The following is a 72089-nucleotide window of genomic DNA, read 5'->3' on the forward strand; positions in this document are numbered from 1 at the left end:
AGATTGGAATATGCAAATACAAGAGAATAGATTGCAGACATATTCACCAAGCCATTACCTAAGGATGCATTTCTGTATCTAAGATGTAAGCTAGGGGTCATTGCCCTATCTAAAGCTCACTAAATGAAGTTTAGTGATGCACCAACAATAGCCAAATTGAAGATCAATCAGTTGGTACAAAATTCATATAGGCATAGTGCAAATGAATTAGTACTTAAGGTACAATGATATTAACAAAGTTGTTGTCTTTGGCATGTGTTGTCAAGGAGGGAGAAGTTTAGTGTCATATCTTATAGAAATTTGTGTCATTCCAAAGAAGGAGAAGTTTGTTGTAAGAGGGAGAAAGTTCTGTGAATAAACTTGGCAAAAGTTGTTGCAGAAAGAGGAAGAATCTAGTGAAAGGAACATCTCACACTAACAGAGGGAGTTCTCAAGAATAAATTCAAAATTTTATTATGTTATAGCATGTTGTGTTGCCATCAATGCCCTAGAGGGAGATTTTTGGATACAATTGATTAATCACATATTATTTTTGATGTTACAAAAATGTCATATCATTATTAGTCAGTATATGTCAAGCTCACTTGGGAAACAAAGATAGTTTTATGTATCTACTAAGCATTCATGTGGTTGCTTAGTTTAGAGGGTAGTGTCTATCAAGTTTACTTAGGTGTCAAAGGAAAATCTACAGAAGACGAGTGTTAACTGAGTTCACTCGATTAATGAAGAAAAGTTGGATGGAACCATTGTTAACCAAGCTCGCTCGGTTGTCAAAGGATCATTGCAAGTTTGTAGTGTTAACCGAGCTTCTGTTGGTTAACATAGGAAATCATTTCTGAGTTAGTGTCTACCAAGCTGAGTTAGCTAATGAAGGAATTTCTTGTTTTGGGCATATTAAGCTTAATTGATTTATCTATTGGTTCTAGTTGACTTTGGTGATGAATATTAATTATTATAGAAGTTGTATATGAGTCAAATTGACAATATGAATGATATAAATATAAGGTCAAGTTGTGGATTCAAAGTGTTCAAAAGTGAAGATGCGATGAATGTATTGAATATTTATTAATGAAGAGAGGAAGCAAATTTGAAGGATAAGCAGAATATACTTGTGGGGTAGAAAAGCTATATTCGATCAAGAAGGATCAAGTACAAGGCAAAGCAAAGATATGTAATCAAAAATTTAGTTTCATTCAAAATAGGTCATCTCATTGTTAGTCTCTAAACATTGTAGTAGTGATCTAAATCTCATAACAAAGCTGGCTTAGTAGCTATTTGTAAATTCTTTAACAAGGTGGCAGTTCTATTGAATTGTCTCAAGACCTCTAACAAGACCACTCCTAATAGGGTAAGAAAATTCTTTAACAGGGTTACGCCTGACAATGTGTTTTATAAGATTTAACAAGTTTGTCTCCTAATAGGGCTCACTTCAAAAGAGTGAAAATAGTAACTAGTTGCAATTGGTGGTTTTTCACAAATTGGGTTTCCATGTTAAATCTTGGTGTTAAATGTGTTCATGCTATTTTCTTTATGTGTTTGCAACTAAGTTAAAGTAATGGTAATCACAGATAACATCTAAATTTTTAATGTTAAGCACATATCGAGATACAACATTTATGTGTGTTTACCAAGCATCAACAATAATCAATTTTCAGATTATAATTTTATACTTACATCTAAGGGATCTACGATTTATTTTCATAGTAATTGATTCACCCCTCCCCTCTTAGTTACTCCACTTATATTTCTAATACTCCCTTACCATTATAAGTCTCAAGGTGAGGTACCTCAACATGTTGTAGAATAACAACACAAAGGATATCTAAGGAAAGGGGATTCATCACATCACATGTAGGAATATTGTACTTAGATTGGATTAAATGAGAAAGTTTTTGATGAAGGGTGCTCCCCTTAATACCATTAACACATAATAGAAATAAAGACACAACATCAAATGTGAGAACAAAATATGGACTTCTTATTTGTGTCGTAAATGCGGAATTATAGAATTCATAAGTACAATATGCTAACCCATATGGGTGCCTTCATTATAGTAATCTGCAAAACTAAGCTATGAACTACCACCTAGAGATGTTCTAGATAATTTTTGGGTCTTTCTTAAATAGGCAATTTTATGTCACCCAGGAAGCTTCTAGACATTGAAACTTAATACCTAGGGCTGATAGCCACCTAGAGATGTTCTAGATAATTTTTGGGTCTTTCTTAAATAGGCAATTTTATGTCACCCAGGAAGCTTCTAGACATTGAAACTTAATACCTAGGGCCGACAAACCCTAACAATACATATAGAGTTGGCTAAATACATCTTTGACAAATTATTTTAGAAATTTTAGTAGCCCAACTTTTGAAGGCCATAACTCATGAACCATTGCTCCAATTGGCTATTATAACCACTTTGCGAAAATGTCAACTCTTGATCTACATAATTAGAATGGTGCAAGTGCCCTTCCATTGAGTTTTCAAACCTCATCTAGGCACTCTAAGGCCTCCAATGGTGAGCATGAAGATTTTTCTACAAATTTTTCCACCAAAAATCTGTAATAACTTCTCTAATATTTATGCTTGAGCAATAAGATTTTTATGGTAGGCTTACAACTCTAAAATAAACCTTCCTGTAGAAGATAAGAACATTTTGAGATCATATCAAAAACTTACTAAAAATAGAAAGTTCTCATAAATAATAACCACCCTATCTACTAGTCTTTATTAAAATAGAAAAGACTAAAAATAAAATATTTTTTTGGTGATGCAAGATTGTTCTTACACCCAAGATGCTCCTGCATTAGTTGTCATTCTAAAAAAGAGATAGGTTTGAACCAAGGTACTAATAGTAGGATAAGAAAAAGTGTTAATAGTCATAGGTATACTAGATGGATTAGGAAAGGTATTAGAAGTGGAAGTAATATGTAAGGATGTCTATGGATAATTAGAAGGAATGGGTAAAGGGTCCAAATAAGTAAAAGGAACCAAATTATACAAAGGCAATGAAGAATGAATAGAAGTAGGAGGAACACTCATAGGAAGTGAAAGACCAGGAAGACTAGGACTTAAAGGAGTGGAAACTTGTGTAGAAGTAGTCATAAGAGGCAAAGCATATGTAGGCATACTAGAAAGAGTGTTAGAAATCAAGATAGAAGGTTCAAGGATGGAAGAAGAGGGAGGTGGGTATCCTAAGTCTTGAGAACATTCTATCAAAGAATTATCATGAGTATTAATAAGGTGAGATATACCACACAAGATATAAATTTTATTATCATCATTATTAAAAATATTTTTAAGAGCTTCAGTAGAAACTCAACACTATCGAGATTCTAATTTTATTGAGCAAGCCAAGTTTCCATTTTATCAGATTCATTAGAAATTTTATCAACTTGCAAAGGGGGGACACTTAAAGAAACATCCTCTTCATGAGATGAGTGAAAAGAGTTATGCTCAATGATAGGATTAAGATCATGAGGAAAACATGTGAGTATCATCAAAAGAACCCACGAGTCTACAACTTTGCCTAATGGGAATGCTATAGGTAGGGCTTTGTGTAATTAAGCTCATGAAAAGAGGAGATTAGAAAAGTAAAACATATTGAGACCTTACCAAAGTAAAAAACATCCAATATAAGGGGGGGAAATATTCAAAATAATCCAACACCAAAAAGATAGGGGGTTCACATTGGGCTCATGAAAAAGTTAAGTGGTAAAATAGAAGTACTCTAATAGGATGTGGACTTCCAATTTATGGGGCACAAAGCCATTCAATTTTGTATTTTTGAGGGAAAGAGGGGGATTTCCAAGTATAATTACACTTATGATCCAAATTAGATTAGCTAGGACCCAAAGGGAGAAGTGTGCTAATACTAAATTCAGTTTGTAAAGAGGAATACAATATAAAGAAATACTCTCTCATAGGCCCTTTGATATGATAATGCGAATGTAAAATTGAACTAATTACATTAGAAATATAAATATAGATGCTATGTGAATACAATTAGCCCAATTAAGATACAAATATAGGGAAAAGATATGAAATAAAATGAAATGTAAAAGACTCGGCTTGAAATGCAGAGAGGAAGATTTATTTATGCTCAAAAGCTTTCAGATGTGAAGCTTTTTTCAATTCTCAATGGCAGATGGTGGAATAAAATGATGAAAGGAACAAAACCTAGAAATATTTCAAGAATCTAAGACTAAAGGACTAAGTCAACTTGGAAGGACATCCTACAACTAGGTTGACATAGTCCTCAACTTTGAAACTGACAACTCCAAAAAGCTTGAAAACTATAGGTTCTAGATCTTCAATTCTTTTCTCTTCCAACCTACAATTCAACATAGAAAAGAAAGGTTTATGGGTTGTGGTTTGATCAAGGCTTTCCTTGGTCAAGCCCTAGGCTAAGAAATTAACTGTAAATGAGAAATTTAGATGTAAATGATTTTATAATATACAATAAATATTAGACATTTCCCATGTGTATCTAATGTATATGTAATGCAGATCTTGAATTAGGAATGTAGGATATCTCCACACTTTGTAATGGATCTACCTTAACTCCATCATGGTGCCATGAGTATGGATATACATCACTAAAGAAGATGAATACTTCAATGTGGATCTCCTCCCTTGATGGCCAACAATATGCTAGATTTTGAAGAGGAAATTATCACAAAGGATTCTCTAATGCTAGATAGAATTCTCCTTTCTTGAATGTTTGAAAATGGCTTGAATGCTTGGACTCCTTCAATATAAAAGGTTGAAATCTTTACTAGAGAGAAAAAGTGTGAGTGCATGAATGAATTTCTTGATGAGATATGAAAATGAAGCATCCAAGTCTCCTTATGTATCATTTTTTGAGTGGGAAAAAAATTACAAGCTAACAAGGTAATGGTAAAAAATAAATTAAATCCCCAGGGAATTTTAGGCCCTTTGATTCAGAATTGTCAAGGACTAGGTCAACCTAGTCTAGGACTATGTCAACCTAGGAGGACTAGGTCAACCTAGTGTTGGGTGCCAAAAAAAGCTAAGGCAGATACCGAAGAGATAAGGTGGAAAGATGGAAGTGAGAAGAGGAAAAGAGAGTGGGCACAAGAATATCCATGGTCTAAAAAGGGAATTATGAAGAGCACAAAGATCAATGGTCTTAAAAGGAAAGTGCATCAATTTTAAGTTAGTATAGGTACCATCCCTATTGGGGTTTTCCATTGGCCAAGGTTTCCCTAGTTAACAAATAATGGTGTTACAAGTTGCATTGTGTTGCTGTTATGTTTACTTTTTAGTTTGATCATTTATGCAAGTTCAAATATTGTTAAAAATATCCATATTTGGGAAAAGGTTTCTAGAACACTGATTCACCCCCACCCACTCTCCCCCCTACTTAGTATTCCCTATTTGTAATAGGCTCTTTTTGTTTAGTTTCTAGGACAACACTAGCCTAGTTGAACATATATGATTTAGTTTTAGGTACATCAACCACCACATCATTGATGACATATTTGTTCTTGTTTGAAGGTTTATTTTTGTCTTTTCCATTTACATTTCCTTTATTAGACTTGTCTTTGTTCAAATTTATCTCTCCCTTCTTAACTACAACATCTTCTATGTGAAAGACACTCTCAATCATGTCATTAAAGGTGAGGAATAGTTTCTTCCTAAGATCATAGTGTAATTATGGTATAATATTATTGAAAAAAATGTCAATTTTCTCATTCTTAGGAATTTGTCGAGGATATCTCGAGTATAACTTCCTCCACCTTTGCAAGAAGGTAAAAAAAGTTCACCTAATTTTTTTAAAAAGTTGTACAGGTCAAGAATCACGACATGATGTTAATGTTAGATAATTGATAACTAAGAGGGTGGGGGGATTTTTTATATCTAGTTATCCTTTAGGAATTTAAAAAAATTGGCACCAATAGACTTCAAAAACTTTCATATCAATAACATGGTAACCACATTCAACTTCTCAAATAAACCTTATAACAACTTCACTTCAAATTTTTATCTTACTATTCTTACTTATACAAAGTATTATATTAATTTCTTTCTTATACTGAGTTTCATGATCAAACAAATAACATGAAAATGAACTTTGCAAGATATAAGAATTCTTTTGACACAATTATTTAACATGGAAGCCTTGTAAAGAGAAAAACCACCTAGGAACCACCAAACCAACAATTTCACTCTTTTGAATTGAGCTCATTTAGGATCCAACCTTTTAAAAGGTTACATGAAAATTTTTAGTGTGACCTAGTTAGAGGATTTTAACCAAAGATCATCTAGACCTTATCACTCCTTTTCATTACTAAAAAGTGTCCCTCTTTAAAGGACACACACACATTACTAATCAATGCTACCATATAAGATTTCAAAGACTTGTTAGGTCCACTTGTTTAAGAGATTTAATTTATTAAAATGACAAGAAAGTAATAGTCAAATGATCTACTAGGTTTAGCACTACCTTGATTGTCCAAATATATTATACGCTCGGTTTGTTCCTTCTGATCTCTATCTTTCTATTCCACACACTTTCACTATCACTTTTCACTTCCTCTACTTGATCTTTTCACTTATGTTCTTCTTAGTTCACCTTGTTCTTAAACTTCATCAACTACAACTGTATCAATGAACTATCAACACCATCAACAACATAAAATAGTCTCTATCATCTTGTTAAATAGGCAACTTCTACCTTGCACACTCTTCTAGATTTTGTCACTTAATCATGATCGTAGTTCTCAAATTTAATTAATTTAGTCACTCAAAAAATATAACTTCCTTGAACCTTTTTCTCATCTCCATTTTGTTAAATCTCCTTTATCAGATCTTGTAACTAACTTTGACTTTATCCTTTGAGCTTCTAAAACATTCTTAATTTTATTGAAAAAGAAGCCTTAGATTAATCTTTTCTTTTTTTCTTCACTCAATGATCATTAAAACTTTACTCAGGAAATACATCACTCTTAATGCTGAAATTACTCAATTAACATTGTGCATAAATTCTATACTTAGAGCATAAAATTGCCTTATTTGATCATGTGGATCCCTATTTCCATCGTATATGTCATACTTAGGGATCTCAATGTCCCAAGGAAAAGCCATCATGTAGAGAATTCTATCAAAAGATAATGCACATATATATTCCATAGCCAAGGAAGATTTAGGTTTTTCCTTCTCTTTCTTCAAGTTTGACATCTAAAGTTTCAAGTCTTGTACCTCTTCCATAGCAATCTCAATAGGAGTTGGTTATTTCTTCTAGATCAATCTTTGAATGCCAAATTTGTGTGGCAGTTAAATCTACCCTAATCCAAGTGCATTAAGTATTGATCTCCATTTTGTTCCATAGATTTGATCATAATTTTTAGAAAATAATCATCTTTCTCAAATTTCCAGTGTTCTTCTCTAGTGACTTCAATATCCACATCACTTCCATGTTGAGACCTATGTGAAGCATGTCCATGATTGGAGGATCTAGGTGAAGGCTCAAAATCATTGAGATGAGACCTTTGGGGTTCTAGGAGGGGTGTTTTTCCATTATTTCCAAAGGGGTTGACATTAGCATTGTCCCTAAAGACATTAGCATTGTTTTTCCCAAAATTATTAGAATTGGTCCTAGCCTCCATGAGACTTACTTGTTCATCTAGGTAAGCCTTTTTCTCTCTTTCCATTTGTCACAATATGTCATTAAAGAGGTTGTCTAAGAATCTAGGAGTTGTAAGTAAGGTGCCAAAAGTAATACTAAAGTGGCTAAGTGGATCAAACAAAGGGACGGAATTATCTCCTTCTACTTCATCAAAGATAGGTTCAGTTTCATAGTGTTGTTTACACAAATGTCTAGTAGGGGAAGGTAGATCTTCAAAGCTAATAGGATGATGATATCCTTGAAAAACTTGATACCTAATTGTAACTAGCATGAAAGAGACAATATTCAACTAATGAGATAACATAAGATGACTTGATGTCCAAACTTAGAAAAGTAAAGTGTTCTCTTGTTAAAGATAAAGAGTGATGGAGCATCAAAGTTACTTGTCAAGAAAAGTCTCCAAGTAATTTATGGCATGTCGAGTTAAGAGATAAGTGAGTAGCTAAATACCTAAGTAGATAGATAAGTAAAACATGTGAATGACTCTTCAAATATTAGGATGTAACCAATAAGCCAAAGTGATTTTTCTTAGCCTAAATGGTCCCTAACACATATATTTCAACAAGTGTAGACACCTTAGATCCACTAAGAGAAAGTTTGATGCAAGGCCAACTAAGTTCAACAACTTGGAAAATTAGTTCTATATTCCAAATGTAGTAGGAAAACATACAATTCTATATGATACTTCACAAGAAGAAAGATGCTAATTTAGTTCAATAAACTAGACTAGAAGAAGGTGCTACAATAGACAAAAAATGAGCAATATGATAGACTCTGTGAAGCAGTATGATACTTGCTAGACACCAGAAATATCATACAATACTTATCACTAGTACAGTATGACTGTTTGACAACACAAAAAGTTGGTGACTTATTTCTCTCAAAAGACCAAGTTTGGCTGATTTTTCTGACCAAGTGATTCAAAGTGATTATTGTGACAATGTTTAATTCTAGTTTTGATGATAAAAACAAAATTTAAAGAATTAGTGGACAAACACTTTCTTCAAAAAATTGAAAAAGGGACAAAGTTGTTGGAAATCTAATTGAAAAGATCATTGAAGAAGATTGATTGCAAAGAGGGATATTATTATTAAAGAATATTTTCAATCATTGTTTTGTCATTGATGTCAAACTTGCTAACTACTAAAATGAAAATTGTTTATAAGATCCAAGTACTATCACTTAGTTGATTGATGAAGAGGATTTAATCAACAAGATGTAACAAGAGCACCTAAGAGAAAGGTTGAGTTATGGTGTTGTAATGAAGTGCAAGGATCAGTTAAGACAATGGTCAAATGATGTACTGAAAATATACTTGAAGATACAAAGGTTGGCCACACTTAGAAACTTTAGAAATTTAAATTGTAACAAGGTTGACTGCAAAGCTTAACTAAGTTCATTAGTGAGTGCCAAGCAAGCTAGTTTAAGCCAAAAAAAATTTTAGTTAGTGTCGAGCAAATAAAAAATCTAGTGTCTACCAAGTAATATAGAAGGAGCTGAGTCTATTCAGGTGCCAAGCAAAGTAATAGGTGTCAAGCATCAGAAAAACTTAGTGGATACCAAGTGAATCCATAGTAGGTGATGAGCATTAGTAAAATGTAGTTGATGTCGAGTAACATAGTATGTGTCGAGCACCATAATTTCAATAGTGTCGAGTTGCTACATTATTGAAAATGTCAAAGATTTGCCAAATCTAAGCCAATAAATTTGTTACCTTGAATTTTTTGAACCAAATGGAGGATAAGAATGATGAGCTGGTGGCATAGAAATTTAGATAAACCATTTTTGTGTGAATTCAAGAGGACTCTTCAAGATGTTTCTAGAAGAAACAAGATGTGGGTTAGATTCAATGAACCCTACCTAATCCATTCAAAATAAAATTAAAGGAGGAAAGAATCAAGTGAGAAAGAAAGTTCTAGACTTCTACTTAAGGACTCACAGACCAAGAAGTAAGAGTTGCTGGTGTGCCAAGTTGCGAAGTGGTTGAAGGGTGTCAAGGAGAAGACATCAAAAGGAGAAGGAAGAAGATAGAACAAAGACTCTACTTTGATAAGTGGTCAGAAAGAGAGGATTACACTAGCATATTGAGCATGAAGACTCAAGGCAACAAAACTTGAAAGGAGGTCAAGCTATCAGAGCTGTAGAGACTGAAAGCTAGGAAAATTGTGAAGAGTTGAACAGTGATCTAAAATCTACAAGATAAATTGTGAATTGTAATTAGGTCAAAACCCCTTTTTGTTACTCTCTAGAAATTGTATTAGTTATGGTAAAATCCTATGGACTTAGGTTGGTTTAACAACCATTTGTAAATCCTTTAACAGAGTAACATTCCAAGTGAATGTTCTAAAGTCCTCTAACCAGGCCCACTTCTAACAGGGTGGTTAAATCCTTCAACTAGGTCACATTTAACAGTGTGTTGTATCCTTTAATAGGGTAGGCCTTTCATAGGGCATCACTTCAGAAGAGTAAGAATTGAGTAGCATGTTATTGGTAGTTTTTCCCAAATTGGGTTTCCACGTAAACCATTGTGTTATGTGTTGATTCTTCATATGTTGTGATTGCATGTTGATTTATAGTAACCTGGTACGTAAGAAAGTTTAAGCCTAGATAAAATGAATAATTTGATGGGCATACTTTGCTTGATGAAAAAGTTTTAATTGGACATTTGGACCTTGAATAACTAATTCAACCCACCCACACCCCCCCCCCCCCCTTCTTAGTTATTCTAAAGCATTTCTAACAATTGGTAGCAGAGCCATCTACTGATTTAGTTTCAAGGTACTAGAAGTAGGAAGATCAAGATATTCAAGAGAGAAGTTCCCAAGCTCAACAAAGAAAACTTCATTGCATGGTAAAGTCTAATGAAACTGCACCTTTGATCTATAGGTGATTATGCAAAAACCTCAATTCAGAGTAAAACATGTAGATCCAACTAGACCCCTCTCTCTAGATGATTCGAACAAAAGGAAGGAGCACAATCAAACAATGTTGGAGTTGCCTCTGCACTTAGTTATGTTAAATTTGATGACATCAAAGGTTGTGATACCGCATTTAAGATGTGGTAAGCCCTATTAGATATATATGGAGGATATCAAAATTTTCAAAGAGCAAAGAGAGAAAGCCTTAGAGGAAAGTTTGATGACATAAAAAATGGAGGAAGGCAAGAATGCTACTCAATATGCCTCTAGAATGAAAGAAGTGGTAAGTTCAATAAGAAGTTTAGGTGGTCATTTGGATGATGATACTATTAATAGAAAATATTAAAGTACTTTGATCCCCATTTATGCTATTAGAGTTTCAGCCATCCAAGAGCTAAGATGTGTACCAAGAAAGACACTAACCTTTGAAGGAATAGTGGGAAGATTTACTGCATTTGAGTTGTCCAACTTTGACAACTACAGACCTAAGAATCTTGAATGTTCTTTCAAGGCCAAGCTAACATTGAAAGATACTAATGAGGTGAAATCAAAGAAGAAAAGTAGAAAAGGAAAACATGCACCCAGTGACAGTAGCACAGATGATGAAGATGTGGAAAAATTAGAAGCACTAACGGAAAAAAGATTCTATAGAGGCAAAGCTAAATTCAAAGGTAACCTTCCTATCATTTTTTTCAATTGCAATGAAGTAGGACATATAGCTGCAAGGTGTACACAAAAGAACTAAAAAGAAGGAAACAAGTATAAGAGCAAAAGAGAAGATAATAGCAGAGATTACAAGGACAAAGGCAAAAGATGCTACATTGTTGAAGAAGATTTTGATGAGAATGATGATGAAGTAATATATGTATCCATGAAGGAAGAATTAGATGAAGATGAGACAGTAACATTGGTAACTTGTGTGAACAAGAATGACAAGTGGATCATAGATAGTGGTTTCTCACATCACATGATAGGAGACAAAAGTAAGTTTATTACCTTTACCCAGTATAATGGAAATAGTGTTAGATTTGGTAATGATGCTCCATTTCATATCTAAGGAAAAGGTTCTATTAAACTTACAGAGAAAATTTCATGTGATAATGCATACTATGTTGAATGATTGAATTACAATTTGTTGAGTGTATCATTGTTAGGCAATGTAAGTTGTAAGGTTGAATTTTGGTGCAAGAGCACGTTAAATTTCAAGAAGACAAAGATATAAAAGCTAGAGAAGCCATTTGAAATAAGTTGTCAAAGGAGGTCTTAATATGATAAATAATGTAAAAATGTTTATTTAATTGGTGAATGGATCTATTGACATCCATCTAAAGTCATTTGAGTCATAATGTTGGTCTAGGTTGGGTTTGTATGAAAGTTGTAATGTAAAAATGCATAAAGTGCATAAAATATTGTCAAAAATGCAAAAGGGTTAAAGGAATGTAATGGGTTGGTTTAAAGGGTGGTTTGGAAGTTATAACCAACCAAAAAATCTATAAAACTGTATGTAAGGTCGAACCAAAGCATTAAGTAAAGGAAGAGATACATTTTGAAAAAAAATTGGTAATATCCTAAGTTGTTATTTTGATTGGTTTTCTGTTTTAGTGTTGGTTCCAGGTCTTGTACGACCATGTACAGCTTGGAAACCATGTAAACTTTGTATATTTGGATATATAAGTGAATAAACTTTCTTTTTTCTTTGTTTTGAATTTATTTTATGAAGAAATGAATAAGTTATGGGCATTTTGGTGATAATGGGTATTTGCAGATTTAAGATTTCTTGAATACAGTCACGTTCCAACATGTGTTACAGAAAATTTTTGGAGACTCAGGACCTCTAATAATATTCATTGGAAATATATGTGAACTAAATTTAATTTCCAACTGGTTTGGATCATTTTAATTTAAATTTGTGAAAGTTATGAGCATTTTAGTGGAAACTGATTTTTAAAGATATCCATTCAAGATGAAGGCAGGGATTTGTGCTTGAAAAATTATATATGAATGGGAACAATAAATGGCTTACATATTTGGAAACTAGAATCATAGATGGATAATGTTGAATTGGTTTGAGATTATTTAAATTTTTTTTTTTAAAAGATATTTGATGCCCTAGGCAGGGTTACCAGTTTTGGTTCTGGTTTATGACAGAGAAAATGGGTCTTGGTTCAGAGTATGTAATTTATAATCTACTAATTGGATTGATCTCAGATTTGGATATGTGTTAGAATTAATAATTTTAAACAATTATTCCAAAGGGTTTTTCAAGAATATATTTAGAATTGAAGTTATGAACAATGCAATCAGACATAGCAATCTGATTGTGTGAGTCAAGATGTTGTCTTTATTGGTGTATAATGTCAGGGTTCTTTGTTGTAATCTTTGAGATGTTCTTGGTTCCTTGAAGGTGTACCAGCCTATTGTGAATCCCTTGAGTTGAACTAAGATTCCTTGAAGATAAATATAGAGGGCTCTGCATCAAATTTGGAAACAAAACTACCAAAATCTATGATACTAATGGAAATCTGATAGGAAAAGGTGAACAAACTAGAAGTAACTTGTTTTACCTAGATATGGAAGATGCAACCTATCTTCTTGTTAGAATTGATGATGTTTGGTTATGACACAAAAGGCTGTGTCATGTTAACTTTGATAATCTGATTAGCATTAGCAAAAAGAAGAAAGTGAGAGGTTTGCCTAAGTTGAAGAAACCTGAAAAACACAATGTACAAACAATGTCAACTAGGAAAGATGACTACGTCTAGTTTCAAGAGCAAAACCTACACTTCTAAAGAAGTACTAGAGTTAGTGCATACTGACTTATGTGGTCCAATAGAAGTACAAAGCTACCAAGGAGATAGATATATAATGTTATTTGTGGATGACTACTCTAGGATAATGACTTCCATGTTTTTAAAGAAAAAATCTAATGCATTTCAAATGTTTAAGTGGTATTTGGCCAGAGTAGAGAAGGAAACATGAAAGAGTTTGAAGTGCCTAAGCTTAGATAGAGGAGGAGAGTTTACATCAAAAGAATTTGAGATATTTTTCAATGACAAAGGAATCAAAAGGAAAGTTTGATGCAAAGAGTGATGAAGGCATATTCCTTGGATACTCCACTAGAAGCAAATCATATAAGTGTTTGAACACTAAAACTAACAAGATTGTGGAAAGTGAACATGTAATTTTTGATGAGCATGCAGAAGTCCAAGTTGATGAATCCAAGAAATTAGAAGATTATAGATCTTTTGTATACTTCTATGAAGGAATGCCTATTGAAGATGAAGTTGTCAATCAAGTTGGGAATCAACAACAAATTTCAGTATCAGCTGAGTCACAGCTAGTGGATGTCGAGCTACATTCAAAGGTCGAGTTGCAGAATGAAGAAAATACACATTTTGACTATGAAATTAGTACACATGAAAGAGATAATGAAATACCAAACAGTGACATGAAAAGTGACTCTGAAGCTAAAGGATTAAACATAGAAAGAAGAATAGAACCAAGACTAACCAAGTATGTAAGAAGACATCACCCTACTAAACAAATCATTGGTGAAAAGGATGTAAGACCAATGACAAGAAATAGACTCAGGAATGAATCATGTCTATTGAGCAAGGTTGAACCCAAAATAGTGAAATATGCACTATAAGATGATAATTGGCATAAAGCTATGGAGGAGGAGATAGATCAAATTGAAAAGAAAAAAACCTCGACCCTAGTTCCTAGACCAGTTGATAAGAATGTAATTGGTACCAAATGGGTGTTTAGGAAAAAACTTGATGAGAATGGTGAGATAACTAGAAACAAAGCAAGACTAGTTTACAAAGGGTATGAACAAGAAGAAGGACTAGACTATGGGGAAACATTTGCCTCTGTTGCAAGAATGGAAGGAGTAAGAATACTACTTGCATATGCTACCTATAAAGGTTTCAAAGTTTATTAGATGGATGTGGAGTTTTCTTTTTTGAATGGTATAATAGAAGAGGAAGTCTACATAGAACAACCAGAGGGATTTTTTGATGACAAAAACAAGGATATGGTTTGCAAATTGCATAAAACACTCTATAGTTTGAAGCAAGCACCTACAGCATGGTATCAAAGACTGCACAAATATCTTGTGAAGATAGGATTTGATAGAATAGATGATAATAGAAACCTATATATCAAAGTTGAAAGAGGCAAAGATATTTTGATATCTAAAATCTTTGTTGATGATATAATATTTGGAGGAAAAGATGCTCTATGCAAATATTTTTCTGATCAAATGAAACATGAGTTTGAGATGTCAATGTTTGGAGAAATCAAATTCTTTGTTGGATTGCAAGTACATCAACTAAAACATGGTATATTTGTGACCCAATCAAAATACATCAAGGAGACACTGAAGACATTTGGATTGGAAGACTCAAAAATAGTCAGTACACCAATGGTAATAGGACATAAGTTATTCAAAAATGATGAATCAGCTAAAATGAATAAGACATTGTATAGATCAATAATTGGAAAGTTGCAGTATGTTGTGCATAGTAGACCAGACATTGCATTAGTAGTTGGAATAGTGGCAAGATTTTCTACTAACCCAAGAGAAAATCATCTGATGGTAGTGAAAAGAATACTGAGTTACTTAAAAGGAACATATGATTTTGGTTTGTATTACAAGAGGAATGAAAAGTTTGAGTTGAGAGCCTACACTGATGCAGACTGGGGAGGTAATATTCATGACAAAAAAATCACTAGTGAAGGAGCACTTTTCTTAGGGAAAATATTGGTTACTTGGACCAGCAAAAAGAAAAGTTGTACCTCATAGTCCATAGAAGAAGCTAAATATGTTGCAACTGCTATCAACTTCACTAATATTGTATGGATTGAACATCTGTTGCAAGGAATGAAAGAAGAGATAACTAAACCTGTGATACTTTATTGTGATAATACACATGCCATCAACATATCAAAGAATCCTATGATGCATGTCAAAACAAAGCATATTGCAATTAAGTATCACTATGTAAGAGAACTGGTGGAAGACAAGCAAGGATGGAATATGTTAGCTCAAAGGAACATATTGCTAACATCTTTACAAAGGCTCTACCTAAAGATGCTTTTGAGTATCTTAGAGGAAAGTTAGGGATGATACCCCTAGCCAAGGCTACTTGAGAAAAATCAAGGCTATCCTGCATCAAATGAGTTGATTGTAAACATTATATTGATGAAGATGATACTTACTTTAGGACTTTTTCGAAGTAATTAAAATGTTGAAGTTCCAAATCAGTCACAAGCAAGGTGATAGAGGGAGAAATTTGAAGTACCTACAAATGCCACACTTGCATGATAATATGTTGAGATAATATGCCTTTGGCATTGTTGTCAATGAGGGAGAAGAATGAAGAAACTGATCAACAGTTGAGGGAGGAGTAACAAGAAACTGATCAAATTTATGGATAGAGAAAGAAGTAGTTGATACCAAAATGATAGAACATGATCAATGCATACAGAGGGAGAAACAATGTAAGAAGGAGTCAAGAGTAGTACAAGATCAAAGAGAACAATGGTAAGCCATACAAAAGAGGGAGAAAAAGGATGTTCAAGAAGATATAACTCAGAGGGAACTACAACTAAGAGGGAGAAGCAAAATTAAAGTAATCAGAAGTAGAATCAAAGAGGAAGATGTGAAAACTGATGGTAACATAATTTCTTTTTGGCATTTGACTTACTATTCTAACCTAGTTAGCATTTTGATAACTTGGTCAAATAGTTTAGACTGATGGTTGATCAGTTTGGTTTTCCATCAATGCCAAAGAGGGAGATTGTTGGAAATCTGATTGAAAAGATCATTGAAGAATATTTATTGCAAAGAGGGAGATTGCTATTAAAGAATGTTATCAATCATTATTTTGTCATTGATGTCAAACCTACTAACTGTTAGAATGAAAATTTCTTATAAGATCCAAGTACTATCACTTAGTTGATTGATGAAGAGGATTCAATCAACAAGATTTAACAAGAGCACCTAAGGGAAAGGTTGAGTTATGGTGTTGTAATGAAGTGCAAGGATTGGTTAAGACAATGGTCAAATGATGTATTGAAAATATACTTGAAGATATAGAAGTTGGCCACGCTTAGAAAATTTAGAAGTTTAAGTTGTAATAAGGTTGACTGCAAAGCTTAACTAAGTGCATTAGTGAGTACCGAGCAAGCTAGTTCAAGCCGACCAAAAGAAAAATCTAGTGTGTGCTGAGTAATATATGAGTTGAGCATTTTCAGGTGCCGAGCAAAGTAAAAGGGGTCGAGTGTCAAAAAAACTTAGTGGATGTTGAGTGAATCCATAGTAGGTGCCGAGCATCAGCAAAACATAGTTGATGCTGAGTAACACAATATGTGCCAAGCACCAAAATTTCAATAGTGTTGAGCTGCTACATTATTGGAAATATCAAAGATTTGCCAAATTTGACCTGACAAATTTGTTACCTTCAATTTTGTGAACCAAGTGGAGGATAAAGAGGATGAGCTGGTGGAACAAAAATTTAGATAAATCATTTTTGAGTGAATTCAAGAGGATTCTTCAAGATGTTTCTAGAAGAAACAAGATGTGGGTTAGATTCAATGAATCTTACCTAATCCATTTGAACTAACATTAAAGGAGGAAAGAATTGAGGGAGAAAGAAAATTCTAGACTTCTACTTAAGGAGTCACAAACCAAGAAGTAACAGTTGCTGGTGTGCCAAATTGTGAAGTGGTTGAAGGGTGTTAAGGAGAAGACATCAAAAGGAGAAGGAAGAGTAGAGCACAGAGACTCTACTTTGATAAGTTGTCAAAAAGAGAGGATTGCACTGGCATATCAAGCATGAAGACTCAAGGAGACAAAGCCTAAAAGGAGGTCAAGTTGTTAGAGCTATAGAGAATAAAAGCTAGGAAAATTGTAAAGAGCTAAATAGTGATCTAAAATCTGCAAGATAAGTTGTGAATTGTAATTAGGTCCAAATTCCTTTTTGTTACTCTCTAGTAATTGTATTAGTTAGGGTAAAATCCTATGGACTTAGGTTGGTTTAAAAACCATTTGTAAATCTTTTAATAGGCTGGCATTCCAAGTGAATGTTCTAAAGTCCTCTAACCAGGTCCACTTCTAATAGGGTGGTTAAATCTTTTAACTAGGTTACATTTAATAGTGCGTTGTAGCCTTTAATAGGGAAAGCCTTTCACAGGGCATCATTTTAGAACAGTGAGAATTGAGTAGCATGTTACTAGTGGTTTTTCTTAAATTGGGTTTCCCCATAAACCACTATGTTATGTGTTGATTCTTGATGTGTTGTGATTGCATGTTGATTTACATAACTTGGTAAGTAAGAAAGTTTAAGCCTAGATGAATGAATAGTTTGATAGGCACACTTTGCTTGATGAAAAAATTTTAATTGGAAATTTGGATCTTGAATAACTGATTCACCCCTCGCCCCCCTTTAGTTATTCTAAAACATTTCTAACAAAAGTAACCTTTCCAATACAAGCACTTGTAAGGTCTTGAAAATAAAACCTTATGAAATTATCATTTATGTATGTTCAATAAGATTTCCATAGGTCTCACACATTTGAAACCAAATGTAACAAGATCTACCTAAGGTCATGAGTCAATAGTCAAAAGCTTGGCCAACAACTTGATGCTCCACTACCACACACAAAGTGGTTTCCCACAATATATATTGGCTTTGTCATAGATGGGCTACCCACATATAAAGGAACACATATGGTGAGTGTAAATCTTGGGGTGATCCAAGAAGTACACTAGGATTGATCTATGCACCAAGATATTGAGTGGTAAACACGAGTAGCTTCTAACACATGGTTCTTAGTAAGGGTTTTGTTCGTAACACTCCTCTTGCACCTAATATGGGATGAAGACCTTGTAGCCACAAGAGTACCTTAAGCATATCCTATTAGGATTAAGGTGTCTCAACCTTGGATAATTCCTATTCCTATTATTTGTTTTGTAAATGTAGTTTTTGAAAATAATGTGATTAAGTGTGAGTGTACATGTCTAGTTGGCATGTTGATGTGTCACTCCACATGTATGTGTTGGCATCTTGATTTGTGTGTAAGGAGATCATAGTTGAAAGGGTTATGAAAAATTCCTATGATGCGTAAGAGCTATCTTTGGAAGATTCAATGGTGGGTGAAGATGTGAAGACATGTGACAATTGATCATTGAGTACTGTACACTCGAGTCACATGATATAATAATTTTTAGGGTTACAAATTGGAGAGTGAGTAAGTATATTGTTGCTATGGTATATTGCTACTAGATTGGTCTTCTGTGTCATTTTTCTCTTGAAAGAACTTGCATTACAAGTGTGTTGTAACCTTCTATGTTGAAGATGATACATTGTGCAAGTTTTGGAGGGATGGGGTTGTTTTAACAAACAATTTTTCCCCACTGGCATATCTTTGTGTTTATGTGTTTTCTTTCTCTATCTATTTTCTATATCCATGGTTGACTGCAATATTATTATTTACATAATATCAAATGTGAAATTGTAAGGATTTAATAAGAATTTGAACAATACTTTCCTTACATATTTACCTAGTGATTTCCTCATGGTCACAATCCCATAAGTACTCTCATCAAATGAAGTATGTCACCCAAGGATTTTTCCTTCATTAAGGGCCTTGTGATTATAGTCATGGGTCAGATAGCTTGTTTTTTTCTTTTTCACATCTTTGTTGTTCATATTGGTATCTTTCCACCAAATAATAGGAAGGAGGTCAATATTTCTTATTTATCACAAGGGAAAAAAAATACTCTTCTACTCTCCAATGCTTATCCCAAACACACAAAGTGTAATGCCCCACCAAGGGATCCAAAATACCGAGAGCTCCCAATGTAGAAACTCGGGCTCTGATACCAAATGTAATGCCCCGCCAAGGGATCCAAAGAATTAACCTAGAATTTCACTAAGTTTGGTAGTATTTTTTTATTTTAAAAAAAAATATGAAAGTAAATACCATATATAACTTATACACAATAACGGAAGCAATAGCAATGTCCATCTAAAAGTAAACATAACATACACAACTGGTTACATTCTCTAAGGATCCCTTAACATTGAATTACATCTAAATCAACTAACATTATTGAATCCATCTAATATAACAATCACATGAAATAATAATGATAAGTCTAATATTTATACATTACATTTCAAATGCTCAATCATCCACTGTACATGTCTTAGGGTATGAAAAGCTTAAAAGAATATACATATGTGAAATATGGTACATCATCCTATTCTAATCCAGATACATCAAAGTAAATATAATCACAAGATACACATGATACATCATCATAGAAGATATATACATCCATCATAAAGATCAAACATAATAAACTAAGTGCATGGTTCCTCCCAACTGTAAATAGCATCATTAGACCATTGTGGGCCCTAGCCATCCCTCAGTGCGTAACATTCCAAATCATCAAAGAGATCATCGATATTAACATAGTAGGAATGTCACTCCTAACATATAATATATCATATGCAGAAAGTAATATAACATGCAAATGTAAGCATAAGATAACATCATCTAACGTATGCTAATCATCAATGAAAGGATACATATCCATCATCATGAAGGATGCATCAGCCATGATGTCTCAATGAATCTCAAATAATAAGAGTGGAAAAAAACTACCACTCGACTGCATGGTACCTAAGTGGTCCACTCCCACCATGCTGAGGAGATAATCTCAAGTCACAAATAGGCTATCCAAAACACATAGCATAAAAATACTCTCTAAGTCCAAGAATCCTAAAAGTATAATAACTTAAAGGTTCCAATCACAAAACCGACATCTAAATCCCAGAGGCACACAAAGACATGTAGGAACCTACTACGCAAGCGGGAAATTTTCATCGCATATATCATGTACAAGTTACCCTGGCAGTTAGCTAAACTCCATGAGTCCATATTGATTCTCATGCAGACACTAGTATCCTCTCATACTAACGAGGCATACTATGGAATGCAAGGTCACAACCATGTGTTCTCTCTACTCCCATCCTAGTCTATACAAGCACTCGAGGAATGGGCGAGAACAAAGCAATTATATTTTTAGATTCATTTAGTTAGTATTAGGTGTGAATGTTTTCACTTTTTAACCAACTTACAATGAGTTACCCTGGCAGCCTCTTAGGGCCCCGGCCCCCATTGCAAGCCACTTCCTGGCACTACATGCAAATAACCTACCCTAAGCTCATGGAATCATAAATCTCAAAATCACAAAAGATAATCCATAATAAAATTATCAAATATATGCATAAAAGCATCAAATCTCCATGAGCAAGCATCCATAGAAAATCATGACCACAACAGCTCTCTATTGGCAACTGAAGCGTCATTGATAATCAAAAGTATCCATTGGTTCTCAATAACCAAAATATATCTCAATCATACCGATTGAAGACTCCAAAATGGTTGAGTCAAAACATGTCACAACATGACATCATAAAATAACATTTCAGCCCCATCATGGTGATTGGAAAAATAACCAAGGATAACTGATCGATGAACCAAAAATGATTGGGTCAAGTATCTCATACATAAGAAACTCAACTATAACAATCAATAAATACAAACATTACATAGAGCATTCCATCACATAACCATGATTGGGTTTATAAAGATCGAGATTAAAACATCATCATGACATCACAATCACATAACCCCCAAGCCTCTGGTAGACGCCCTATAACTGGTCAACACTAGTCAACCCAAAACCAAAAATAATAGCATAAAGAATACACAATGTAAACACATGTTTTGGTTTTGCTAAATTTACATACTTGAATTTAAATGTGGAGGTTTCAGTTTACGTTTTTCAATTTAGATATCAAGTGGAGAAATTTCACGTTTTACCTAACCCACGTATTTGTTTGATGGATAAAAGTTTCTCCCCAAAACCATTAGACTCAATTTTCTAATTGATCTGATAATAGTTTTGAATTATGCAAATTTTGTTGATAATATTGGTTCATTGAAAACGTCATTTTTCAACAAAGTTTTTATAAACCAAATAATATTAGACCAATTAGAAAATTGAGTCTAATGGTTTTGGGGAGAAACTTTTATCCATCAAACAAATACGTGGGTTAGGTAAAACGTGAAATTTCTCCACTTGATATCTAAATTGGAAAACATAAACTGAAACCTCCACATTTAAATTCAAGTACGTAAATTTAGCAAAACCAAAACATGTGTTTAGATTGTGTATTCTTTATGCTATTGTTTTGAGTTTTGGGTCGACTAGTGTTGACCAGTTATAGGACGTCTACCAGAGGCTTGGAGGTTATGTGATTATGATGTCATGATGATGTTTTAATCTCGATCTTTATAAACCCAATCATGTTTATGTGATGGAATGCTCTATGTAATGTTTGTAATTATTGATTGTTATAGTTGAGTTTCTTATGTATGAGACACTTGACCCAATCATTTTTGGTTCATCGATCAGTTATCCTTGGCTATTTTTCCAGTCACCATGATGGGGCTAAAATTTTATTTTATGATGTCATGTTGTGACATGTTTTGACTCAACCATTTTGGAGTCTTTGATCGGTATGATTGAGATATATTTTGGTTATTGAGAACTAATGGATACTTTTGATTATCAGTGACACTTCAGTTACCAATAGAGAGCTATTGTGGTCATGATTTTCTATGGATGCTTGCTCATGGAGATTTGATGCTTTTATGCATATTTGATAATTTTATTATGAATTATCTTTTGTGATTTTGAGATTTATGATTCCATGAGCTTAGGGTAGGTTATCTGCATGTAGTGTTGGGAAGTGGCTTGCAATGGGGGCCGAGGCCCTAAGAGGCTACCAGGGTAACTCATTGTAAGTTGGTTAAAAAGTGAAAACATTCACACCTAATACTAACTAAATGAACCTAAAAAGATAATTGCTTTGTTCTCGCCCATGCCTCGAGTGCTTGTATAGACTAGGATGGGAGTAGAGAGAATGCATGGTTGTGACCTTGCATTCCATAGTATGCCTTGTCAGTATGAGAGGATACTAGTGGCCGCATGAGGATCAGTATGGACCCGTGGAGTTTAGCTAACTGCTAGGGTAACTTGTACATGATATATGTGATGACACTTTCTCGCTTGCATAGTAGGTTCCTACATGTCTTTGTGTGCCTCTAGGATTTAGATGTTGGTTTTGTGATTGGAACCTTTAAGTTAGTATACTTTTAGGATTCTTGGACTTAGAGAGTATTTTTATGTTATGTGTTTTGGATAGTCTATTTGGGACTTGAGATTATCTCCTCAGCACAGTGGGAGTGGACCACTTAGGTACCACGCGGTTGGGTAGTAGTGTTTTTCCACTCTTATCATTTGAGATTCATTAAGACATCGTGGTTGATGCATCCTTCATGATGGTGGATATGTATCCTTTCATTGATGATTATCATATGTTAGATGATGTTATCTTATGCTTACATTTGCATGTTAGATTAATTTCTACATATGATATAGTATATGTTAGGAGTGACATTCCTACTATGTTAATATCGATGATCTCTTCGGTGATTTGGAATGTTACACATAGAGGGATGGCTAGGGCCCACGATGGTCTAATGATGCTATTTATGGTTGGGAGGAACCATACACTTAGTTTATTATGTTTGATCTTTATGATGGATGTATATATCTTCTATGATGATGTATCATGTGTATCTTGTGATTATCTTTACTTTGATGTATCATGGATTAGAATAGGATGATGTACCATATTTCACATATGTATATTCTTTTAAGCTTTTCATACCCTGAGACATGTACAGTGGATGATTGAGCATTTGAAATGTAATGTATAAACATTGGACTTATCATTATTATTTCATGTGATTGTTATATTAGATGGATTCAATAATTTTTGTTGATTTAGATGTAATTCAATGTTAAGGGATCCTTAAAGAATGTAATTAGTTGTGTATGTTATGTTTACTTTTAGATGGACATTGCTATTGCTTCCGTTATTGTGTATAAGTTATATGTGGTATTTACTTTCATGTTTTTTTATTTTTTTTTAAAATGCTATCAAACTTAGTGAAATTCTAGGTTAATTATTTGGATCCCTTGGCGGGGCATTACACAAAGAAGATTTATTAAAACCACTAAAGAGTGGAATATATCACCCACTTTCTTGATCTAATAAAGAGTCAAGATTTCTAATTTTTCTCAAGGAAAAAGAGCATACTCTCCTACCAACAAAGGACCCTTACTTGTGAGTTTTATGTACCTAATAAATGAAATATCAAATAGTATATACAAGCACAAGATTGAAAAATGAAGATACAATGAAAACATTTTTTGTTTTTGTGCATGAGCAACCCTGCAAACAAGCATTAGTAGCCATTTTATGCAATTTTCTCCTATAGAAAAGCGAGCAAGAAAGACCCCTACAAAACAACAAGGTTAGGGCATCAAATAGATAATTAAAACTGAAAGTATACTTTGCAAAACCAATGTTAGAGGTTTTTAGAACACCAACAAATCCAAAAATAAAATCTTGAAATGAAAATTGAAACCATAGACTCAAACTATGAAAGAAGGTTAGATTGGGCTATACTTCACCAATTGATAGAGAGTTGTATGATATTCTCTAATGAAATGGTATGATAGATTACCTTAGTACAATAGAGCACGTCAAACAAGTATGATACCTTATAGGAGGAAAATACTATATAGAACAAAGGAGTACAATAGTAAGAATTAGTAAAGTGTTGTACTACAATAGAATGAAGTGTTATACTTTAGTACATTCAGTTTTGCACAATATCTCTAGCTCCAAAAAAAAATTAAAACATACAAGTACAAAATGTAACAAAAACAAAAAACATAGAGCTAAACTACAAGTTTCAACCCCATAGTGAGTGCCAATAAATGTATGCTCAAAAGGTGAACACAGCTCTATAGACCATTCTTCTTAAGAATACCATGATGAAGATCATCCCAAGAGGCGGCCTATAAATTCCTATCTATGATGTGCAAGGTTAAAATAGAGTATTATGGTTCTCAAATGAACCTAGTTATGTAACCCTTGTAACGTGCACCATAAAACAAAAGATTCAAAGGAGTTGAGGAAAGAGTGCCAATATCTAAAAATCAAATATGCAATGCAAGATGCAAGCTAATCTAAATGTGATGCAATAACTAAGCTAACAAAGAGTTACAAAATCCCTAATTAGACTAGGTGAGATAAGCTAGTACATAAAGGAAATCTAAACTAAGAATGCAAGTAAAAAAGTGAGTGGAAATGTGCTCAAGAGTGCAAGAAAACAAAATGAAAGCATAACAATAGAGTGCAAGCATAACGTATGACAGAGTGTTAGTTTGTGGTGACTAATCAGGGAAGTGTTGGACATACTTCATAATTCCTCGACAATAATACTTGTATAAAATGGCTTAGGGTTAGGGATTATATAAGGAGTGATGAAATAATTTCTTCTTGCAGCAGTATTGAGTTATAAGGGATTACAGATTGTAATCAAGTTGTAATCAATGGATAATAATAATAATGGACTTGTTGTTTGGTGGACATAGCCCAGGGATTGGGTGAACTGAGTTAAATCTTTGTGTCTTGTATTCTCTTCTATGTGATTTATTATTTTATGACATTGGTAATATTTGCATGTAATTGTTATTTCTTGTCTATAGTTAATCCTAATAGAGAGTAAGGAGAGATCCACTTTTTAAAAAGAAATGGAGGGTGGGGAATAAGAGGCAATATCTATGGTGGAGAATCAACCTCAAATTAACTTTGTGCACAAGATTCTCCAAGAGGAAAATCAGAAATAGTGTTTAAGAGGGAAAATATGTGTGAAGGAGAAAGGAGATCCCACCCACCTTGAAAAGTGTGTCCTCTCATGTGTAAACAATTTAATGCTTTTCTTTTAATTTTTAAAATAGGAAATTCATTTTCAAGTGCACACATAGGATAAGAGAGGCTTTGATAATTTTATTTAATTAAAAGGGGACATGATTTATTTAATTAAATAGGAACTTAGGATAAGATGGTCAAATATAAAAAAGATGATAGATAAAAGAGATTTAGTCTAGCATTTAGGAATTAACAAATGCAGAAAGGAGCTTCATACTTTACTAGATCATCTTTGGGTGATTAAAAATTTCTTATGTTCTTTAAATTGAACCCTAAAGAGTTGATGTAGCAACATGATACAATAAAATAAGATAAATAATGGAAATCCTTTGCATAAAGATTGTTGTAGCTTGCAACAAGTATTGCTCATAGCAAGCTTTCTCTAGGAAGTGATTAGTAAAAAATATGGGGTGAAATAAATTAGAAATATTATCTTATAAAGGGTTCCTAAGGTATTTCACATATTAGGCTACCCTCTAATGATCATGTTCAAATTAGAAATAAAAAATAACTTGTGATGTAATTGACATGGTAACATATTGAATTTTGGGCCTAAGTTTTAGGGACTATGGTACCTACCATCATAGTCCACTAGGACTATGGAACCTAGCATAATAGTCCACCCAAAATGGAGATGAATAGTGGAAAATGAAGCATGCATTTCTCATAGCACAAGATTTGATCATCATATTAGCATATGGAAATAGTTTGATAGTGAATAGATTATAAATTGACCTCAAAATATTGATGAAGAGACATTAGGAAATGGAAAAAAAAAAAGAAGAGTGTGAAATTAAAGTAGGTTAAAATTTACAACACTAAATGGGTATAGCTTGATCCCTACTTTTTCACTCTAAATTTTGCATGAGCTTATAGGATTTTCCTTCACTTCCTTCTTGTGGTACTAGATATATTCTTTTTCTTGATTTTTCTCCTTCATAATGCATTCTACCTCAAGAAAATTGGGTTCTTCTTGTACCATCATATTTCTTTACAAAAGCATTGTCATGGATTGTGATTTTTATTTCCCTACAAAATTTAATCACCTTCTTGACCCTTTCCTTTAGATAGGTCCAAAGATCTTCAAGTTATTATATTTTTTGAAAATAATTTGAACACCTTAATTCAGAATTTCTCATCTCTTTTTCATCTTAAATACCCTTTGGTATGACATAATTCCTTATATGTTATACCTTTTAGTTTTATCTTACTTATACATATCATATGGTCATTGAGAAACTTACAATCATAACATTCAAACTACTAATTTTTTTTACTCCCTTACATGACCTAAGATTCTACCAAAATGTCTAGATTTGAATGCAATAGTGCTATATTAGCATATAGCAATAGTTTGATAGTGAATTGATTATAAATTGGCCTAGAAATATTGATGAAGAGACATTAGGAAATGGAAAAAAAAGAGGAGTGAAATTAAAGTAGGTTAGAATTTACAACACTACATAGGTATAGCTTGATCCCTACTTTTTCACTCTAAATTTTGCATGAGCTTCTAGGATTTTCCTTCACTTCCTTCTTGTGCTACTAGACATATTCTTTTCTTGATTTTCCTCCTTCATAATGCATTCTCCCTCAAGAAAATTGGGTTCTTCTTGTACCATCATATTTCTTACAAAAGCATTCTCACAGAGTGTGATTTTTGTTTCCCTACAAAATTTAATCACCTCCTTGATCCTTGCCTTTAGATAGGTCCAAAAATCTTCATGATATTATATTGAAAATAATTTGAACACCTTAATTCACAATTTCCCATCTCTCTATCATCTTGAGTACCCTTCGGTATGATATAATTCATTATATGTTATACATTTTGGTTTTATCTTATACATATCATATGGTCATTGAGAAACTTAGAATCATAACATTCAAACTACCGATTTTTGTTAACTCCCCTACATGACCTAAGATTATGCCAAAATGTCTAGATTTGAATGCAATAGTGCTATACAACAACCCAAAGCTTGTCAAAATGTCATTGGAATCCTCAAGGAGAAAATTTAAAGCTATAGTCATGCAAATACTATTTAAATTGTATGAAAAAATTGAATTCATTTAATATAAAATTTAGTAGCTATAATTTTGCAAATGTGTACAGGGATTCTTTTTTGAAAGTAGAAAGAATGTTTTGTTTCAAGCTTTCTAGCAGCATTTCTAAACATTTTTTTGACATAGGTTGATTGGTTATTGAACTCATAATTTTATATAAAATGGGAATCCTATAACCTCTAGAGAAAAAATAAGCTATATTTTGACAACGATTGTATAATTTAAGAATGAAAGATGTTACATATTGTAAGGATTAGTTTTTAATTCAATTTCCTTCCCTTATTGATAAAAATGTATTCTAAAGGATTAATCAATATATGCACAATAAGGTAAAGGGAATATCTTACATACATGTGGTCTATAGGAAAATTTAGTCAAGATGAGTTTTTGAATACATCTCTCCAATTATAGGTTGCAATATCTCAAGGGAATATTTAAACTTAGATGCTTCTTCTCTATTACCAAATATTCTAGCTTGATGCAATAAGTATATTAATATCAAAATAATATATAAGGCATGTTAAAAACTCTTCTATAATTATCTCTCTTTATTTCATGTGAGGTATTTTTGATTTGGGGGGAATAATAAAGTAGATATTACTTGCATTACTTCATTTCTTTTATGATTTGTTGCATCCTAATTTTTTTATTATTTTATTTATTTCTTTCCATCTTGTTGTGGGTTTAGTTCTTAATGGATTTGGCACTTATGAGATCAATATTGCACTAATGTTTTATTTTCTCTTATTTTCTTTCATGTTCTAATTTAGCTCCCCATCTTGCCTAGATGTACACATAGGCTTTATAACTTTGGCCATACCTTAAGATAGTTACACTAAAATTACATTTGAGAAGTCTATGCATGATGAATCTTTTTCCACCTTGCACATATCTTTAGTGAACCTTTCTTTGCTAAATATCTAGAGTTCCATAAGAGTAAGTTGCAAAGATCTAATTGTGCATGAGACTAAATAATTTTTTTCACCTATGAAGAGAACTTGTCACATGTTTGAGTGCAATTGTAAGCTTCCAATATCATCTATTAATAGACCAATTCCTAATTTTAATGAATACATGATAATCAAATTCTTATAATAACTTCTACCACAATTGTAAGCCCTAGAAAGAAAAATAAGCTACATTTTAATGGAGTGTGCCATCTAGTCAAAAGGGATATGACCATATGTATTATTGAAACAAGATTATGAAAACCCTTAAGAGTTGGATCAACACAAAAGTAAGGAATCAACAATTAACATCAATTCGTACACCGAAAAATGGCTAGAATGAAATAAAATTGAAGTAATATTGGTACAGAAATAAATAGGGCTTGTCAACGAGTTAATAGATAGCTAGGAAGAAATAGAATTAAATCTATTGTTTCACTTGTGTTATGGAGACTTGCTTGCTCTATTGTAGACTTTGGCATTTGAAAAACGACTTGGTCATTTGCACATAATGCCAAGTTAGTATCATATTCAATTTGTCACCATTTTTCGAGTTTCTTTTGTAGATATTTAGAGGAGTAACAATAGATAGATAACAACACATGAGTGAATTGTCCCAAAACTTTGAGAGGTTTACAATGTAGACTGATAACATTTATCATAACCTATAATTTGAACATTTGCATTTAAAGTTAACACATTTATATTGACTGTGTAACTATCCTTTGCATTATATATTTGTCCTATTTCGTGCAGACTACATTTCGTGCACTTTATTATTTGTATTAAACATTATTATAGATAGGTACGAGTCATTTGTTCTCTCTAAGATTGATAATAGTGCTTTTTTTGTACACACGACTATGGTTATAGGGATACACCTATTAGCATAAAAGTGAGGAAAACCTTAAAAATTGTATCAATATAAAAATGAGAAATTCAAAATTGATAAGTATGAGATATTATGCATAGCAAGTCAAATTGTGATATCGATATTTTAAGAAATAGATTCATGTGAACCATTACTCCAAAAACATAAGTCAATGAATGATAGATATTATCTTTCTATAGTTCATAGTAATTTTGTTGTGTATTTTTAGATTTACCTATATCAATTTTATTTGCATCAACATTTTGAATCATATCAAACTACACTGTTAAATCGTAACATCAAATTAACACCAATATAAAATTAAAATTAAAATTAAAATATCCTTAAAAAAATCCACACAATATATAGATACATAATTTTCGCTTGAAATTTACATAGGACTAGCTTATTTCAATGCACATGTGACTAATGAAATTAAATAAGTAAAACTTTCCGTAACTTTACAATCACATGTATAAGAATGAAACTGGGGTCGTCTAGTCCAGAAACGGAAGAAAGAAGAGGACCTGGTCATGAGTACGAGAGGCCATCGTGCTTAATGAGATTCGATCTCGGGACCTGTAAATACATAAACAACTCCATTAAAGCACGCACTTTTGCCCTCTGGTTATGAACCCAATACAACTTTCCCTGTAGAAACGTGTTTATTACACAGAATTGTATGTATGATCCCATGTGAGGACGCGAAGATCCATAATTAAAAATCTCTCATTTCCTACCGTGAAGAAAAGCACATGGATTTAAATGCTTAGCGAACCATATGTTTATACTGGGTGCCAAAATGATGCCAGGAACTAAAGTTTTAGTTCTTTTTGACACTCAATTCAATAAATTTGGTCAATGGGCCCGATTGTTTTATTGCAGAATTTGATCTGATATACTGTTTTTTAATGAGCCTCATACGAAAACAGAGCATTTCTGAAACGAAATCATTGGGAATTCTGGTACCAAACTGTAGTACATCATGAATGAATGCACGCTGTTCATGTTCTCACTATAAATCAATTCATTCTGCACCACTTGTTTATGAAAAATGACGTTTTCTCTTGTCTTGTAGGAAGATCTTTAAAACAATATGAGTTTGCCGATACCTCTGCTTAATTTTCGAAGATCTTTAAAGAAGAATACAATTTGGTACAACTTCTTTCAGAATTGTCAAGGTCATACCGTGAATGTGAATGATGAAAACTATCCAAAAAAAGTTGGTCGAGATATATATAGAAGCACTGTTCTTGTGTGAAGAATAACCATCCCTTTGTTGATCATACAAATTGAACGGAAAACTTTGACATCTTTCTTTTTCGTACCACAATTTCCTAGAATGATGCTGAGGCAAGGCTTTTATAATGTGAGATGTAATTGTAGAGTGTGGCAGAAGGCATGTAGAATGGACAACACAATTTAAAAAAACCTTGTACTGAGGTCTATGGTCCTTGCAGGCAAGAGAATGAATATTAATTGCTCGCAAGTCAAAAGAATTAAGACATAGAATACACGCACGTACTCCAACTTGTGAGTGAAATATTGTCTTTTAGCTTGTCTAGGTTTCTACATGGGTGCATTGGGATTTTACTATTTTGTTAATGGTCTTGTAATTTATCTAGATTTTCATATGGTGTAGTTAGTGGGTTTGGTTTTAGGATTTTTTAATTATACGTTTGATTTTATTTTTAATTAGATTGTGAAAGTATTTTTATGTTTTAAATGATTATGTGATTTACTATTATTAAGATGAAAGAGAGTTAAGAGATATAAAAGATCATTTATCATGACTTATTATTTTGTTTTGTTTAGATTTTTACATGGACTAGTAATTTAAGTATGTTCGAGTTAAAATACACATGTATATATGTATGCATGGATGTATTTATACACACACACACAAACAAATATATTTATATATGACTCATGCTCATGAAAGACATGTTCAACCCCCTTGATATATATATATATATATATATATATATATATATATATATATATATATATATATATATATATATATATATATATATATATATATATATATATATATATATATATATATATATATATATATATATATATATACACACACATACATACATACATATATATATATATATGTATATATATACATATATATATACATATATATATGTATGTATGTATGTATATATATATATATATATCTTATTTATTAATTGAGGAAATCAAGTATTAATATAGTTATGAGTTGGGATTGGAAACAAGTATTTGATTATATTTTAGAATAGAATGAAATAATAATAATTGTTAGAAAAAGGGTGTAATACCCCACTTGTCTTCACATACATACATACATACATATTGATGTAGGAGCATCTTGCATCATGAAATAAAAAGGGTGTGGAAAAAAAATATTATTAAAAAAATGTAGAGGAGAGAGAAAGTGATGAAACTTAGAAGAAAAATAAATAAATAAATAAAAATGGAGAAAAATGGTAAAAAGACATTTAATAGGTAGCATTATTAAATGTAACTTGTGGCTTAAGGGTTTATTTAATGCAACTTGTTAGGTCGACTTCTGGCTTATATGTATATTTAATGTAAGTGTTTATTTTAATTTGTAATGGGCTAGGTCGACTTGTGGATTAGTTGGGTATAAGTAGGGGGTCTTGTGGAGTGTTTGAGGCTTGATTCAGTGGAGCGAGTCATAGAGAGTGTGCAATCTGGCTTGGAGAAGAGCATGGAGAAGATGGAGTAGTTGAGCTAACGAAGTTTGCCTAAGTGTGTGCATAAAGCACCTAATGTGAGGCAATTTACATGTGGATCTTAGGTAAAGTTTGAGAACGAGTAGTAGCTGAGGCTTGGGAAAAAAGGAGATTGTTTGATGGGCTTGCAAGCATAAGTTTAGATATTCCTTGGAGGTTCCTACCAGAGTGTGCATCTGAACTAGCTAGAGTTGGGATTGGAGCATGAGGGATCTTGCAAAATGACTATTGTAATTGCTTATGTATTTGGCTATAACCTAAAAGGCCTTACAACTAGGCATGTTGGATGTAAATCTTATGATTATATTATGAGAATTGACATTATTTTGGCTTTAAATATCTATGTTATTTTTATTCTTCCATTGTGTGGTTTTTTTTCGGGGGATAGGACATCTTCGTTAGGGATTATTCTGCCTTGTAATGCATCACATACATACATACATACATACATACATATATAATTTGTCTAATTGAGGAAATCAAGTATTAATAAAGTTATGAGTTGGGATTGGAAACAAGTATTTGATTATATTTTAGAATAGAACAAAATAGTAATAAATGTTAGAAAAAGTGTGTAATACCCCACTTGTCTTCTACTATTTCTGCTGAGGCTTATGGTTACTTTATATTGGTTATTTTGTATGATGATGCCATTGACGTTGTAAAGTTTTAAGGAATTTCCTTTTCAATAAACATAGTGACATGTTTGGGTTAATTTCTCTTGGTTTCTTTAGTAGAGTGCTACAATTGACATAAGAGCCTAAGTTTCTGCCATGAGAACTTTGGGAATCTTATATGTCCATTATTTGACTTGCAGATAAAACATGAAAATAATATCTTTTAAATAAACTTAAATAGCACCAAACCATAGATAAAAAAAACTCTCTTGTATTCTAGACTATTTTTTATGGCCCTAGTGGTATGATATTAAAATTGTATGTTTGAGCCTAGTTCTGTTTGAACATTGCATATTGTATTATGTGAGTGTTGTAATAAAATATAAAATGATCAGATTAATTTTGAGATTAGAAAGATAGCTCATACTATTCATATTTTAATGTATTGTGTAACATATAATTTTGATTTTAAAGATTTTTTTTTCAATAAACATAGTGACATATTTGGGTTAATTTCTCTTGGTTTCTCTAGTAGAGTGTTACAATTAATATAAGAGCTTGAGTTTCTGCATTAAGAACTCTAGGAATCTTATACATCCATTATTTGACTTGTAGATATAACATGAAAATAATATTTTTAAATAAACTTAAATAACAACAAAACATAGACAAAAAAACTCCCGTGTATTCTAGACTATTGTTTATGGCCCTAGTGGTATGATGTTAAAATTTTATGTTTGAGCTCAATTTTATTTGAATGTTGCATATTGTATTATGTGAGTGTTGTAATTAAATATAAAATGATCTAAGATTAATTTTGAGATAAGAAAGATAGCTCATATTATTCATATTTTAATGTATTGTGTAACATATAATTTTGCACGAGTATTGGATTAACTAAACTTGCATGAACTTTTCAGTTTACTACTTGATGTAGATCTACATGTGTAAATCTAATAATTAATTTATAAATATCTTACATAATGATTGAATGCATGAGATATCTAGATCTATATAAGAAATTCTCAAAGGATGGATGTTTGATCAATGTTATTTTTTGTTTAAATTTAAACTTGAATTTTATATTGCTCTTATTGGCGAGCTATGCATGTCATTGTGAGCATGGATAAATAGAGTGTGTTGTATTAGATATTGTGTAAAATAGGATTATGTAATTTGTATGCTTCCTTGTTGAACATTTGCAGATAGTAGATCATGATTTGCACTTTATCATACTTGTGATTGTTGGCTTCCAAGAGTTGATTATTGCATATAATGATGTCATTTAATTTTTATAAAATTTTATGAACAAAATGTTCAATAAATTTATTAACGTGTTTAGGTTAACTTCTCTTGGGTTCCCCAGTGGGATGTTTAAGGTGCATCTCATTCTTGAATTTGCATTAGGTTTTTATTTTTTGTAAGTTCGTATTTGAGCTTAGATTGGCCGAAATGTTTCTCCATAACTACAAACTTGCTAGATAAGCATGATAATAATCATTTGTTGTAAGATCATGTCTAAGATTGAAGATATTAAAGTTTGTGATTTTAAAAAGTTGTAAACAAAAGTTTGAAGTCAAATTTTAAGGTTGTATATGCTTCAAAATTGTCCAAACATGTCCATAATTTGCATGGTGGGTTATAACTTGATATAGCATTTTGTGAGCTTTCTATTGCATAAGTGAATCTTACCAATTATAGCTGGTGTTTTTGTGTTCTTGGCTAACATGTCAAGAAAAGTTTGATAAAATAGTTTTTTGGAGATTGGTAAAACACTTTATGGTTATTGTTTTGATCTCAAGGTATTTTTGATGGATCTAAAAAGTGTTTGGCAAGTGTGTAGTGACTCTATTGGTTTATTTTGGTGTAAAGAGTTGGTTGTTTCAATATTAGGTTTCTATCAACTACTTCTATTATATAGTTCATGAATTATCAAATTATTATCTCAGTTATTTTTTTAAGACAATGAATCTTCCTTAGGTTTAATGGACAAGGCTTATTAAGAAGTAAACTCTAGGTGGTATTCCTTTATAATCACGGTATTCCCATATTTAATAACCTTATACTTCTAGTAAGCTATTAGTCTTATTGTAGGTTTCATCCCTACAATGGTTTTCATCCTTGTTTGGGTTTCCATGATAAAAATATTTATATTATTTGGTGCTGATGTTTTCCATTTATTGTTTGTCATGTTTTACATATTGGACATTAGTAATAATGACTTATTTGGTGAAGTGCTTAAATTTTTAAGGCTTTAAGGGTTCAAAGCTTAAAGTGTTTTAGGAGTAAGTGATTCACCCCCTCCCCTTTCTCACTTTCTTGTTTCCTATTTCATACAAAATATAGTAACATAATATAAAATATGTATTTAGTACTATAAAAATAGATGAACTATACACTTTGCATTATAATTCCTTGTAAGTTTGATATTTTATTATAATGTATATTTCACCTAGGAGCACCTAGATGAATGTGCAACAGGTAGAGATTCCTTTGGAATATTATTAGGGCCACTTGATGTTGTATGCAATATAATATTTTTGCAATATTTAATATTTGTGAAACTAAGTTAATAAAGTACCCAACATTAAAATAAAAAGTCAATTCATTAGGCAATGCATGATTTTAGCATTTGGATAATGTGATATGACTTGGTGGTTTTGTGGGAGATTCTTTCTATAAAAGTTCAACCATAAGGGTATTTGTTCAGGTTAACTTAGTTAACATTTGTGAAGGTCAAAATCATGGCATGTGATTTGTGTAATTAGATACTTGTTCACATGGAGTGCTTGTTGATGGTTAGGGGTGTTAAAGGCTTTCATGGATGTATTGTACTATTGCATTGATGAATAGTACATGGATAATAGATTTTTTTGGAGGATAGAAATCTTTCCCTATAAGGGTTTTCCCAAGTTATATCTTGTGTCATTTTTTTTTGATACATTATTTACTCTATCAAATGTAGACTTTGAGCATTTGTTTGATTTATTCTTCATGCAAGTTATGTGAAAATTATCATTTTATGGTTGCAAGTTACTTTACATTAGTACACATAAACTTTAAAAGGATGAAAAGAATGATGGATGATTATAGTGGTTTGAATTATAAATAACAATAAAGAGATCAAACCTTCATTGACATTATACTAATCACCTATATGTTAACTTTAAACTTACTAATGGAGTTTACCTATAGAATATGATTTCATTTTGAGTAGGAAACCTTTTAGACAATATTTCCTTTTATTTAAACATTAAGAATGCAAAGGGAGACAACTTTTTAAGTACATAATTAATTGTGCTTGTGTTTTACATATCATATTTTTGGTTGATAGATCTTGCTCATGATAATGAAGATTCAACCTATAGAACTATATATTGATACAAGTTTTGTTTATTTATTTAAAATAATAATTATTAATGAGAAGCATGAAAGCATTAAAAAAATAATTTAAAATATTATCAACATCATTCTTGCAATATTGATTTTAGTATTGTATACCAATAATTACTCACATTATTATATTCATTTAATTAAAATAAATAATTCAAATAAAGAATTTGTTCTCCTCACATCTAGTAGAGACACAATATCTTTCTTAGTCAAATTGTGACCATGACGTGTATTATGTGAACAAAAAATGTTAACAATGTAATCAAAAAATTACTTATGACAATAGGGCCCAACAATTGAGTAGTTGAATTGTTGTGATAACATTTTGTGATTTAATCCTTAATATATTTATTAGTATAGTGCCAGTAGTTGTCTTTCAAGTTTCTACTGTTAGTGTAAAGTACTTATATCTCAATAAATTGCATTCATTAATTTTATTAAGTAAAATTATGTGTTGTCATACTAATACATAGTGCACAATTGTTGACTTTTACCCATTTTTATCATCTTCTTGGAAACCTAAACAAAACTCATGTTGTTGTTGTGTCATATTCAATTATGAAAAAATAATAAAATGTGACTTGATGCACAAATGTTGGCCTACCCATTTTTCAAGATAACTTTGGACACCTCAGCAAAATGTATATTGATGGGATGTGCATTTGATGATGTGGACGAACCATTTTATAGAGATATTTTAAAGATATATATGCTAGGCACGTATAAAAAATTAGTTGTCGCTTTAAATTTTTTAAATGGAGATCATAAGTACACATAATTGAGTAAATAATTTGAATTTCAAATTGTTAGTGTTAGTCTAAGTACTTATAATTGAATAAATTGCATTCACAAGATTTTTTTTTAAAAAAATCATGTGTATCACATAAGCACATATCTTAATGCATGATTATTGACTTCTATCAATTTTTAGCATATTTTGGGACAACTAAACAAAAAGACATATTGTTATGGTGTCCTATTCAATGATGACACAACAATGAGACATGATGTAATGCATCAGAATCAACCTACCCACTTTTAGGATCTTTTTTAACACCTCAAAAAAAAAGTATGTTGATGGGGTCACATGTTTGATGATGTTGGCTTAAAACCCTTTTATATAGATGTTTTAACTTAGATATATATGGTAGCTATATAACATATTAGTTGTCACCCTAAAGGTGTTAGTGTTGATCATGTAAGTACTCTTAATTGAATTAATGATATATCTTAGATTAAAAAAGAAACAAATAGTAACATTGTCACACCAATAAAACATAATGTATGACACAATTATTGGCCTACTCATATATAATTAGGTCTTTTTGGACACCACAAGATACTATTATGTTTTCATATTCAATGATGTGGACTTCAAAACTTCATTATAGCTAGAGGTTGTGCTAAATCAGCCATTGAAAACAATACAAAGTGATATGAAATCATCATATAAGATTTTTGAGGGACCCAAATTTAGAATATCCAACTATTTAAACCTCTTCCTCCACTTTATTATTTTAGAAGTTAGCAAAGTACTTTTACACCACTTTATTTGCCAAAGTGTCATTCTTGTTAGGGACTCACAAACTATAGTTTTTTAGTTGGAAAGCTTAAGTGTTCATTATAAAGCATACTTGAATCTAAGATTGGATCACATGCATGAGTAATATAAATCTATAAACTATGACTTTAAGAACATCAACACTCATACTTGAATAAATTGTATTTCTTAAATTTACAAAGCGATAAGTCACACAATATCACATTGATGTGCTAATAAAATATAATGCACAATTATTGTGCTACCTATTTCTAAAGTGTTTTTGGACATGTCATATTCAATGATGTGGACTTCAAAACTTGTCAATAACTAGAGACCTTGCTAAATAAATATTAATAGAAGAGTGATTTGAAATAGTCATATAAGACTTTGAAAGACCTAAAATAAAATACTCAAGGACATTTTTCCCCCTACTTTATTATGTAATACAAATTAACATTGTGTTTTTCCACTATTCTATTTACCATACTTCTATTAATACAAGTGACTCACAAACTGTAAAATTTAATAACAAAGTTTAACTTCTATAATAACTTTTTAAAAAAAAAATTATATTGCCATATTTGATAATATAGACTTGAAACCTTGTTTATAAATAAGGTTATGTACCTTATTAAAAAAATTATTTGAGAGATGTAAACTTTGAATACCCAGCTACTTAAACATCTCCCCCAGCTTTACGGCAGTACAAATAGGCACCATGCTCAACACCATAAAACTCAATAAAAGCTTAAAATGTTCATGATAACTCTTTCCTTTAAAGCTTTCCGTCTTGAGTACAAGCGAGGAACCCATTGTTAGAGCAGCCATTCCTTGCAAATGTCAGCATGGAAGAGTAGGAAAGAAAATAGGAAGAAGAGACAAACCCTAACTTGTCAATACACTGTAAACTCCTTTGCTTTCCATGCGTATGCCGAACAGTCGAGTACATGGAAGTGACTAGGATATCAAAACACATGTAATCCTGAAACATATTCGACAACTTTGAAAGTACTCATAATTCCTCTTTGGAATCTGTACCAACATAATACAATATCACTGCAACCATGTATACCTAACACAATAAAAACAAATGGGTCCACTGAAACAGTGGGATTGGCATTCATATTTCTCTGCTTACACATGAAAGAGATAAAGGTTCCGGCTTGTACACAAGGAAAGCACCGATTCCAGTGATGTCACATGGGGTGGTGAGGCTTTGAAAGTTGAAGTGTGGACAAAGCTCTGACAACTATCTCATATTGCATCCAGTTACTCAAAAAGCCAAAGCCACAAGCCACAAATGAAAACCCTCATATGCACGTAATGTGGGTGCTATATATTTGGTATTTCACTTCTCTGCTTTTAAGGAGGAGTTGTTAATGCCATGGAGTACACCGTGCTGTTACTGCAACTGGACCATCATGAGCAAGAGTGCAACGGGATGATGATGAGAATTGACATGGCTGTAATAGATATTGTTAAGATACTGGATTGAGGTACTAAAATATGAGACATTTCAATTTTGTAAAGTTCATTTGTATCAACTTTTAAGATTACATTTTATGATTTATTATTATGACGAGAGAGCTGAAGAAATTTTTATTGCAGACTATATTTGGCTTTATCATTCTTTATTTTGATTATATAAACATGAAAAAGAGTATGAATTCAGATTACATTAAAGTAGTTAAGATAGAGAGGAGTGGAGCATTACAATAAGAAATAGAAGGTTTTTCAGATTGTTATGGATTAAATTAAATTTTGGTGACATGTAGAATTACAACCTAGAAAATTTTAGGTGTAGATTCTATTATGGAATCACCATGAAAAGTTCTAGTTCCTTCAACTTTTCTTTCATGAAATTTAAATATTAAGGTCAAGTTATAGGTAATAATGAAATGTAAATAATTGTTCAAGTTAGTTATTTGGTTACATTGATTGTTGTCTATTAAAGACATTAAGTTTCCACAATTTATGTTAGTGACCATTGAAAACTTTAAACTCAATTGAATTAAGCTTTGTGTATTAATGTTTCAAATCATACTCCATGATTTATTATTAGAATAATGAGCTAGAGAGCATAATAAGTGAATATTAGACCAAGACCTACTAAATAGTGAAGGGTTGGTGTAAGGTTGGGAGAGTAATACATGAACCAAAAGACAAGCAACTTGGGAGAAAATGAGAGGGAAGGATAATGAAACAAGTTTCTAAACACATAATATAGTTCTATAATTTAACAAGTCATTAATATACTACTAAAAAATAAAGTTAAAGTTCTAGCACTTCTCTAACATTCTAGAGTTGTGTAAACAAGTCATTAACACAAATTGCTCTTATCTTACTTTCAAGAATAAGAATTTCATACATATTAAAAACCAATAGATTGTAAATGTAAGAAAGTGTTTTTCTTTTCTTTTATTCCTCTTCCTTTTTAAAAGCACTTTCCCCTATAGCTAGGAATGTCTGTAATTTTTTAAAATTAATTATATACAACTTAATTCCCCTATATTTTCTTCACTATTCTTACTCCATCACTCATTTACATTTCACATTCTTCTTCATGACATACTATATTGGGCCACCACCTTTGTTTTGTGCTTGATTGTAACACACAGTCATACAACCTATTTTAGTGTCTAAAAACATGGGTAAGTGGTATAGCTACACATAAATAGTGATATAGAGATAATCATGACCAACTCATATTAATGAATACAATAACTTTTGTAAGAATTCATTTTGTAATTATAATAATGCATGATAGTATTAATGATGTATGTGGTAATAGGGGATATGCATTTACATATACCTCTAACACTAGACACATTAGTATGCATTATGAGATATTATGCAACATATTGTGAATTATGTTTTATGTCAATACTCTTGCAAGTCATCACATGTTCTTTTCATATTAATTGTGTGTATGCACACAAGTAGTTAGGTTTTTTCATAGCCTTTAGTATGTTGAGAAATATACAGGGTTAATTAAGAAAATGAGACATTAAAATATGTGTGATCTTGTAAGAGTTTATTGTTTTATAATTTTATGAAGACAAAGATTGAACAATATTTTTTGGTTCTGTTGCAAATAGTCTCTCAAAATGTATGCGCTACTTCGTAAGAATGATTCAATGGCGTGATGAAATAAAATAAGAAGATCTCACACCTATTTTCAAACTCACATTGGGAGGAATGTGATTCCCTAGGCTCAAGGAGGCTCAAGCCTCAAGGGGATGCAAGGGGATCTTCTTTGCTATGAATTGTTTAAAGAAATTTCTATGTAAGCTAAGAATGGGAAACAAAAGTATAGAGAAGAAACTAGGTAATCAATTATGTTGGTAAATCTAAACAACTTTGAAAACTAGTACTACAATTGATCTATGATTAGGACTATAGTCCAAAATGGCTAGCACGTGGAACCTCTAAGGGTCTACCCAATGAGTTGAGGTTTTTAGAATGTCTAAATTTCATTATACTAATCAACGTCAAATGCAACTTATGTTGACTAAAAATATTTGTCCAACAATTTTACCACTACCCTCACTTTGTTACCTATCACCTACACTTGTACATATAAAATGGGGGAAATGGTTGTGGAAAGGGGTTTTCCATGGTTAAAACACAATGTAAGAATCAACCTTGAAATTGAATTGAAATGGTTAAAATGGAAAAAAAGATTGATCTCAATAGTACATACTTGATAAAATGCAATACCTTTACAAACCTTCATTTTGTTGAATTGGTTATAAACATGATCTTTGGTGTACTTATGACTTGGATCTAGGATAGGAAGGACATGAATGTCCTCACTAATGATAAGATCTATATTTCACTTTTTTTTTCCATGATTGATGTTTAAATGAATGAATATTAATGTGAATTAACTCCTTAAGTTGAATGATCTTTAATGCTTTCTTGAAGCCTTTAATTTATAGATTGATTGTGTATTTCTTTCTTATAGACATGCTTTCAAAATGAGGGGCTAACTTTGTATTTGTACCCCACCTAGCTAATTTAAATCCCAAAACCCAAAGAAAGCCAATGAGGATAGAAACCTTATTAAAAACCTAGATGGAAGAAATAATTCAATTTTTTTTGAAAGATAAAAAGTACGAGGTTTATTTCTAGGCATAGGATGAGTTACGCACACCATATACTCACCATATACTCAAAAAATCACCTTACACTGATAAATTTGGGCTTAAATATACATAAAGATCTGATGTGGATATGAGGAAAAAAGTCAAATTTAAGATAATTAAATCAAACCTCTTCATGTTTTCAATTCTACAAAAAATCTTCTTCACAAAAAAAAAATTCTTCAAAAGAAAATAAATGTAATTTATGAATTAAAATCCCCTACATTATTTTGGAGGGGAATGAAATTTTAGGTAATTACACTCTTGTGAGTTAGTTTTGTCCAATATTCTTATTCTATAAAACTCAAACTTGATGGTAAAACATATCTAACTTTTTAGCAAACCCTCCAATTAAAAAATATTACATAAGAATTTAATATTTAAAAGCTACAAAGTTTGCCAAATTGTATGGTTGTTGCCTTCTTTTTGACAAATTAAATGGATTTCCCCAAACGATATCAAATTTTAATCATCATAATATTATGTCTTACAAATTGCATCACAATAGAAATATTTAGATCATCGCATACTCTTCTAACAAGGGTTGCATAGTCTTTTGCTTCCCAAATCCTGTTAATGTCCAATAAATTCTAAAAATTAGTCTAACACTTAGGGGAAAGATACCAATATTGTTTATAGATAGAAAAATTGGTTAAATTCCTTCTAGATCCTTTAAAATTCACACACATTTATTTGCAAACAAAAGAAAAATCCTTTATTTCCAAAAACATTAGTGAGGAAAATGAATACTAACTCTAATTAAAAAGTCAAAATTAAACAATCAAATCCTTTAATTATGAAATTATTGATGATGAGCCATTAAAATAAATTGTTTATTAAGCTCTATTTTTGTATGAAAGAGTTGATATTTTTATCAATTGCAGTTTGAATTCTTATTGCAATATTATAAAAGAAATGTAAAAGTTCATCTTTTATATAAAGTCTACAAGATACTACAGACTTTCTTATGCATTGAGATGGGATGAGTGCATTCAAAAGATGTATGTAAATATAACAATCATGTATGCCTTTAAAAAAATACAAAAATCATGATAGCATGCCATTGAAAGAATAGTTATAGAAATGTAAGTAATGTCCAGCATTGGGGAACAATGTAGTTTTGAAGCACAACATAGCAGTTGATTCATGCACTAGATATCCATGTAATAGAAAAATAAAATAGTGATGTTCATTGTCTTCAAAAGAGTGGAAAATAATGAAAATGATAATAAGAAACATATTTTTAGCTTCATGAACATCTAGTTGGAAATAATATAACACTAAATGAAACATTCATCAACGGGTATAACAATAGTACTATCTAGTGTAACTTAAGATGAATTGGTCAGAAATATTACAAAGAATAATATAAATGCCATACTAAATAGAGAAATAAAACACAACATAATTTTTTTTTAAAGATATTGTTTTTGAAGTATTAGATAGCAGCTGAAAAGATGGGTGGACCTTGGAGTACAAAAAGGCTGAAGGATCAGCTAGAGGTTACCTCCTAATTATCTAATCGATACCAATTTTATACTTCAAAAAACATATAAGTTCTAGAACAAAACAATCATTTCCAGCATTCTGGTTACTAATCAACAAAAAAACAAAAAAGCATTCTAGCAGCTAGGTAACATATTCCTGCTATTAGTCCAACACTTAATGATATACATATATACTAAAACCCCATAGGGCACAAAGATCAAAGTGAAAACATAAAAAAAAAAAGGAAAAGCATAAATAGGGCTAGCTTCCCTTATTCATTTATGGTTACTCATTCTTCTTCTCCTTGGGTTCTTCCCTATTCATGTCCACCCCCTCCTCTTTAACAAGTTTATCTAGGAGCATCTTCAGCTAATCCTCCACTAGGAAGCCATACATGGAGTGGGTAGTTTCACCCTCCTTACCTAGATCCTTCACATCCTTATTCACCTATAGGATATAAAGAGTAGTGGTAGCTGAATGCATAACTCTCATGGAGAAATCAGCCAAGGTATCAAAATTTGGTAAATGCCAATGTGATTGTCTGCCATCTCCTTCATCAAATTCTCCAGCCTATCTAGCCAAGCCTTACTTTGGATCTAGTGTGGCTATGCTTCCCTTTCTTCCCCCCACCTTTGGGAGTGCTTTTCATGTGGGAGGTGATGTCCTCCCCCCCAATTCTAGTCAGGGACAAGACAACTTCAAGGATATCCAAGATATGCGAGGGACTGGGAGGGCTGGATATAGGCTTCTTTCCAATCTCCTAGTGTGGCCTCTTCCTCTTGGTGGGTTTTTTCTAACTCTCAGTAGGCTCAGAGCTAAAGTCATGTTTTTTTTTTGGGGGGGGGGGTGGGGGGGAACTTAAGTTTCTCCAATTTGATTCATTTACTAGTTCACTGAGCATTTTTCTTGCTCCTCCTCATGTCCATATCTGAATTAATGAGGCTTATTTTTACCTTAGAGGTAGGGGTTTTCTTGATTTTTTTGTGGCTTGAGCTAGGGCTAGGGTCCATGGATATTTGGTGGGTGACAGTAGCTAGTGGGTTGATTAGCAGTGATGGGCTTAAGGCAAGGTGGTAGTTATAATGTTTATTCATGAAATCCTAGTCTATGAGATAAAAGGGTTTACCCTCCTCTTTCTTTTTCCTAGCCTTATAAACACTGTTTCCATGGAATTCAAAATAAGATACAAAAAAGAAATCCGATCTAGGTTCTTGAAATGGTTGAGAATGGGGAGATGGTAGTAATATAGTACCTGGAACTAGTCTTCAAGGGTAATATACCTCATTATGACATAGAAAATTATATCCAAGGGCTTTGGGAGATCCTCTCTGGAAAACCCACCACGCATTCAAACCGACTTCTCATTAAATTTGAAGAACTTCCTTAGATTGGTTTCATCATTTTCTCTAGCCTTCTTGTGCCAGTTCTTGCCCCAAGGGAAAACCCTCCAACCTTAGCAATAATTCCATTCAATAATTTTGAATGCCATCCTAATGATGTTCACTTTCCTATCATTCCATGAGTTGAAGAATTTCATCGAGATGTGCTTGTCATGTTTTTCCATTCCTTACATAAATGATAGTAAACCACCTTCCTGAAGATAAACCATCACAAATTCACTCTTACAGATGCAAGCCTCAACCCCCACTGGTTCATTGCATTCATTGGCACCCATTTCTCCACCCAACTCAACCACCAACTCATATTTTTTTGACATCTCCTTGTTGCAAGTTTGGTAGTCACAGTAGGTTAAATAAATTGCACTTAGGACGAAAATGTTAAGGCAGTAAAAACCCATCATAAGACCACAATATTTCCCCAAAAATTGAAAAGCCTCCCTCAACGACATGTGTGATCAGTGCCTTTCCTTCCATAATCACCCTTCACTAGCTATAGTTGGAGTGGGTTTTGATTAAAGTGTCTCTATCATCTTTCTTTGTCGGTTTTTTATATCTTGAAAAATCTACTTCATTAGTCCTTTTTTGGAAATAATTAAGGCTCGTGGTAAGAGGATCATAAAAGTGAATCCTACGCAATCTTCCCAAAATATAACTTTATGATAGGAAATCCACTAGCCTTCCCACCCATACAGATTCTTAGGGGTGCACCACCTGTTCTGATAATTCATGCGATGTTATGAGAAGTACAATCATGTTCTGTCATCACTTGAGTTGATGATGGAATTTGGTTGACATCCTCCCATTCAATTAGCCACATGACATTATGGCCAAATTTTTCCATCTCGCCTACCATGCCATTGCCTTAGTATTAAATATGGTCCACATGGATCTCTTGACACCCTCCATCAAATTATAAATTTCATCTATTGTCGCTTTGATCTTCAAACTACTATGGCCCTCTCCTTTAACAACTTTAATAATTAACCATGATTCCCCCTCAATTGCTAACCTATTAATTCCTCTTGCTCTCACAATCCTCATTCCCCATAAAAGAGCCAAGACTTCTGCTTCATTGTTTGAGCCCTCTCTGCAATTCCCAGTATAGGCAACCACTGGTTCCCCATACAATTGTGGAAGACACCCCAGCAGCAGTGTTTCCCACCATGGTCGATCCATCAAAATTAAGTTTTATCCATGTCTTTGGAGGGTGGGGGAGGGATGCCACACTATTCTCCACCTGGCCATAGCTTTGGAGTTGTCAAACTATGCCACCATTTGGCCTAAGTCCCAAGCGGGCACCCATTTCATGTCAAGTCTTCCTAGGGGATTAAATCACCACATCCCACTACATTCTTTTAGGAGTTTGATAACCTGCTAGACCACCACCAAATTGGTAGTGGATTTGTCCCTAAAGATTCTATTTTTTTCTCCTTCCAAATTTTCCATGATACATATGGTGGGATTATTGGTCATATATTTTTAAAATATGGGTGATACAATGGTCCATCCCAGAGAAAAAATTGCTACAAGCTTTCATTAGCACACCACTAGACCTCCCACAACACAAGGACCCACCTCCACACATCCAAAGAAAAAAGACAGTGGATGAGAAGGTGTGGGATAGATTCTGCATCTTAGTAACATAAGACACAAAAGTTAGCTAGCTAACACCCTCTCCTTTTAAGACTATCAATTGTGAGGATAGTCCCATGCAAGGTCATCCACCAAAAGAAATTTATCTTTGGCAGGATCCATGGGTGTCAGGCCTTTCCCCAATCTCTCTGGGCCACCACCCCTCCTTGACAACAAAGATAAGCTGACTTCATCGTAAAGTCATTCAGAGGGCTAAGTCTCCAAACTAAGGAGTCACCCACCGGGTTGAAGGGGATCCAAAAACACTAAAGGAGATTTTTCAATTCTAGGGAAAGGCCAATCCTAGTAATGTTTTGATTCTGAATTTCAATCCATTGATGATCTCAAGTGATATAGCTTCAAGTCAAAGTACCAAAATGTCTAGTACAAGTCTCAAAAAAGGGTAGGAACCTAGTGTGCATGAGGGGGTCATCTTGAAGCCATTGGTCTTCTCAGAAATCAATGATGTTTCCATTCCCCCACAATCCAATGACAAGTCATCTTCAGGATTTTCTGGGTGTGCATCACATTGGTCCATATTTTAGAACTCTAGGGGAGAGCATGGGTCCCTAGGAAGTGATGCAATGGTTCCCTTCAAGGGTACTTGGCCATGTCACAATGTTGCACCACCTATCTAGAGTGTTCATCAATCTCCAACCAACCTTGGTTAGGAGGGCCTTATTCTTATGTCCTATCCAAGTGCCTTAGGTCAGGAGATTATTTCCCAGCTCACCAAGCTCATCCTAGTCTTCTCTTTGAAACCTGACCAAAATAAATTTTGTTGAATTTTTTCAAGAATGTCTCTGAATCTTCCAAAAATTTTAAAGATAGAGAGAAAATATATTGGAATGCCCTATAAAGATGCTAAGAGAAGCTGGAGTTTCCCTGTACTGCTCAATATCTTTCCTTTTCAACTTGACAACTTTCTCTAAAAGGATTCAACTAGGCTATTCTAGTTGTGATTGGAGACTTCTTTAATTTTGAGTAGGAGAGCAAGATAGGTATCCAAGAGAAATGCCTCCTAGAATTCCAATATTATAGTCACCTTTTCTCTCAATCTAGCATCAGTGTTGAATAAATACACTTTTCTTTTTTGATAGTTTATGCATCGTCTCGAAACCATCACATATTGATTTAGAATAGCTTTCCACTCCCTAGTTTCATGGACTGAAGAGATTCCAAATAAGAAGGTGTCAACAACAAATTGCTAGATAATTTGTGGTGGGAAAAGGGATGTAGGTTTTACACTTTTTATTCTGCTAGAGATAGCCATGGTCACCAAATTTATGCTTAATACCTCTGCAAAAATGATGAATAGTTAAGTTGATAGTGGGTCACCTTGTCATAGACCTTGGGAGAAAGAAAAGAATTTGCCAGGAGCCCCATTATCAAGCATTGGAAACATGACAATGTTCACCACATTCCTGATAATTCTAATAATATTCTAATTGAAGTCTAAATTAATAATGATAACAAAAAGAAATTCCTTCTCAACCTTATCATAAGCCTTGGAAATATCAAGTTTAAGGGCCATACTTGAGTTCTTGCTCCTTTCCATAGAGTGAATTACCTCATGTGTGGTTATGATCATACATGTTGATGATTATGAGGTTTCATTCACTATAGACTTGGTTTAATTTTCTATTGTAGAAGTTAGTGTTGTCCCTATGTCCACATATTTTGATGCGGCTACACCTATTGTTGATATAGTTAGCATGAGTGCATATGGTTTTCTTTTCGTTACATCTTCGTCAATGCATGTTGGTGATGATGGCAATTCTAGTCCAATATATATTATGTGGGTGGATACAAAGAAGAAAAGGTTACAAAGATCTTCTACGGAGTTACCTTCTGGTGACATTTTGACTTCTACATCATCAACACAAGTTTTGGGTGTTAAGCTACAAGACATATGGTTGGTCTTGATGATGTTGGTTTGCAGTTGGTTTAATGTCCACAGGGATGTCACATACTACTTCAAGATTGGTCCCAAGAACCCTAGGGACTTATTATAATCATTTATATGGGTTAAAAGGTGTTATAGAATAACCTTATGATCCATTTCGACATGTTTCATGACAACATATCTCCCTAGGACTCCAAGGAACATATTATAATCATTTATATGGGTCAAAAGGGGACATGAGATAACCTATTACCCCTTTTGACATCTTTCATTATATCATATGTTTTTAGGGGTCCCAGGACCCCTAGGGACATATTATAATCATTTATTTGGGTCAAAAGGGGTTTACCTATGACCCATTTTGACACATTTCATTAAAACATATGTCACTAGGGGTCCTAGGACCCCTAGGGACATATTATACTCATTTATATGTGCCAAAAGGTGTCATAGGATAATCTATGACCCCTTTCGACACATCTTATGACAAAATATGTCTAGGGGTCCCAGGACCCTAGGGAGATATTATAATCATTTATATGGGTTGAAAGGTGTCATAGGATAACCTATGACCCCTTTCAACACATCTCATGACAACATATGTCTCTAGGGGTCCTAGGACCCCTAGGGACATATTATAATCATTTATATGGGTCGAAAGTATTCATAAGATAACCTATGACCCCTTTCAACCCGTTTCATTATAACATGTCTCTAGGGGTCCAAGGACCCCTAGGAACGTATTAAAATAATTTACATGGAATGAAAGGTGTCATAGGATAACCTATGAACCCTTTCGACACATTTCTAAGGGTCCCAAGACCCCTATAGACATATTATAATCGTTTATATTGGTCGAAAGGGTTCATAGGATAACCTATGAGCCTTTTCATAAAATTTCTTTACAACATATGTCTCTTGGGGTCCTAGGACCCCTAGGGACATATTCTAATCATTTATATGGGTCAAACGGGGTCATAGGATAACTTATGACCCCTTTCGACATATTTCATTATAACATATGTCACCAGGGGTCCTAGGACCGCTAGAGATATATTATAATCATTTATATGGGTTGAAAGGGGTGATAGGATAACCTATGGCCCCTTTCAACACATTTGATGACAACATATGTCACTTGCTATTTTATGACTCCTAGGGACATATTACAATCATTTATATGGGTCCAAAGGGGTCCTAGGACCACATCTGTTCCTATGGATCCTACGACCCCTAGGGACATACATTATATGTTTGAATGGGTCAAATGGGATTATAAAGTTCCTTATGACCCCTTCTGACTCATTAAATGATAAAATACATTCCTAGGGGACCTAGGAATATATCATGTGTATGAATGAGTTGAAAGGGGTAATAGAATATCTTATGAATCCTAAGCACTTAATGTCATTGAATGGGTAAAAGAGGGTCATAGGATATTCTAAGGCCATTTTGAGTCATTAGATTACATCATTTATGCGGTTAGGGGTTCTAGGAACCATAAGCACACATATTGTGATTGAATGGGTTAAAGAGTGTCAAAAAGTACCCTATGATCCCTTTTGATCCTTTGGAACCATTATATGTATGGTTAAGGGTTGTAAAGCCTTTAAAAAACATATTAAGTATCTTAAAAAGGGGCCATACTATTATGAAAGAATTTGAAAAAAAAATAAAAATTTAAAAAATAAAATAAATTAAAAACAAAAAAAAACAAAAAGAAAATGGGTATCCAATTTAATAATGGGTACTTGATTTGGGAATAGATACTCGATTTCAGAACAGGTATCCAATTAGGCTTGGTTTTTCTTTGGATGCCAACCCTCCATGGTCAACACCAAAAATGTCCCAAAAACATTTTTTTTGTGTGTTGTTGTGTGTTTCTAACTTCGACGATGTAGCTGATGACTTTTTTTCATCCAAATTTGATGAAACATAAAGGGCTTCTTGAGAATGTTCTTAGCTTTCTATTGATATAATGTCTGTTGAATTATGAGTTAAGTAAGTAATTATTAATTATTTTCTAATGGAGTTAGCTACAAAGTGTTGATTGACATATTGATTGATAAATAGCTATAACTTTCAAACCATATAAGATTTGTGAAATCCAAAAGATGTGTTACATTCTATGCTTCGACTTGTATAATAAAAAAATAAAATTGATTTTTGATTTTTTTTGAACTAGTTAAGGTTGTTAGACACGAGATTTTTTTAATTTTTAAAATAATATAGTAAAAAATTCATAATTAATTATTTATCTAGAATAAAAATTCCCAAATGCGTCACATCCAAGAATGAGTCTACTTTTTATATCTATAATTATATTAAAAAAAATATCATTTGATTTTGATTAAGGTGGTCAGACATACACCTACTTTTTATTTTTGCAATGAAATATTTGTAGTACTGCATTAAAATCCAAACTTTTGACCAATCAAATAATTTTTTCTCTAGAGAAGGCCTAGTATTTTAGAAACTAGATTCAATTTCCTACAAATTATTTTCTTACAAATTTTTGATATAAATTCCAAAACCACTTTAAAATTATGTGTCAAGTTGACATAACCCTAATTTTTTGGTTTTTCATTGCCACTTAAGGCCATATTTTGGTTGACCATGATCTTGCACATACCCCAATCATCTTTATAAATACAAAATTAAGATCTTTTTTTGTTCATCCTCTATCATTCATTTTAGGGTTTGGTTGGATTAGGTAGGATTTAATGAATCTACCCCTCATTTCATTTCATTTCATTCCCTTCTATGAACTTCTCCCTCAATCCTCTTTGAATTTGCCTCGAAATGGTTCATTGCGAATTCTATGCCACCAACTCATCAAGCTTATCTTCCAAACTGTTCACATAATCCAAGAAATCAAACTTGTTGACTCAAATTGATTGAATTCTTGATCTTTCTCATAATACTAACACTCGACATTAACTAGCTTCTAATGCTTGGCCCATACTGCATTGCTTGACATCCACTATCAAAACATTTGGCATGAGCTAAAGTTTACTGGTGTTCATGATCACCTAAACTTTACTCGGCTTACACTATTTCACTTAGCTTACACTAAAATTGACTTTTCTTGGCTCCAATTGATTTTCTACTTAGCTTACACTAACTTTTCTTGGCCCCTACTGTGCATATTTTTAAGCTTGGCAAACACAATTCATTTAACTTTTTCTTCTAAACTTAATTAGTGTAACCATCCTTTGCAACCTTAAGTAGATCATCAATTCAATATAATACCACTATCTTAACTGATCCTTGTACTCCTTTTCCATATCATTACTTAACCTTTCCTCTTGGGTGCTACTGTTACCTCATTTGATCAAATCCTCTTCATCAATCAAAAAAATGATAGTACTCGAATCATAAAAGCAATTTTCTTACTAGCAAGTAGTAGATTTGACATTAGTGAGAAAACAATGATTGAAACACATTATCATACTTGTATCAATCTATTTTCAACAATCTCCCTCTTTGGTGTTGATGGCAAACCAAAATGACCAAACTAAATCACTATAACCAAAAAAATACCAAAAAGAAAATAATTCTTTGTGTTGAAATCTCTCCCTCTATTAGCAACTTTCATCATTGGAATAGGTTATAAAATTTTGTTCTAATCAATAGACAATAAATCAACTCATCCTTATGACTCCCTCTAGATTACTACTTATGTCTCCTTTGTAATTAAGTCCATCTTACTAGGTATTCCATGTTTCTTCTTTTTTTTCTTTCATCTCCCTCTGTAGGATCAAGCAAATTAGGATTCCACTAGATTTCTCTATCTTTTCTCCCTTAGTTATTTCTCCCTAAACTCAGATTTCTTCTTCTAATGTCAATGTCTTTATCTCCCTGTTTGACAACAATGCCAAAGACTTGTCATCTTAATATGTAGATATGAACATTTTTAGTTTCTCCCTCAGTCACCTAGCTTGTGACTAATTTGCAACTCTAGCCCTTTGATTACTTTAGGCAGCTCCTAAAGTAAGATCCACTGCATTAATGTGTAACATATGTCAATCATCTTATTTGATGCAGGGAACTCCTTACGCTTCTTAGATATCCTTTGATAGGGGTATAACCCCTAGTTTACCTCTTATATACTCATGAGCATCCTTAGCTAATACTTTCGTGAAGATATCAGCTATTTTATCTTTTTTGTTAACATATTCCATCTTTACCTCTTTATCTTGAACTAACTCTCTCAAGTAATGATACTTGATTGCAATGTGCTTAGTCTTTGTGTGTATCACATGATTTTTTGATATATTTATAGCACTTGTATTATCACAATAAAATATCATAGGTTTAGTGATTTCCTCCTTTATACCTTTGAGTAGTTGTTTGATCCATACAATGTTTATACAATTTACTACAACAACAACATATTCATCTTCAACAGTAGATTGAGAGACGTAGTTTTGTTTCTTGCTAATCCATGTAACCAACCTTTTGCCTAAGGAAAATTCTCCTCCATTGGTGCTCTTTCCATCATCAATATTTCTAGCCCAATCAACATCAGTGTAGACTCTCAATTCAAATTTTTCATTTTTCTTGTAGTATAGACCATAGTACTCTATTCCTTTCATATATCACATTATTCTCTTGACTACCATCAAATGATTCTCCCTGGGACTAGCAAAGAATCTTGCAACTATCCCTATATATAATGCAATATCAGGTCTACTATGTACTGCATATTGTAATTTTCCAATCATAGACTTGCATAATGTTTGATTCACCTTAGTTGAATCATCATTCTTTGATAATTTATATCCTATCACCATAGGTGTGCTTACTAGATTTGAATCTTCCAATCCAAAAGTTTTCAATATCTCCTTAACATACTTTGACTGAGTGATGTATATACAATATTTCATCTGATGTACTTGCAAACCCGCAAAGAACTTGATCTCTCCAAACATAGACATTTCAAATTCTTTCTTCATTTCATTTGCAAAATCCTTACATAAAGTATTTTGACCTCCAAATATGATATCATCAACAAAAATTTTAGATAGTAAAATACCTTTGAATTTCTCTGTCTTCATGTATAGATTGTTGTTATCATTAGTCCTTTCAAATCCAATCTTCACAAGATAATTATGAAGCATTTCATACCATGCTCTAGGTTCTTGCTACAAACCATATAACGATTTGTGCAGTCTACATACCATATTTTTGTTTTCAACATCAACAAATCCTTTTGGCTATTCTATATAAACCTCTTCCTCCAATATACCATTTAGAAATGTAGACTTAACATCCATTTGATAAACTTTGAAACCTTTGTATGCAAAGTAAGAAAGCATAGTTCTTACTTCTTCCAATCTTACAACATGAGGTAATGTTTTTGCATAGTCTATGCCTTCTTCTTGTGTTTATCCTTTAAAAACTAATCTTTCCTTGTTCCTTGTGACTTCACCATTTCTATTTGACTTGTTTCTATATAACCACTTGGTACCAATCACATTTTTGTCTTCTGGTCTTGGAACTAGAGTCCATGTCTTATTTTTCTCAATTTTTTCAATCTCTTCTTCCATGGCTTTACTACAATCCACATCTTCTAAGAAATCTTTCACTATTTTAAGTTCTTGCATGCTTAGCAAGCATGTATCATTTCTCAACTTATTTCTTGTCACTAGTCTAGCATCTTTATCTCCAATGATTTGTGCAGCGGGGTGATGTCTCTTAACATAGACAAACTTGGTTCTACTCTATTTTCTTCATTTGGTCTTTCAACTTCTGAATCACTATGTACATTTCTTTCAGGTAGTTCAACATCTCTTTCATGTACATTAATCTTAGAATCAGAATGTATCTCAATTTCATTCTATAACTTGGCACTTAAATGTGGCTTGGTTCCTGAATGCAACTCGACATTCATAGTATGTGACTTGATAGTCACTGAAACTTTTTATTAGTTTTCAACTTGATTTACATCATCTTCTTCATCAGACATTCCTTCATAAAAATATACAAATGATTTGTATTCTTCTAGTTCCTTCATAGGTTCAGCCTTGTATACTTCTATATATTCATCAAATTTCACATTTGCACTTTCCACAACTTTGTTAGTGTTAGTATTTAAACACTTATAAGCTTTACTTTTTGTGGAATAACCAAAGAATATACCTTCTTCACTTTTTGCATCTAGTTTACCATTCCCAAAATCTTTGAGAATATAATACTTGTTTCCAAATACCTTAAAATATTTTACATTTGGTGAGTATCCATACCATAGTTCAAAATGTGTTGAATGAGTACCTTTCTTGACTTGCTCATGGTTTAAGGTATAGATAACTATAGTTATAGCTTCTCTTTAGTATTTCAAAGCAACATTTTTCTCCATCATGAGTGTCCTAACATAGTCCATTACAAACCTATTCCTCCTTTCAATAATTCTATTTTGTGGAGGGGTTCTAGAAGTAGATGTAGGTCTTTTGATTCCTCTATCATTACAAAACATCTCAAACTCATTTGATGTAAATTCTCCTCCTCTATTAGATCTCAAACATTTCAGACTTTTACTTGTTTCCTTCTCAACTCTTGCTAAGTACCATTTAAACATTTGGAAAGCATCATATTTCTGTTTCAAAAACATAACTGTCATCATTCTAGAATAATCATCAACAAGTAGCATAATGTACTTATCTCCTTTGTAGCTTTTCACTTCAATTAGTCCACACAAGTCATTATGAATAATCTCTAGTATTCCTTTAGAGGTATGAGTCTTACTCTTAAAACATGACTTTGTTATTTTTCCTAACTAACATTGTTTGCAAATTATATTGTTAGCCTTCTTCAAGTTAGGCAAACCTCTAAATCTTCTCATGTTAGTGATACTAACCAAGTTATCAAAATTAACATGGCATAACCTCTTGTGCCAAAGTTGTACATCATCAAATTATACAACTAAACAAGTAGCATCCTCTATATCAATGTAGAATAGATTACCTCTAGTTTGATCACCTTTTCCAATTAGTTTTCTATCATTATCAAATATCTTAGCAATCTCGTTCTTAAACTCAACCTTACAACCTAAACTATTCAATTGTGACACACTCAACAAATTATAGTTAAGTCCTTCAACATAATAAGCATTGTCACATAAAATCTTTTCTATGAGCTACCTTTTGCTTTTATCCAACATGATGCATCATTACCAAACCTTACACTATTTTCATCATAATAATTCAAGGTAATGAAAGTAATTTTATCTCTAGCCATGTAATGTGAACACCCACTATCAATGATCCATCTATCATTCTTTTTCACACAAGACACTAGTGCAATTGCCTCATCCTCATCAGATTCATCCTTCATTGCAACATACACCACTTCATTATCATGATTGTTAGATCCATCTTTTGTTTCCTCTTCAAAAATGTAACAAGAATTCTCTCCTTTGTCTCTGTAATCTTTGCTATCTTCATCTCTTCTACTTTTGTACTTATCTCTACCTTTGTAATTCTTCTTCTCTGAACATCTAGCAACAATATGACCAACGCCATTACAATTGACACATGTGATAGTTAAATTTCCTTTGAAATTGACTTTACCTCTATGAAATCTCATTTCTAGTAATGCTTCATGTTGATCTACATATTCCTCGTCTGTATCACTATCATCGGATACATATTTTTCCTTTTTCTTCTTCTTCTTAGTAGGTTCCTTTAATGAAAGCTTATCTTTGAAAGCAGATTCAATATTTTTAGGTTTGTAATTATCAAATTTAGATAGCTCAAAAGTAGTGAGCCTACCTACCAAACCTTAAAGAGTTAGATCATTTCTTGGCATACATCTCAATTCTTGTATTGTAGAAACTCTAATAGCATAAATAGGCAATAATGTTCTCAAAACTTTTCCTAGTACAACATCATCATCTATTTTACTAGTAGCTCCTCTTATTGCATTAACAATATCCTTTATCCTAGAGCAATATTCAGCAATATTCTCACCTTCTTGCATTCTCATATCAACAAACTTACTTCTAAGACTTTCATCTTTGGCTCTTAGAACATTTTTGTCACCTCTATAGATGCTGTGTAGAACATCCCACATTTTCTTTACACTTTCACAATCCTTGATATCATCAAACTTTGCATAAATTAGGGTAGGGGCAATCTCCAACATTGCCTAGTTGTGTTCTTTCTTCTTTTTTAGAGCTTCAATAGTTAGGACTCCAATAGGATTGACATGCTCAACAAAAATGGTAGTTTGTGCATGATCTCCAAGACCTCCTAGGTGTAGCTTCATCAGACTTTTCCATGTAGGAAACTTATATCTATTAAACTTAGGTACCTCTCTTTTCAACATCTTGATCATTGTGCTTCTAGTACTTTCAAACTAGTCCTCTTAAGCTGATGACTCTGATACCAATTGTTGAAATTCTTTAGAATAACTGAGAGGGGAAGGTGAATTAGTTATCCAAGATTCAGATGCACAATTAAAACTTTTCACATCTTAGTGAACCCATATCCATAAAACATTTTCATCATGCATGCATCCATTAGATCATACAATCACTTAAACTTGTAGGTTGCTGTCAAATCAACTTTGCAAAAATGTAAACATGAAAAATAACAGATTCAATAAAACATTTGACACAATGATTTAATGTGGAAACCCAATTTGGAAAAAACCACCATTAACATGCTACCCATTCTCACTCTTCTAAAGTGAGGCCCTATGTAAGGCCAACCTTGTTAAAGGTTACAATGCACATTGTAAAATGTGACTAGATTAAAGGATTTCAATCATCTTGTGAGGAGTGAGCCTTGTTAGAGGGCTTTAGATCATTCACTTGGAATGTCACCTAGTTAAAGGCTTTACAAATGACTATTAGGTCAACTTTAATCCAAAGGATTTAATCTAGACTAGTACAATGATTAGAAAGTAATAGTAAGGCTTGATCTGATAACTACTTATAACTCCATTTGTAGATTTTAGATCTCTATTTTAGTCCCCCATTCTACTTGTCTTTCATAAACTTTAGATCTAATAGCTTGTTCACCCTTCAAGCATTAATACCCTTAAGCTTTCTTGCTTTTCTTACCAATGAAGTCTCTTCTCTTAGGTCACTGAATGAAGCAATACACTAGACTCCTTTTCTTCCTTAGGTTCACATGATAACCTTTGCTTTTGACCAACCATCTTTATAAATAGAGAATTGAGATCTTTTGTCATTCATCCCCCATCATCCATTTTAGGGTTAGGTTGGATTCAATGAATCTGACCCTCAATTCATTTCATTCCATTCTAGAAACTTCTCCTTTAATCCTCTTTGAATTCACCTCAAAATGGTTCAACTTGAATTCTTTGCCACCAACTGATCAAGCTTATCTTCCACACAATTCACACAATCCAAGCAAATTTTTGATCTTTCTCATAATGTTGACACTTGGTATTAACTGAGTTTTGATGCTCGACACATATTGCATTGCTTGGCATCCACTATCAAGACACTCAGTATGAACTAAAGTTTACTACTGCTCAACATCAACTAAACTTTATTTGGCTTACACTATTTCATTTGGCTTACACTAAAATTGACTTTGCTCAGCTCCAACTAATTTTTTGCTTGGCTTACAACTTTTCTTGGCACCTATTGTGCAAATTGTTAAGCTTGGTAGACACAATTCATTTTACTTGTTCTTCTGAACTTAATTAGTGTAACCATCCTTTGGAACCTTAAGTAGATTATCAATCCACTATAATACCACTGTCTTAACTGATCCTTGTACTTCTTTTCCATATCATAACTCAACCTTTCCTCCCTGTGCTATTGCTAGCTCATTTGATCAAATCCTCTTCATCAATCAAACAAATGATAGTACTCAGATCATATAAGCAATTGTCTTACCAACAAGTAGCAAGTTTGAAATTAGTGACAAAACAATGATTGAAATACATTACCATACTTGTATTAATCTATTTTCAATAGTCAAGTAATCTAGAGTTGAAAGCAAGACACAAAATTTAGATAGCCATAAATCAAACCCTTCATTATGTAGGCTGTGATTTCAATAGTAAAGCTTTAAATAGATAAACTAAGTTTATTTTCTTGCTTCCCATTTTTTCCATCCCTTGCTAATGCATTTATAGTCAAGATTATACTTTTTAATTATATACATAAAAAATAATTATTTAACAATTTATACTAGTAATTTAAATTATTAAATATCTTTCTGTACAATTTAATCTATATAGGTTTCTATTCCCATAACCATTCTACTTCCTTTAAATGCAAGATCTAACTCAATTCATTTGAAACTATCCAACACATTTGACCATCCAACACATCTCAACCATTAAACACATTGTCTTATAATTGCTTAAGAATTTTGGGACACCATTTCACATTATTGATGAGGGAGATATATGTGTGAAATGACATGCATCAAATAAGAAGAGGCCCTACATGACCCTACATCAATAAAGCCTAATTCTATCACTATACAAATAAGATACTATAATCTTTATCTCACCAATTAAAGTATTATATTGTCTTTAGCCCTCCTTAGTATGGTTTTACTCTCTCTTTTCTCTCCTCAATCCATCTCACACTTCTATATCATCTTTTTCATTATAATATGGTTCTTTAAGTATTGGTTTGTCACCTTTTTGGTCATATCTTTTTACAGGCCCTATGTCTCCACATTTCATCTACACTCCCTTTGAACCTTCAAGAGGTCATATTCTTTCCCCTCTCTTCAAATGAGTTAACCCAGGTTGACCTATTAAGGAGAAATTGAGCCCATGTCAACCTAGTCTAGAAGAGGTTGACCTCTTCACCAATAATTTTGGGGCTTAGAGTCTGAAATGCCCTGGGGTAAAAATTACTAGCTCTCCACTTTTTAGTCAGTCTATATTATTTTCTAGCAAAAAAACTAATATATAAAAAGGCTTAAAGGCTTCATTTTCACACAATGGATTCATAGGACTTCCACAATACGTTAAGAAATCAAGGCAAGGAGCTCAAGAAAGAAAGAAAGTATCTTCAAACATTCATTAAAGGTCAAGCATTTCCATCTTGCATCAAGCTTCATCCTTCAAGGTGGTAGTGGAGTTTGACTTTAAAGAAGAGGATCTATTAGTCTAATCCATTCAAGGTCTTCTATCATTCATCATGACATGTCAAATACATTCCTATTCATGAGGTTTTGGCTTCTTTGATTTCTATTTGGTTTCTTTGAGTCAAGACTATTACATTTACATACTTGATCACATGTCAAATATAATTGCATCTGTGAAGGTAATTGTATCTCCCATTCGATATTATTCTATGATACTATATGTTAGCATTTACTTTATTAATTATATTTTAATTCAATGTTGATCCCTCAATCTAGGACCCAACAAGAAAAATGACTATTTAATATGTACAAGAGTAGGATAAAAAATTTGTAATTGCAGATATGAAAATAACTCTCTCAAAGCTTTATAAGGAATCTAGGTCAACCTTGTTATAATGCCCTAGGAACACAGTAACATTGTAGGAGTCACTCTGTAACAATTATCACTAAGTCAAATTATTCTTTTCTCCTTTCTTGAAAAACCAGTTTCTATGTTTTTCTAATTTTTTCACTATGTTCAAAGATCTAGTGTCATATTTTTTAGTTATGGGTGTGGACCCACACTTTTGAGAGATAAAACACAACTCCCTCTATGAATTTCAAAATGAATCTTCTATCTTTCATTTCAATTCATAAATTTAGCATAAATATGTATTTTAATTGGGCTAATTGTATTCACCTTACATCTAGATAATTTACATTACTTAATTAATTAGTTAAATATTGCATACACGTTATCACTCACGACCCAAAGAGAGTATATCCCTAATATTGCAGTCCGTTTTGCAATTCAACTTTAGTATTGACATCCTTTCCTTTTGGGCCTTGTTATTCTAATTTAGATTCAAAAGAGAATCATATTTGGAGGTTCTCCCTTTCTTGCATGCATATATTTGAATTCTTTAGTGGTGTAAAGTGGAGGCCTATATCACATTAAAGAATCTACATTTTATCCCTAAATTTTTGTATGAGCACAACCTCATTCCCCTTTCTTATTAGAGTTAGATTATTTACATTGTGTGTTTACCTTCTTTTGGTGAACCCAACCTTGTGCCCTGATTCTTTTTTGGAGTTATATTGTTTATATTAGATGTATATTTTCCCCTTCTTGTATATTTTTGAGTTAGATCCTTTGATCTCCCTCATTCCCTTCTTTTTAGAGTTAGATCTTCTTGGTGTATATCTATCTACTTATTTGCATTAGTGGTATTTAGATCTCCTTTTGCATTTACATTATTTTCATATAGATTGCATTTCATATATTTACATTGTGAAAATCCAAACAATATTTGCATTTAGTTCATTTTTAGATTGCATTTCCTTCAATGTGGTTTTTATCTTTATTTCCAAGTTATGTTCATGATCTTTGAGACATTTCATTTTATGCAGATGATGAAACTTAACTATGTCCTTTTATGGAGACTCACCTTTTTAAAGATGACATTGACCAACCTTGGGATGATAATGCTACTATTTCCGATGAACTCTTAGCTAATGACATGGATTATTGCCTTCATTATGATGCAAAATTTACACACTTTGATGATAGTATTATCGTTTCTAATGATTAATCACTTTATATGCATTTGATTACTATTCCTTCTATAGATGAGTCTTTTATAAGTTATGTTCACCTTCTCCTAAGAGGACCTTAGTGGTGGAGGACCACACCCTTGATGCTTGCTCTTATTTTGTTGACAATGGTGATCATTATGGCCTTATTTTCACAAACATAACATTAGATTCTAAGGAACTTAATCACATTGACTATACAAGTGGCTTCTCAACTCTTCTAGATTCGATAACCTTAGATTCATAACAACATCCTTTGTGCATCAAGCAACTATATTTCCTAAGTATAAGAGCATTTATTACTTCTCTTTACATTTTCATCTAATTAAACATCATTGATAATGATCATTAGGTCTTATAATTAAATTAAATAATTAGATTATAGAAGTAAAAATATTATTGTAAACTTATGTTGTTTATGCGTACTTTTAATCAATATGATTATATAATCTTATTTTTCCTTCATTTGCTCAATCTATACTAATTTTAATAAATATACAATATATTTTTCTTCAACAAAATATACATAATTTGTACATGTAAATTAAAAAAAAATCTCTACCATATATAAAAAAAGTGCCCTTTCATATAATAAATGCACATGTAACTTCTATTCATCTCTACAAAATTTTAAAAAAATTAAAAATTAAAAATTTATATATATATATATATATATATATATATATATATATATATAAAATAAAGAAAATTTGAGACTACATATATGTATATCCATAATTCCAAACTATTCCGAAAGTTACATGGAAAAAATCATATTTGCTAATGCCGGTCAAATCACTAAATTGGGTGTATCATGGATTCATCTTTCACGACAAGCACACACAAAATAATATTTTTTTATAGGGTTTTGAGGAATATATTAATGGAGTTATAAATATATTTATATTAATAATTAACTATATATTTATTATCTAATAAAATATATTGATTAAATTTGATATTTTTTAATGTATGTTTTTTAAGAAACTTTTTATATAATATAATTAAAATTTTAACTTTCATTATTATTTTAATAATAATATTATTAAAATTTTAATATTTAATAAATGAATATATTATTTTTTACATTATAATTTTAAATATTTAAAAATGGATTAAATATTTCAATTTGACAATATTCTTAATTCTTTTTTTTTAATTGGTAAAAGATAAATGTCCAATATATTATATTTCAGAATAATTTACAAAATTTGGAACTTGTTCAAAGTGCAGGCACTAGAGGGAAAGAATGGGGAAGAAAACCCCCATTGTTGCTCGAGATATTCTATGTCTTGTATACATATTAATTTGTTTTAGTCAAATGTCTTTGAGAGAGCATATCTTCTCTTACACTTATTCTCTTGAAAATATCTTATCTCATTTCCACCCTTAAATACTTTTGGAGAGGTATACAATAGCCCCATAATTTTTGGGGACTATGGAAGGCATACCTTCCTTTTCAAATATGTTGTTTATTATAACTTTTATTTTATTTTAATGTTATTCCTTTTGTATTGGTGAATACTTTCTATGAAGGATACTTATTTTTCATACAAAGCCTTGTTCTAATTCAAAGCATCATCTTATTTAAAAAAACTTATTTTTACAAGTCCCTGCACAACTTCATATATTCTTCAATCTCACCATAAAAGTTAGTCTCATATCAAATTTCATATCAAATTTTATTATAGGAAAATGAAGAAACAATATTCCTAATCTTTTAAAATATCTCTAAATAGTAAATGATAAAATATTTACTTAGTTCTATTTTATATTTAAATTCTTAATATAATTTTAGTTGTTGAGTATTATCCATAGTCAATTTTTGAGATGAAATCTTTTATTGAACCCTTAAATAGAAGTATAAGTTTGATAGGTTGCTATATGAAATATTGAGAGTCCCCACACGTTCTATTTGGATTCATTATCCAATCCCCTTCCCTTATTTCTCATTTGATTTTTATGTATTAACATATTACTACTAACATAATTCCCTAGTTTCAAATTATATCATCCAGATATATGAAGCATGTGTTAGCTTTTATGTTAATTTATTCGCTACAAGAATTTAGAGTGACAATTAGCTTACTTGATATTCCAAATAAAGGAAATAGGATGAGAGTCTCTATAAATTTATATGATCTAGATTGATAGACTAGAAAAAGTTTTCTTTTTTAAAGGGACAATGAGGGAGGTTTTGTCTCCTATTTCAAGTAGAGATTGATCTTACAATGTGATCTAATAATAGGAGAGAGACCAAAGGCCTTTCATCAATTCTAGCTAATTAAGATAGCGATATTAATGAGGCATTCATTTTACACTAAGAAACATCTATTAAAATCGTATTCTATCCTATCATTTATTAATATTTCTAATGATTATGTTAAAGTTGACTAAAATTGGCCAAAATAGAAAAGATAATGAAGCTTAATTGTTGTTTCAATTCTGGGTGTCGAAGTGAATGAAATTATTAACAACTTTTGATCATAATTTAGCTATATGTTTTAATCATATTATCATAGATGATTTGATAAATTTAGCATATTGCCCTAGATTTCCCTTCAAATGCCTTTTCATTAATATTTTATATATTTATAAGCTCAATACTGAAATACCATAAACTGAACCTAGCATACCTTGAAGTAACCTTTCTAGAAAGAAGGAGAATGGTATAAGAAAATATAGATAGGAAATTAATAAAAAAAAGAAGGGCCAAAGCCAATACCAAAACTAGCTTGAACAAAGATACAGGAAGTGCCCTCAAATAAGTAAACACCTAAATACCCATCGTTAGATAAACATGAAAATAGACTAGGTCCCAGGAGGGAATACCTAACTAAAAAACCAAAAAAGCCAAATAAACAAAGGAATACTATCAATACTTCTATAGAGATATATTACTATCATCAAATATCTACTTCCTTCCATTAGAGATGTCGCTGGATCTGAATGAACAAACCTATACCAAAAAACTTCAAACAAAAAATTCCCTACCCGCATTCCAAGCCTTTCCAGTCAACACAAGTGCAGGTGTCAATAGCTATGAGCAAAAATATTCAATTACGTGTAATCTCCTCCGTTCTCTCTATGAAATTACTTTAGTTCATAATCTCTAGGTCTGGGTAACGTTGAACAGGATGGTCATTAATCCCAAACTCACTCTATTTGGAATGTACAGGTTTCATTGATGTTCTCACGGACCAAATTTAACTCCTTAATAATGGGACTTTTAAAGACAACACTAAAAAAATCTCTAATGGCTTCCTTGTCCCTATCCATGAATGATAGTGGCAATGAACATGGCTACTGTGCCTGAACTATGTTTCTGTGTGTACATTAATTTGGAGAACTCATCCCCGACAATATTTCTAATTGCCCAATAAACCAAACCATTGCTAGGTTTAACCATCTTATGAATCCTATGATCACTAATCTCCCCCAAGAAGGACATCTCTCTCTCTTATCAGACCTCATATGGATGGTCGTATCCATAGCTATCTCTACAAGACTCAAACCCAGAAATAAAGGAAAAAACTAGAAGCAGTAGGCAACTATCACCAGGAAGTACTCGTTATATAGAAAGATTGATAATCATATTAGAATACCTGGGAAGACATTAGAAGCACAATTCACATTTACCAACACCTTAATTATTGTTTTAATGCCTTGATCGAATACTTATTACATTATACCTAATTTTGTAACTCGAAAACATGCAAATGGAAAATGTTGGCAACCTATTACACTCGCTTAATATTTAGTAAACATAAATATTGTGTGGTGCTAATTTGTTCACATGTGTGGAGGATTCACTAGACTCAAAATTACCAAAATTTGTCTAAGAATTTATTCAAGATATATATTATGCATTGTTTACTATAATTTGTTTTTGGGTAGAAAGCATATTCATTTATTAAATAAATGTAAGTAGAAATTGGAAAAAATAGACTTAATGAAAAGTAGCCAATTTTAGACAATTCAACCTTTGTGTGGAACTTTATATATCCAAAAAAAACCAATCGTAGTGATTCCATTTATATTGATAGGCTATCATTAGAGATATCTTCAAATTCCTCATTCAAAACCATATATTCTTCCCATTCCCATGCTCCAATTAGATCCTCAATTATAATGACATCGATCCAATATGGAATTTATGGAAGGAAAACATGTAAAAAAAAACAAAAAATCTAAATTTTTACATAGATTTAGAGTCCAATTGAGAAAATCATTCATATTCTCTACTTCCAGAACAAGATATGACAGAACTATTATGCTTCCCACCACCTTTTTTTGAAAAAATCTTGGCTTTGGGATTATTATATCCTCCTTAATGTTTATTTAATTATCAAATCTAAGTCTTAGATGTATGCCTCTTTAAAGAATCTACTATAGAGAAGTTGGATAACAACATATTCAAGATTAACTTGAAGGAAAGAAGCAATGAACATAGCCAATATATCTGAATTTACTCTATATTTATCCCTATTATTGACAAAATACTTCCCCAAGATACTATTTATTACTCTAAAAATAAGGAAATGGGAGGCTAGCAAAATACTACAATGTCTATGACCACTAATGGGGTTGTTGAAGGAAATTTCAATTGTAGGTCCTCTCAGCTAAAAGGGTGTCATTATCAAACTAAGCTAGAGATGGTCACATTTATATCAATTCAAATATCATGTCTATAAATATAAAATATTTATAAATAACTAGAGGGTGAAGAGGCATAGATAGTTATGATCTTGAGTTCAAGAAATCAATCAACATTATTTCATAAATGATAAAAGTAAGAGTAAAATAGAGTGAATGTAAAATAAAACAAATATCTATAAAGATATCATTGCGGTATATCTAGATGATATCCTTTTTTGATTCCTAAGAATAATTAATGATATTAGCTTAAGGTTGCTTGATTGTTTCTAATAAAGAGGTCTTCTCCATCAACACCTAAATTGGCTAATACATTAACTTTTTGGTTCCATTCTCAATAGATATGTTGAATCCTAGTTTCCTCAAATTTATCAATTAGTAATAAAGTGTATTCCAATTTTTAGTTATGTCTCTAGTTGAGAGTATTTCTTTTTTTTACAATATTTAAAATAATTTGACAATCCCCTTATATAATTAACTTTCTAATGCTTAATTCTAAACTAAGGTTTAAACCATCTATTAAGGCTTCTAGTTCTACTATATTGTTCAAAATAATTACTAGGAACTCAGCCTTTTTAACAATTCACAACCTATTAGCCATGTGTATGTAACAATCTGATCATCCATTACTAGGGTTTACTCTAGAAGCTCCATCAAAATTTAGAAACTTCCAACCTATTGGTGGAGGTTCCCATTTGCAGTTTTCTCTTTCATATTTTGTTGCTTTTGGATATGTCATTCATGGGTTAATAAGATTGCACCAATTTTTTTTGCATTTCTATATCCCAATCTGAAAAATGTTCCTTCGTCTTTGATTGAATTCCTAAGATTGTTGTTGATTTTTTTTTTTTATACTAGCTTCCACTTTATTAAAGAAGTAAGGAATTGACATTTCATCATTTGCACAAATTCTTTGGTTTCTTTCTTTCCATATTTCCCATACACAAATAGAAGGGGAATTTTTTCATAAGTTATTATAAAAGTTATATTTCCCATGTTTTGGAATTTTTTTAGATGTTCACAAAGGTTATCAGGTAGCATAGTCAACCAGTTGAGTTTTTGACCTAACCATTGCCAACATATTATGGAAAAAGGTCAATGGAATTGAAATTTCTCTACCATTTCTGAATTATTTATATAAAGGACATCTCAAAGGGCCCTCAAAACCTATTTTTGTGAATCTTCCTTCTGCAAGGTTCATTCTTGAAGATCTTCCCATAGGAAAATACTTTCCTTAGGTAGGCATACTTGGTCCTAGCAGAGAGTGAGTGGGATATTTATCGTTGCTCATCTTTGTGAATAAATAATCATTTCATTACCCTTTTTAACTCTATATTCCCCCATTTTATATTTCTTCCAAATTAATTTACCATTTCTTTCTTTATTAATTATATTTTGTTAATAAACCGCTCAAAGATTTATTTTCTTTTTGTGATAAGTATGTTTCTTCTATAAATTTATATTTCCATCTTTCTTTTGGATTTCCATTTGTAATATGTTGATAATCATAGACATGCTTGTTTGATGTATTTATTAATGTACTCTTAATATTCAGTAGAAGATTAAATCTATTTAGAGGTGGGAGACTATTTGATGAGTCCTCCTAGAAAAAAGCATCTGTACCTTCACCTATATCCCATGTTAAATTATTATGAATGAGAGGGAAGCAATGCATCATAAAATTCCTAGTTTTTGATCCTTTTAGTGGATTACTAGTTCATAAAAAAGATAAAGGATTGGATCTATTGAGGTATTTATGATATAGAAAGTTTACCCATTTGTTTTCTTTTTCATGATAGATTCTCCAAACTCGTTTTGCTTCCAATCCTTCATTTTTTCAACTTAGATTTTTTATCCCCAATCCTTTAAATTATTTAGGTTTGCATATATTATCCCATTTTATTAGTGCTTATTTATTCTTCTCATCTATCCTAATCCAAAAGAAATTTCTAAGCTTGCTATCCAATTTATGTTTAATACCCTTACAAAGATGAAGGCATGACATTTGATAAATTGGGAGAAATTAAAAGAACTGGTTTTATCTTTGTCACTTGTCTAGCCTTAGTTAACCATATCCCTTTCAAATTTTCCATTTTCTTGTCTAATTATTCTAAACTGGGATACCAAGATTTAGAATCTGTATTACCTTTTTCTAGCTATATTCCTGGGTATTTATAGGGAAATGAGCCTTTTTTGTAACCCATTAAGTGAAAAATACTTCTTTTTGTGTTAGGATGCATGTTTAGAAATAATATTTTAGATTTTGCAGCATTGACCATTTGTCCTTAAGCTTCCATGTATGTATTTAAAATGTTGAAAGGAGATTGCTGAAGTGAAGAATATTGATAAAACCTATCATGGAACAATCATTATTTTTTCATTGATGTCAAACCTATACTACTTGTTGGTTAGACAATTGCTTACTTTGGTCTAAATGATATCAATTGATTGATGAAAAGGATTTGAAAAGAAAAGATAACAAGAGAACCTAGAGAAAGGTTGAGTTATTTGGTGTATAAAAGGAGAACAAAGAACAAACAAGACATTGGTGATATAGTGTATCTTTTATCTACTTAAGGCTATAATGAAAGGTTACTTGAGAAAAGACTAGATAAAGGCCAAGCAAATAAATGTTTCTGCCAAGCCTAACTAAGTAAACAGTGGAAGCCAAGAAAAGTCAATGTAGGCCAAACAAAAAATTAGTTGAAGCCAAATAGTAAGTTTAATATGAGTAAGGAAGAGAAATAGAGTTGGTATCAACTAAAGAAAGTCAATATATGTCGAGCAAGAGAAATCTAGTTGGTGCCGAGTGAAGAAAGTTAGTATGTGCCAAGCACCAATAAAGACTTAGTGGATGCCAAGAAATTGAGTGTCTGTCGAGCATTAGAAGACAATGTTTTATGAGAAAATAGAGTGTTATTGTTGAGTACTAGCAAAATGATTTAGATCAAAGATTTAACAAATCTAAGCTAACAAAGTTGATCTCTTGAATTGTGTGAACATGTGGATGATTACTATAATGAGCTTATGGCACATAATTCAAGTTAAACCATTTTGAGGCTAATTCAAAGAGGATTATAGAGGAAGTTTCTAGAAAGGGATAAAATGGAAAGATGGGTAGATTCATTAAATCTTACCTAACCCTATAAGGGATGATTATGGTTAAGAGACAAAAGATCTAAGTTCTCTCTATATATACATAACATGCTAGAAGCAACTCTTGTCATGTGTGAGAACCTAAGGAATACAAGAAGTCTAGTGTGTTACTTCACATGGTGGCCAAATAGAAGAGTCTACAGTTGATATACAAAGCAAGAAGGCTTAAGGGGATGAAGGATTTAAGGGTGAACAAGCTGTCACATACGAAGATGATGAATGCCAAGTAGAATGGAGGACTAAATGTGAGATCTTTAATTTACAAGTCAGTTGTTTCATTATTAGATCAAGTCCTATTGTTACTCTCTAACAATTATATTAGTCTAGATAAGTCCTTTGGACCTAGTTTGACCTAACATTCATTAGTAAATCATTTAGCAGGGTGACATTCTAATGAAATATTCTAAAGTCCTCTAAAAAGGTTCACTCCTAACAAGGTGATTGAATTTTTTAACTAGGTCACATTTAATAGTGTGCATTGTAGCCTTTAACAAGGTTGGCTCCTCATACGGCTCAGTTTAGTAGAGTGAAAATTACTAACATGTTATTGGTGATTTTTCCCAAATTGGTTTTCCACATATAATCGTTATGTCAAAATGTGTGATTGATTTTGTGGTATTGCATGTTTACATTCTTACAAAGTTATTTTGACATAGGACAAAAATATGTATATGTTTAACATATTGAATGGTCAATGCATGCATAAGAATAAGTTGCAATACTAAAAAAAATTATTTGTACATTTGGACCTAGATAACTGATTCGTCCCCCTCTCAGTTATTCTAAAATATTCCAATAAATTTTTTTTTTAAAAAGTTTTGAGCCTCTTCCAATGTGCTTTCTCTTGGAACAATAGTATCATTAGAAAAGTGTTGATGTGTAATCATTTTATTGCTAAAACTCCCTTAATTGTTGATTTATCCCAAGAATTTTTAATAACTCTACCAAAGACCTTTGCCATGATAGTGAATAGGAAGGGTGAGATTCTATCTCGTTGTCTTGTTCTTCTTGATATGCTAAAAAATTCTTTCGGTTTACTATTAATGAGAATCAAGAATATAGGTTAATCCATTGATGTGAGAACCCAAAATCTTTTATATTTTTATAAAGGAATCTCTTGTCCACTTTATCATACACTTTTTGTATTTCTTATTTCATCAACATACATACCACTTTATTTATTTGGGTTGAGTGTATTAATTCTTGAATAATACTAATTCCATCTAATATCAATCTATTAGGAACTATTGGTATACAGATTTGTCTTTTAATATAAAGAAATAACTATGAACTTCTATGCCCAAATTTGCAAGACAAATACAATTTTCCAATAGTTGAGGAATCCTAACTTCTATAATTCCTCTCTTAAATTTGGTAAGGTTCAACTCCCTTATTAGATATTAATTCAAAACTTCCTTTTAAATGAGAATTACTTTTAACAAGAAAGTAGTAAGGCTTCCCATCTATTCTTGGATAGAGGGATTACATGCCTTGAGCAATTACATATTTCACAACTTTTAATCTTAAATCTCTTCTATCTTTGGGAGCCATTCCTTCAAGACAATCTCCATATGCTAGGTTTAATATGCCACTTTGAAAAACCATGAGTTGGTGAGACTTACCAACAAAATTTTTGGTGATTCTTCCTCCTCGACTGTAATGATAATGTTTTTAGAAATAAACTTGCATAAGCCCCTTCCTCTTACCAAGTTTTTTAGTTTTATATCAATTCTATATTCTTGTAGTCTAACTACCCAAAAAGCCTTTTTATTTAATCTCACATCTTGTTAAGTTAAAATACATTTTACAACAGTTTTAGGAACATAAACAATAGAATGAGAATGTAGGATGTAATACCTAAACTACTTAACTACCTTTACTACCACAAATGCTTGCTTTTCAATGACTGAATACTTCAATTCATTCTTTTTCAAAGTTACACTCCTGAAAAGATAGGGGATTCCATACCTTGACAATTTTTCTGTGTTAGGATACCCAATAACATATGTTCAAATGCATAACAATAAATGATGAAGTCTTTTCTAAAATCATAAGTCACCAAGGTCAGAGCTAGAGCAATAGATCTCTTCATCTCCTCAAATTCTTTCTTCCCTTCTCCATTCCACCTAAAGACTTCTTTCTCACTCATCATCTTAAATCTATCCTTGATGAGTAGTTTGCCTCACAATAGGTGTATAATAATCATGCCAAAGGCCATACTTAGGAATAGTGTATTCAATCTAAGGACTAGTTTTCCTCACCATGAGGTGCATTTAATTTTGTCAACCCATGGATGTATACTTGAAATGGTCAACACAATATATGCACTAGGTTTCTTAATGAGTCATTATTCTTATGCTGCAAGAAAGTAAAATGCAAGGAAAGAACCTACACTAGTGCTGTAGGAAACTAATACACTTAACTCTTTATTGAAAAAAATACTAGAAACACAATTAAATGCTAACATATATTCCAACTCAGTTCATCTATTATAACTATTCTTATAGATGCTACAAGAACATTCACAAAGTATGATGCTATAGGAAGGAACTTATAACTTCTACCTGCAATACTAAAGATGCTCGAAAAAAATCTATACTACTCTAATCTAATCCACCTCACAAGTGGGCCCCCTTGGTTCGCTTCTGCTAATCTACTAACATAGAATGTAAACCAGGAACTATTTCATTATGTTCCAAAAATTCATTACATGAGAGTGATACATAGAACTATAAAAACAACTCATTGCAAGAGCAAGAATCAACATTTTCTTGTCATAAACTTTCTTCTAAATTTTAACACTATTGGTCTAATCCCTATAAATAGAAGATCAATAATTATTTTGAAACATAAAAACAAAACTAACTAACTTCAAATCTGCTAGAGAAAAAGAAGAAAAGATAACAACTCACGGAATGAATAATAAAGTTTGGACAACTACTTTGACACAATAATAAATGTAGATAAATATAAAAATTCTTCATAGCTCCTCCATATTAGTGGCCATGTCCCTTGGTATTTTTATGACTCTTTCCACTGCGGCTAATCCTTAATGTCTTTTCTCCTCAAATCCTATTGGTTGTCTTCAATGTTTCCCTTTGAATACTTCCAACCATCTTTAGATGCCTTTGCTAACAGGTTAGTTATTATGCAAAGATATTTGCAAATAATCATTATCAAATTAAATTCAAATATGAGAACACATATTCTGATGGTTATATGAAATACTACATTATATATATAATATTGGAAAAATATAACATACTATATACCCATAGGTTAATCATCAGTTCAAGTAAACATAAGTTCACAAATGTCTTGGTGGAAGTAAAATAGAGGGTTTAAAACTATCATAAA

Source organism: Cupressus sempervirens, chromosome 3, assembly GCF_028749045.1.
Source record: "Cupressus sempervirens isolate cs-2001-9-10 chromosome 3, ASM2874904v1, whole genome shotgun sequence".
Lineage (NCBI taxonomy): Eukaryota > Viridiplantae > Streptophyta > Pinopsida > Cupressales > Cupressaceae > Cupressus > Cupressus sempervirens.